The 71,857-nt window shown below is 37.2% G+C and overlaps 6 protein-coding genes across 11 annotated transcripts; 3 read left to right on the forward strand and 3 right to left on the reverse strand.

Moving 5' to 3' along the window:
* Positions 1 to 1,221: 1,221 nt before the first annotated feature.
* LOC110883323 lies at positions 1,222 to 1,851 on the forward strand. Its single transcript, XM_022131111.1, has one exon. The coding sequence runs from the start codon at positions 1,222 to 1,224 to the stop codon at positions 1,849 to 1,851; it is 630 nt and encodes a 209-aa protein (XP_021986803.1).
* Positions 1,852 to 2,520: 669 nt separating this feature from the next.
* LOC110886590 (ubiquitin carboxyl-terminal hydrolase 23) lies at positions 2,521 to 11,183 on the reverse strand. 2 transcript variants are annotated; one of them, XM_035978794.1, is made up of 8 exons: positions 10,678 to 11,183; positions 8,718 to 8,832; positions 7,833 to 8,116; positions 7,131 to 7,442; positions 5,940 to 6,065; positions 3,992 to 5,462; positions 3,423 to 3,513; positions 2,521 to 3,001 (listed from the first exon to the last, which is right to left on the reverse strand). In XM_035978794.1, exons 1-8 carry the CDS (start codon positions 11,005 to 11,007, stop codon positions 2,812 to 2,814), a joined length of 2,919 nt encoding a protein of 972 aa, XP_035834687.1. In that variant the 5' UTR covers positions 11,008 to 11,183; the 3' UTR covers positions 2,521 to 2,811. The 2 variants fall into 2 exon arrangements, with proteins under 2 accessions (XP_035834687.1, XP_021990099.1); XM_022134407.2 differs by having other exon boundaries at positions 7,131 to 7,457.
* A 9,933-nt stretch (positions 11,184 to 21,116) lies between these two features.
* On the reverse strand, positions 21,117 to 29,273 carry LOC110886589 (omega-6 fatty acid desaturase, chloroplastic). The gene is made up of 10 exons (XM_022134406.2): positions 29,086 to 29,273; positions 28,956 to 29,010; positions 27,338 to 27,579; positions 25,860 to 26,003; positions 25,638 to 25,789; positions 25,382 to 25,504; positions 23,362 to 23,539; positions 23,167 to 23,285; positions 22,090 to 22,204; positions 21,117 to 21,422 (listed from the first exon to the last, which is right to left on the reverse strand). The coding sequence occupies exons 1-10, from the start codon at positions 29,125 to 29,127 to the stop codon at positions 21,261 to 21,263; spliced, it is 1,332 nt and encodes a 443-aa protein (XP_021990098.1). The 5' UTR covers positions 29,128 to 29,273; the 3' UTR covers positions 21,117 to 21,260.
* A 6,179-nt stretch (positions 29,274 to 35,452) lies between these two features.
* LOC110883322 lies at positions 35,453 to 36,254 on the forward strand. Its single transcript, XM_035978416.1, has 2 exons — positions 35,453 to 36,182; positions 36,247 to 36,254. Exons 1-2 carry the CDS (start codon positions 35,453 to 35,455, stop codon positions 36,252 to 36,254), a joined length of 738 nt encoding a protein of 245 aa, XP_035834309.1.
* A 2,415-nt stretch (positions 36,255 to 38,669) lies between these two features.
* LOC118482761 lies at positions 38,670 to 39,471 on the reverse strand. Its single transcript, XM_035978417.1, has 2 exons — positions 38,742 to 39,471; positions 38,670 to 38,677 (listed from the first exon to the last, which is right to left on the reverse strand). The coding sequence occupies exons 1-2, from the start codon at positions 39,469 to 39,471 to the stop codon at positions 38,670 to 38,672; spliced, it is 738 nt and encodes a 245-aa protein (XP_035834310.1).
* A 9,869-nt stretch (positions 39,472 to 49,340) lies between these two features.
* On the forward strand, positions 49,341 to 59,512 carry LOC110886588 (formin-like protein 18). Of its 5 annotated transcripts, none has more exons than XR_004869945.1 (19): positions 49,345 to 49,690; positions 50,606 to 51,303; positions 52,893 to 53,114; positions 53,200 to 54,395; positions 54,465 to 54,591; positions 54,735 to 54,806; positions 54,895 to 54,993; positions 55,626 to 55,667; positions 55,767 to 55,847; positions 55,933 to 55,983; positions 56,080 to 56,161; positions 56,270 to 56,364; positions 56,544 to 56,615; positions 57,404 to 57,520; positions 57,610 to 57,678; positions 57,763 to 57,829; positions 57,926 to 58,092; positions 58,175 to 58,270; positions 59,312 to 59,512. XR_004869945.1 is itself a non-coding variant. In XM_035978795.1 (18 exons), exons 1-18 carry the CDS (start codon positions 49,618 to 49,620, stop codon positions 58,181 to 58,183), a joined length of 3,339 nt encoding a protein of 1,112 aa, XP_035834688.1. In that variant the 5' UTR covers positions 49,345 to 49,617; the 3' UTR covers positions 58,184 to 59,512. The 5 variants fall into 5 exon arrangements, 2 of the variants coding, with proteins under 2 accessions (XP_035834689.1, XP_035834688.1); XR_004869946.1 differs by having other exon boundaries at positions 58,175 to 58,255; XR_004869947.1 differs by lacking the exon at positions 57,610 to 57,678 and having other exon boundaries at positions 49,344 to 49,690.
* Positions 59,513 to 71,857: the final 12,345 nt, after the last annotated feature.

The raw sequence follows: 71,857 nt of genomic DNA on the forward strand, positions 1-71,857 counted from the left end.
CATATTCATATGTAAAATCTTTAGCTTCCTTTTACCCTTAGAAAACCTTTCCATCATGTATATTATTTTAAAAACACAAGTAATAGTTTGTGGGGAATTTATAATAATAGATTTATAAATACTTAAATGCACATGTATATATATGATAATTTATTTATTGGATGGATAAAATGTGATAATTATTTAAGTTGGAAAGGATATGTATTCTACGAAATTCGTACATTTTGTTACTTAGTCATAAATTATGTCATTTAATTCACTTAATTTTATTTTTTTATTAAAATCTCACAGCAATATTAGAATAACAAAATAGAAACAGAAATAAGGTTTGGAGAAGACACACAAGTTCTCTAAGCATTGAGATTCGCTATTCGTCTCTAAATATACTTTTGTGAATATATAAAACTCAGAAAAACAATAAAATGGGTAATAAGATTAAAATAGATATAAAGAATCTAATTTGAGGAGTTTTTAAAAAAAAATAAATGAAGTTTAGAGAAAAATGTGTATTTTAGTTAAATCATAATAATTTGTGAGTATTAAAATTTAAAGAAAAATGTGTATTTTAGTTAAATCATAATAACTTGTGAATATACAAAGTTAATATGTTTTTAAATTCTATGCTAAGTGTATAGTTCGGTAAAAAGGTGTATTATTAGCATCATATTTCCTATGACCTCCGGATTAAGAGCATGCGGATGCCCCCGGAACAGGCCGAGCATTTGCTCTTGCTAGAGCTTCTCGTTTTCTACCTGACCTATTTCTTACTGAACTGTTGCAAGTCTTCCGGTGATATCTATAAAAGTGTTTGTTGTTGGAACAAGTATTACTGAAAGTCTTTCTTTCTGACTTCTACATCTCTCGTTGAAAAGGGAACTAAGTTTAGCGTATTATATGATTTTAATAGCCAAAATATTACATTTTTTGTAGAGATAATTTACCAAGGACAAACATTACACTGCTATATTAATATATTTCTAGCTATAAATTTAACTTTAATCGATTCATAATTTTTTGGTTAAAATTTTTAATTAAAAAAATTACTATACACTGTTGACTATTTGAGTATTTCCTATATTCTACTAGTATAATAACTAAAAGAACTAAACAAAATTAGCTGTAGAAAAAGGGGCACTCGTAAAGGATTGTTGTAAGGTACATAATGGAGGTCGAATGTGGGAATGGGCATGGTTGAGAGCACCAGAAACCGATGGTAAAAAAATGGAGATGGATGGGCTGAACGATCAACTTATGCAATATCCGATACGGGAAACAAGCGACATGTGGTATTGGAAGAATGTGGATCAACTGTCTTTTACGGTTAAAGCGGTAAGAGAAACGTTAGCACAACAATTGGACTTAAACATACAAGGCGGCGACTTTGTTTGGAATAAGTGGGCGTCCAGCAAAAGCAATATGTTTGCATGGAGAGCAATCGACAACAATATACCGACAGCAGCAGCTTTAGGTGGAAGGGGGTTGATTTTACAGAATAATAGATGCAGAATGTGTGATACAGAGGAAGAAACAGCCGACCATGTGTTGCTGCAATGCAGTTTTGCAAAACAGATATGGGAAGCAGTCCTCGGGTGGGTGAAGTGCAGCGAAATAAACTTGGGAGAATCTCTAAAGCAAGTGTTACACGGAGTAAATGATTTACAAAGGGGCCGAAACAAAAGGAAAATAATTCACGCAGTCGTTTTACAAACAATATGGAGATTATGGAAAGTTAGAAACGATAAGATATTCAATGGCAAATCGGGCGTAACTCAAAATGTGATAGAAGGTATAAAGAAAGAATCATACCAATATGTGAAAGAAAGATCAAGATTTAAAGCTATTTCGCGATAGCAATGGTGGGATTTCAATTTTACTGCATTATACTTTTGATGTAATTTTGTCTTGTTTTCCTTTCCTTTTGTATTGACAATCGGTGGCTCTCAGTTCCTGGCTGGAAGCTTTCGGTTTTGTTTGGTTGGAACAAAATCCCATTTGCTATTCAAAAAAATAAAAATTAAACAAAATTAAACCTAATTTCATATAAACAACTAAACCATTCATACTCTTTAATAAAGCCCACCAATTACTGAAATCAAGAATAGAATAAAACATTATGAACATCTATAAAGAATCATTAAACATCATTTAATGGGGTGTGGGAAAGATTACAAGTCATTTTAGCAGCCTGATATTATTTCATGAACACTTATGGAAGCTTGTTGATGAAGAAAACCATAATGGAAATTGTGGTGCTTTTAATCATTGTGCCCCAAACACACATTGCTTTTCCACACCAAAAGAAAAAGAAAATACATAAAGCACAAAAAGTCTCAACAAACCAACATGAAAATAACCTTATAAATGTTCATGTGTTATGGGCATACGGAACCACTTTTAAGTAAAAGACTGTAAGAACCGCATATTACATGTTGTATACGTAAAGCAAAATATATAAATATTTATGCAATTCTAGCAGTTCTCTAGTTAAAAGTCGATATTATTTAAACTAGTAGGAAAATATTTGCACCAATAAAAAATGTTAGAAACATTTAGAGGTATTACATTACTTAAATATTCTCCAAAATCAAAATACAAAAACCATACATTTTATAACCACTTTCAAGACTAGTACAAGAACACATCTTGATTCAAAATCCTAAACTTCAAACATCAAAATAAAAATTACTCCCACGCCTCATGAACTCGATCTACAAATCGGGAAAGAATTATATCAAGAAAATACCCGGTAAATACGTCGGGCATTCTCGATCGTCAATTCCAGAAAACAAAATTCTTGGCATAATTTCAGCATCATATCCTGTAAGGTCCATTGCAAGATCTTGACTTTTTAAAATGTTTGTTTTTCCTTCTTGATACATTTTGTTTTTCTGTGTGTGATTTTAACCTCTCGTTTGCAATATCTTGAAACGGGTTTTTTCCATCAAATTCGGTTTTTGAGATTTTAACTTTCTTCGTCTTTCCTCTGTCGTATTCTTCATCCCTGTTAAATTACAAGTTCATATATATAAAAGAGCTAATTACTGTTTTCGTCCTTGTGGTTTGTCAAAAATCACTATTTCAGTCCATTAGTTTAAAAATTGCGATTTCAGTCCCTGTGGTTTCACTTTCGTAACCATTTCAGTCCTTGTGGTTTCACTTTCGTAACCATTTCAATCCATTTATTCTGTTAGTACAGGGACTGAAATGGTTACGAGGTGGACTGAAATGGTTACGAGGTGAACTGAAATGGTTACGAAAGTGAAACCACAGGGACTAAAATCGCAATTTTTAAACTAATGGACTGAAATCGTGATTTTTGACAAACCACAAGGACGAAAACAGTAATGAACTCAATATAAAAAGATTATAATCAACCAAAGTTTCAGACGATTAAAACGTTCAAGTGTGGCTTTACGACTCACCATATATCTCCGATATAACCAATAGCGAAATCGGGCCTTTCTTCTCTATATAGATGAAATGACGCTGACTCGTCCTCGTCCCATCGAGGAACTGAAATTTATAAAAAATATAAAATAAACATGTGTCGGTCAAAAGTATTCAAACCATTTTCCTCAAAATACACATAAACTATAGAGAAAAGTATATGGATGGTCCCTATGGTTTAGCAAAATTTTGGATTTGGTCGCTGGCTTTCCAAAAGTAGAAAAATGGTCCTTGTGGTTTGCACTTTCTAACACATTTAGTCCCCAACTTTTTTCCAAAAGTACATGGATAAGGATGACCCTTGTGGTTTGCACTTTGTAACGCATTTAGTCCCTAACTTAGACAATGCTAAAACCTTTAGATTCGCTGGCTGGGGACTAAATGTGTTACAAAATACAAACCACAGGGACCATCTGTGTACTTGTGGAAAGCTGGGGACCAAATCCAAAATGTTGGTAAACCACAGGGACCATCCATGTACTTTACTTTAAAATATATTATTACTAGAGTGCGGAAGAAAGGGCAAAGAAGTAATTTTACTCACCTGTTCTCTCATCAATACCTCTCGTAAGCATATGAACCAAATCTTTTTGTGACAAAGATCTCCTGCAGCTTTCCAACTGATTTGATTCTTTGGAGTTTGATTGACTTTTAAAATCACTTGTTGCAAGTACAGCACCGTCTTCAACAACTCTCGATTTGAATTCATGATCAACAAGAGGTTTGACCGTCACCTGTGCTTCAACTTTGACCGAGGAAGACGGGCCTTCTTTGACCAAATTCTCTTGAGCGAGATTCTTGACCCGTTTGTTTCGCTTATGTTTCTTTTTCTTTCTCTGATTTAACGATGTCCCCAAACGAATATTGGAGCTGAATTTCATACTTATTAACTTACACTTTAGAAAGTTCTTCGCTTTTTTACGCGGTTTACCCACAATAGCTTTGTTCTCCATAGAACTTTCCTTTTTACGGTCTTCTGTTTTACTGGGCTCTGAGATGCTTTTTGGAACCGATGTTCCGTTCGTTTGGGTCTGTTCGGGTTCTGATGCACCAGCGCTGAAACCGTTTATCACGGTTCCAGCAACCGCAGAAATCTTTCTATCGTGTAATGAATCATTACTTAAACCGGAGTTCGTTTGGGTCTCTATTGGTGCAACTGGGCCAAGCCCGTTTCCCTCGTTACCAACAGCAGCCAAAGACTTTTGAGAATTTAACGATCCATCACTCGGACCCGTTTTCATTTGGGCCTCTTTTGGTGAAACCGGGCCAAGCTCATTTCCCTCGTTACCAACAGCAGCCAAAGACTTTTGAACACTGCATGCTTCATCACTCGGGCCCGTTTTCATTTGGGCCTCTTTTGGTGCACCAGAACAATCAAGTGTATTGACAGAAACCAAAGATTTCTGCTCATTTAACGATCCGTTAGTAAGAATAGTGTTTGTTTGGGCCTCTCTTGGTGCACCTGGCCCATTGGGTGCACCGTTCATCACAATATTCTCTTTTGGTTGAGCAACATCTGCAGTTTTTTTCAACAACGTCTGAGCATTTAACGACGGGTTACCTAGGCCCGTTTTCATTTGGGCCTCTCTTGGCGCACCTGGCCCATTGGGTGTGCCATTCATCACAATATTCTCTTTTTGTTGAGCAACATCTGCAGTTCTTTTCGATGACATCTGAGCATTTAATGATGGATTACTTAGGCCCGTTTTCATTTGGACCTCTCTTGGTGCACCTGGCCCGTTGGGTGTACCATTCATCACGATATTCTCCTTTTGTTGAGCAACATCTGGAGTTTTTTTCAATGACCTCTGAGCGTTTAACGACGGAATACTTAGGCCCGTTTTCGTTTGGGCCTCTCTTGACGCACCAGGCCCGTTGGGTGCACCATTAATCACAATCTTCTCTTTGTGATGAACATCTCTCGTCTTTTTCGATGGATAATTCTTTCTATCTTTAAAATAAAATAACATGTAGGCTTTCTGCTCAAAAACCTTCTTTTCACTCACTTGATAAACCTGTTCAAATTAAGAAGTTAGAAAATTAACAAAAGAGTTAAATGCCATTTTAGTCCCTGTGGTTTGGGCCATTTTGCCAGTTTAGTCCAAAGGTTTCATTTTTATAACCTGTGGGTCCAAAAAGGTTTCACTGTTGCCATTTTAGTCCACTGGATTAACTCAACCAATTTTTTCTGTTAACGAGAAGACCAATTCGGTCATTTTATATGGCTGAATTACCCTTTTAGTTAACAGAATTACATACAAAATTACCGAATTGGCCTTCTCGTTAACAGAAAAAATGGATGAAGTTAACCCAGTGGACTAAAATGGCAACTGTGAAACCTTTTTGGACCCACGGGTTAAAAATGAAACCTTTGGACTAAACTGGCAAAATGGCCCAAACCACAGGGACTAAAATGGCATTTAACTCTTAACAAAATAAAAGCGATCGTTTTATCCGCTTTCTATATTTAGCAAGTCAAGTCATCTGCTTACGCGATTGTCATCAAGTGAATACCACATGCCGCTAGACGTCCGAACAAAACAATAATAATGGCCCGAATGTGTACTCCAGCCCGCATGAACCAAAACACCGTAAAGCGTGTACTTCAAATCACCATCCTGCGTTGTTTCATACACAAATTATTTTATCAAAAATAAAAACATGACCCGTAACTTAAGGATGTGCAAATGGCGGTTTGGTTCGGTTTTCACCTTTAACCATATCCGTAACCGCTAGCTTTGGTTGTGGAATTTCCTTAACCATAACCGAATTTTGGTTCAGTTAATCGGTTATGAGACGCGGTTTCAGTAAATATTGGTTAATTAACCAATCTAAGTTTGAACTAAAATATAAACTAAATGAACATATTAGACTTTTATTGTCTCAGCTATAATTGTTTTTATAAATAAAAAAAAAGACAAAAAAACATACACCTGCATAAAATGAGTCAAATTTTATATAATAATTAGAATAAATCGCCATTTTAGTCCCCGAGTTTTTGTCCAAGTTGTCAGTTTAGTCCAAAAACCAGGTTATAATCAGGGGTATTTTTGGCATTAAATTATTATGAGGTTTATAAACTATGTTGTAAACTACCCCTGGTTATCACTACACATCAGTTATGCCAAAAATACCCCTGGTTATAACCAGATTTTTAGACTCGAGTTAGGCAATGTGATCAAAATGGCACGAAAATGGAAAAGTCAGGGACCCAGAGGAGGAAAAAAAACTATTTGGACTAAAATGGCAATTTGGACCAAACCTTAGGGACTAAAATGGCAATTTACTCTAATAATTATTTTCTAAACATTTTAAAACTAATTATATAACATAAAAAGCTTCCGTATACGTTTTTTTATGTATATAGAGTTTGTTTCCTTGAACATCTATATTTTAAATATAGATATATTTTTAAAAGCATGTCTTAACTGATTTTGGTTCAGTTCGGTTAGCGTTCGATTATGGGACACCTTTAACCATATCCATAACCGACTTATCGGTTAATCAAATAGCATTATCCATAACCTTCGGTTAATTTGGTTCGGGGGCGGTTCGGTTATCGGTTCATTTCGGTTAAGGTTTGTTCACCCCTACGTAACTTGACCCGTATATTCCTAAACATGGTACAACTATTCCATTCAAGAGTCAAGTGTGTAGTGAAGAAATGAAAGAAACAGACTTACATATGGACCGGTGACAAACGGTTTCAAGTCCAAAGTAGGACCGAAATGGACTTTCTTGTCGATCTTTTGGCCTGACATGTGGCACCCAAAGCGTTTCAGGTGAACGGTTAGAACATTCGGGGCCTTGTACACTGTAAGCTGTTTAAGAGCTTTGACCTTTTGCTTGCACTGCTGGCACTGATATATCTTAGCCCCGCCATCTAACTGTTCTTTAGCGGTAAAATTTGCGAAGGCTTTATATAAAGTGTCGACTTTCAAGATTTCCAGACTTAAATCCAAGAACGGGTCGAATTTGTTCGAGCAGTAGTTGCACTGCATGCATTTTACCTAGAATAAAATAGAGTAAATTACGTCTTTGGCCCCTGTGGTTATATCACTTTTACTATATTAGCCCAAAATAAGAATTTTTAACATATCTGCCCCCATGGTCTCTATAACTAACCATTTTGGCCCCCATGGTCTCTATAACTAACCATTTTGGCCCCCATGATCTCTAGACTTAGGGGCCAAAATGGTTAGTTATAGAGACCATGGGGGCAGATATGTTAAAAATTCTTATTTTGGGCTAATATAGTAAAAGTGATATAACCACAAGGGCCAAAAACGTAATTTACTCAATAAAATATTATTTAATAATAAGTTCTATAATCATTTTTGATACACTAATCATTTAAAGAAATGAAAATTGTGGCAAAATTTTACCTGACTACGAAGTTGACCACCGAATATCTTGTGAACCAAGCTTTTATCATAGGCGCTTTGTGATTCGATAGGCACTCCATTAGGTAAGCAACATTTGTGCATTGATTCCAACAAATTTACCATGTATTCATGCGCATCCTCCTGCCTTGAATTCCTAAAAGTTCTAGATATACAACGTAAATTTGAGACGAGGTCCTTAGGTGCTAATGATCTCCCTGATAACTGTAGTGCACGGCTGACGTGTTTCTGAATCGCACACAATGCACAAAATCCAGATTTCCGACCTATATAAAGAGAATGAAGTTAGATGTAACTAGGGGTGCAAACGAGCCGAGTGGCTCGCAAGCTACTCGAGATCGGCTCGAGAAAAAGCTCGAAACGAGCCGAGCCTTATCGAGCCTGAGCCGAGCTTGAGCCTAAAATAAAGCTCGTTTGCTTATCGAGCCTTAGTGTAAACGAGCCGAGTCGAGCCGAGCTTATTCAAACGTGTTTACAAGCCGACCTCGAACCTAAAAATAAGCTTATTTAGTAAACGAGCCCGAGCCCGAGCTTCACTTATCGAGCTCGCGAGCCTAAAAAGTCTATTATTTATATTATTTTTATGTAATATATTAATTAATAGATAATAAACGAGCCGAGCCCGAGCCGAGCTCGAGCTTGAGAAAATACAAATGAGCCGAGCTCGAGCCTTGAAAACAAAGCTCGAATCGAGCCAAGCTCGAATCGAGCCAAGCTCGAGCCCGAGCTCACATAAGTTAATCGAGCTCGAACTCGAGCCTGGTCAAGCTCGGGCTCGGCTCGGCTCGTTTGCACCCATAGATGTAACTGTAAGTTGAATATTTGTAAGCGTCTATTTATGACGAAAAATAAAAGTTAGATACTTACATGTAACTTGATGTTTTCCGCTCTGTAAATATGCAGCTAGAGGTTCGGTGTATGTTAAACATTGTAGTACCGAATTAAGAAAGCAAGTATTCCCGAGATTCTCCAAACCAGCACCCTAAATATTGTCAAATCAAATTAACCAGTGACTTTTTACAAGAAACCTTTTTTTTAACAATTTAGGGTTGATTGGAGTGATACAAAATTTGTAATGTGTAAACGAGAAACAAAAGTTTTTTACAAAAAAAAAAATTATCAGGCACAAAGTTAACGAAAAGTCAACGCATAACACTATTAGTCAAACAATCAAATTCCGGAACAGAATGATACGGTCAGGTACCATCACAGGACGTCTTATTACCTTTAAATTGTTTCCATTTCTACTAATTTGACTAGACAGATGCCATAGAAGTTTAAAAAAAAATCAGAAATCACTAAAAAACGATTAAAAAAATCTTGTTTATATGTGAATTGTGATTACTATTTCACATAACGAAAAAGTGGCCAGCATCTTAAAAAGAAAAAAAAAAAGCGTACATCCATAAGGAAATAGGACACAAATATGTAAAAGTTGAACAAGAATAACAAAATGATAAGAAAACTGTATACCAAGTTTGGAGAACTCGCTAGTCGCTAGTCGGCCGCTGAGGTGGGGACTAGCGACTACTCAGGATTAATCGAATCGGGTTTTTTATATGTAATTTTCAGTTTTATGTATACATATACACATTTGTATAGGAAAATATTTTTAGTAGCTAGGTTTTAACTCTTACTCAACTCAATATTTTAAGTATACAAGATTAATTGTTGGAATTCACATGGTTTGGTTGAAAAGTGGCTGGAATTTAGAGGTTTTGGCCGGAATATACAGGTTTTTTGCCGGAATCTGGACGGAATCGCCGATTTTTGGCTGGCCGACTAGGTCCGACTAGGACCGACTGGCGATTAATGGACTGATTAACGAAAAAATACTCAGTTACAGCCGACTAGCAATTAATCGCCGACTAGTCGCCGCCTAGTCGCGATTTTTACAACACTGCTGTATACCGGAATTTAAAGAATAAACATTTCAAGAAAGCAAAAATGAACAATGAAACGAAGAAAAAATCCACAAAAATTAAAAAACAGAAATTATCGAGTTGCCAAATGATAATACAAAGTAAAACGTAAACCGAATAATACTTAAAGCCATTAGAGGGCAAATAACCAAATAATACTTAAAAGCCAATAGAGGGCAGATATCATGTCATTTGTGTTATCGAACTGCTCATACTAAATCGTGTTAAACGTGTCGTGCAATTCACGTTATCGAACTAATTACACTCAAACCATGTTAGTGTTTATCAAAAAATGACAGTGTAAACTGTACAGATCAATAGCCATACGCGTTTTGCCAGCTCAACTTCTCTTCAGTAGCTATTTGTGAAACTTAATTATCATAATTGAATGTCAATATATATATATATATATTTCCTATGATCATCTTCAGTTCTTCACTATACTCTAACCGAAAAGTCATTAACTCAAATAACATTTAACTGCCTACCATCCACTCACCATACTGCTATATTTACAATCAAGAGACAACTAAACAGTACAAAAATTAAATAAAAATTGAAACTTTTTATACTAAAACAATCAAGAAACAATTAAACAGTAAAAAAATGAAATAAAAATTGAAACTTTTTATACTAAAACAATCAAGAAACAATTAAACAGTACAAAAAATTAAATAAAAATTGAAACTTTTTATACTAAACAATCAAGAAACAATTAAACAGTAAAAAAATGAAATAAAAATTGAAACTTTTTATACTAAAACAATCAAGAAACAATTAAACAGTACAAAAATGGAATAAAAAATGAAACTTTTTATACTAAAACAATCAAGAAACAATTAAACAGTACAAAAAATGAAAAAATGAAAAAAAAAGTGTTAACTTTTTATACTAAAGAAACTTACAATTCTCCTGAAAGTAATCCCAAAACTGAGTTCCTGATCCAACCCATTTTCCAACTCGGATGCATCTCTTTTCTTACCCGAAGACCCGACACGATCCGACCCGACACTTTGATTATTTTGATGCGTATTTTTAGAGCTCGTAGTGGTGGGATTAAGGGTTTCAAGCCTAAAACTCCCATCGTCACCTCCGTTAGTTAACGGCGGCTTCCTTGCTACGTGAAACTCGATCCTTCTAGAACATTCCGTCAATTCACCACCTGGGTTTTCGTGATGAATGGGTGTTTGAGTGACGATGGTGATATTACTATTCAAGCTCATAGATTCGGTCATGATGGGTTGTATTCGATTGGAAAGTGTGAAGATTTGTTATATAAATGGATCGATTGATTTGGGATTTGGGATTTGTAATCAAATGAAAAGGGGCAGGAGGAGGAGGAGAAGAAAGAGGAAGAACAGCGAGTCTGTTAAACCCTAACTGTTGCCGAGTGTGTGAGACTACACGTGTGCCTCTTTAACGGTTTTCAGGGTTTGATTGGTAAATATGGACCGTTGATTTATCAAATTCAAAACTTTAACTAAAATGTGAAAGCTATCAAATTGTTGAAGGTAGTTTTATTGAAGTGAAAAACATCTACTTTTAGCCTAACTTCAAACCTAGTCTCCATAAAAACATCCAAGCAATACAATATTCCAAGGGGAAATCGCAAGAATGGCCTTGACCCGGTCAAAATTTCCAAACTAGCCATTCGAAACGTCTTGCTGAGACGCCACCACACCTCTGTAACGTCTCAACTATTGACCATCGAAAGGGCTGCACGTGGCAGGGTCATTTGACATCTCAGGCCAGTGCGGAGGTCCCCCCGTAACGTCTCAACTACCTAGCCTATGATTATTTGACTTTTTGTGAGACGTCAAACAAACGAAAGGGCTGCAAGTTGTATTGCTTGTTACCAATTCCCATAACCTTTCTCTCTCCTCTTTATCTCTCATCTTTCTTCCCAATCCACCCCACCTGCAACTTCTCTTCCACCATAACCATGGCTTCCTCTCTCTCTCCTCCACCTTCTCCCCACCCTCAAACAATGAGTAAGCTCCTGAATAATATTATCAATATTTCAATAATTGTCTGTACGATTTTATTTCTTGCTTTCAAGTTTACAGTAAGTGTGAATTCTAAGGCTCGAAATTCTAAGGAGAAGGAGCCGGAGTAGGAGTCGGAGAAGGAGCCGGAGCAGGAGCCGGAGAAAGAAGTTATTATATCAGTGGATGATGATGAATGCACAGGTGATGATGAAGTTGGATGGACAACTTACAACTCTTCTAGTCTGATTAACAAGTGATGAACGAAGTTGCAGGTTGGCCATGGTGAAGACTCACCTTTGCAGGTTGGCGCTCTTGTTTGTTTAAATACATGTTTCGGTAGGTGATGGTGGTGGACCGTGGTGGTTTACGGTGGTGGTTGTGGTGGGTGGAGGTTGGTGGTGCTCGGTGAGGGTGGTGGTGCTCGGTGAGGGTGGTGGGAGGTGAGGGTGGTGGTGGTGCTCGGGGTGAAGAAGATGAAACAGATGAGAGAGAAACATTTCACTGAAAAGTCTTGGTGGTAGTGTGCTTTTAAGCAGTGAGAACTTAATGTTTTATTTATTATCTCAAGAAACACGTCAGATCCATTTTAATATTCATTAATGGGGAATTGGTTTTATTTTATTTTATTATCCAAGACGTTTCCTTGGTCAGAGACGTCAAAGTTTACTTTGGGAAAATAGGCCAGTCATGATTGATCAGAGACGTCAAAGTTTGTCTGCCACGTGCAGCCCTTTCGTTGGTCAATAGTTGAGACGTTACAGGGGTGTGGTGGCGTCTCATCAAGACGTTTTGAATGGCTAGTTTGGAAATTTTGACCGGGTCAAGGCCATTCTTGCGATTTCCCCATATTCCAATAGCTGGTTCAGAAAACACCGGTTATGATTTAGGGTATTGAAGAAATATATTAGTTTGTGATTAGAGCATTCACATCCAACCCCCTAAAATTATACATACATTCCACTAAAAAACAACTCCTATATCAATATATTTCCACTAAAAACAAATACTTTTTCTCTCTCCTTTTCAATTAAATAATATTTTTATACCTTTATCATTACATTTTTCTCTCTCCTTCACCCACAACCACTTTCAATATATATTAAAAAATTATAGTGGGTGAACAGTGTCCCCCTAAATATACAGATGAACAGTAACATTTTCTCTCTCCTCCACTCACAACCACTTTTTATACTTTTTATATTTTAAAAACACCACACTGAGAATATGATGCCTTGGATGTGATGTCTTGAAAAATAAAAGTTAATTTTTTTTCGTCTTGTCAATAACAGCTGGATGATCCTGCAAAACTAACAGCACACCGTAAGCTTGTTACAACGAGGAGAATAAGAGGGTTCTCCTCGTAACCACCCTCCGACGTGAGAATAAGTATTGGTTTTGAGGATAATAGTGTGTGTATAAAATGAGAGAGCAAGGGAGCGATGCTTAAACCTGGAGGTGAAGTTCTCTATTTATAGCCGATGTGGTTTGTGAAGGAGATGAGCTGATGGGCTTTGGGCCCAAGGTCTACAACAAGGAATATCCATTATGTCCCTTCTGCCACGACCGTTAGTGATTCCAAACGAGGGGAAAGCTGGCGCGCGCTGAATGGATCCATGTGTCCTGATGACTGTCTTTGTTGTCTGGCCTGTCATCAGCAGCTAAATGGAGATCATGGAACAGTGGTCGGCACACACTGATTGGTGCCACGTGTACGTACTTGTGTACCTTTTGTCTCTTGTACGATTGTCCATCGTGCAGCATGATCGGATACAACCTGTTGAACGCTCATTGGCCCACTGCTCTGTCACTTGTACCTTTTGTACTTGCCTGAGGTTTACCTGCGCTTCTTACCTTCGCGCGACCTCGGGAATGTCCCGTTCAATCGGCGCAAGGTAAAGGAAGGCAGGGCTTTTATCCAAGGAGTTAAGTGTCATATCTGATCTTGTGTTGGTCTTGTCCTCGCGCGCGAATTGGATTACACCTGCTTAGCCGGCGCGAGGTTGGGAAAGTTATCAAATTGTTTTGATATGGGTATGGTTTCGCGCGCGACCTGAGACTGACTCAGATGGTCGGCGCATGATTTAGGACCATACCCCTTCAGGTATGTTTGGCAAAAGTAGCTGGTGGCTGGAAGCTGGTGACTGTAGCTTTTTAGATATATTTAGTTGTTTGGCCGAGTCGCTGGAGCTTTTAATAAAATGTATAAAATGACCAAAATGGACATAACTAAAAGGTTCAGTATCTTTAGAGGTTAAAATATTTTTTCCTAAAGGCTTGTAGCTCCTTCTAAACGCTACTAGTAGGAGCGTTCAACCAAAAGCTTCAAGCTCCTAACCTAAAAGCTTCAAGTTTCTTCAACCAAACAAGGCTTTTTATTGAGTATGAGCTTGTTCTTAAAAGCTTAAAGCTAGAAGCTGCTAAAAGCTCCATGCCAAACATACCCTTAGTCGACTCTCTGGATGTGTTAAGTTATTATTGGTTTGTTTTGTGGACTACATCGTACTTTTTAAAGATTTTTGTGTCGGCCAAATATTAGTCTTCTTAACCGTCTTCACCAAGTGGTGTATTTTATATTGGTTTTTTCTTAAAGACTCCTACTATTCTCACATTTCTATATCTTAGTCTCACACCTTTTTACACTCTATCTCTCTCTGTATATATCTATGGATATATAGATAGAGATAGAGATAGAGATAGAGATAGAGATAGAGATAGAGATGAGGGTGTGTATATTAACTCATTTCTTAAATTCTTATATAAAGCAAGTGTTTATTTTGGCATAAAAAAGGTTAGCTAACATGCCTATTTTTGTGATTTTTTTTTTTACTTTATTTTGAGCATTCATAGTGAATTCTTTATCCCCTATCCATATAATTACACTAAAATTCATTATTTTTCTTTATTTTTTCCAGTTAAATAATATTTTATATACATTTATCATTACATTTTCTCTCTCCTTCACTCACGACCATTTTCAAAAATATTAAAAAATTATAAGGGATAAACAGTGTTTACTTTCCGTATATTTACAGATGAAAAGTAACATTTTATCTCCCATTCACTCAAAATCACTCACAATATTCCTTATAACATAACTAACTCACTCACATAAATTTAAGAAATCCATTATGAATGCTCTTAAGGGTTGTGTTAGAGGTACCGGCTACTTAGCCCTTTTTTTTGTTAGACTCTCCTATTTAACTTCTCACATCAATAATGTTCACTACCATTCACTCAAAAAGATTAAAAAAAATAAACTTTATTTTAAGTTTTCATGGATGGCGTAAAATATTAACTAAGTTGTGAGATGCATTTAGCCGATCCTTTAGTTTCCCTAAATAAAATGGTATTATAATATCAAATCAGTTGGTGGGCTCTGATGACTGATATTGATGTCTTGTATTGAAAGTTTCTCTCGTATTGTCTCCATAACAAGAAAAGGATATGTAGTATTGACATTGTAGTGTAAGTCATATAGGTTACCTGTATACTAAGTAGAAGTTTTTTCGTCTTAAATCTTATTTTTCTTGTTATTTACTTTTTTATGAGTAAATTACAAGTTTTGTCCTTTATGTATGTCCCAAATTGCAGGCGCTGTCCTTTGTCTTTAAAATTGATGAGTTTTGTCTTTAATGTTTGCAAATCTTGCAAGTTATGTCCTTTAGACCAAACCCAGTTAGATTTTTTGGTTAAATCAGATTACATAAGGGTATTTTAGTCTTTTTATAAATTTATTTAAAAATATTTATTAAATAAAACAAAACAAAATAAAAAACTTAATATATATTTATAGTTTGATGGTGAATTGGACGGCTATCTGACCTCAAAATGCCCTATTTAGCTCAAATCTTTATCCAAACACCACCCGCAAATAGATTTCATCAAAATTTCAAGAAACCCACAAAATACCCAACTGACCACAAATCTTTATCCACACAACACTTGCACATTGATTTCAGAAAGGTTAAAAACACCAAAATTCAAGATTTCAAGAAACCCACAAAATACCCAATACAAAATTCAAGATTTCAAGAAACCCACAAAATACCCAGTTGAGCACACAAATCTTTATCCACAACACTTGCACATTGACTTCAGAAAAGATTAAAAACACACCAAAATTCAAGATTTCAATACAAAATTCAAGATTTCAAGTAACCCACACAATACCCAATACAAAATTCAAGATTTCAAGTAACCCACAAAATACCCAATTGAGCACACAAATATTTATTCACAAAACACCTGCACATTGATTTCTGTAAGATCAAAGACATTAAAATTCAAGATTTCAAGAAACCCATATTTAAAAACCCTTTAAACAAAATAACCCCTTTAGACTGCGGGGTATGGGGCGGGAGTTTGGGCGTGGGTAGGGGGAAAACGCCCAAGCCACCACCCCGGGTGGGCATGGGTTTCGGCGTGGCCCTTGGGGCATGGGTTTCAAGCCGGGCGTGGGGCGGTCTGGCCAAGCTGACATGGCGGGTTGTGAATGGCCAAACCAGGCTAGCCGTTGGGCTAGCCGTTGGGCTAGCCGTTGGGCTAGCCGTTGGTCTATTTTAAAAAAAAAATTCTTCCTTTATAAATACTTTACAATATTTATCATTTTTCTCACACAAAATCAAACACATAAAACACAATCTCGCCATGAGTTCTTCAAGTTATACTGAATCGTCATCATCATCTGACGATGGGGCGGAAATATTTCTACAAACGATCGCGACGGTGGTGAAAGTTATCGTTGAAAACGAAGAGGAGGAGGAAGAGAGTCAACAACCTAAACGCAGAAGAAGGTACATCGCTCGTGAACGGGTTACCGCTAACGATTTGTTGGTAAGCGATTACTTCTCAGCTGAACCTAAGTATGATGAAAAAATGTTTAGGCGTCGTTTTCGTATGAGTAGAAACTTATTTTTAAGGATATCTAGAGATCTTGAGGAGAAGTATATTTATTTTCAACAAAAACCCGATGTAACCGGGCAATTAGGATTTACTACGTGGCAAAAGGTCACGGCCGCACTTAGGCAGTTAGCGTACGGCAATAGTTCGGACATTATGGATGACTATTTAAAAATGTCTGCACGTGTAGCTAGAGAAAGTCTTCACAACTTTTGTTCGTGTATTCTAGAACTCTATAGGAAAAGATATTTGAGAAAGCCCTCGTTCAGTGACATGCAACAATTATTGGAACATCACGCAGATTATCATGGGCTACCCGGGATGCTAGGTAGTTTAGAATGTATGAAATGGGCTTGGGAACTTTGTCCTACCAAATGGCAAGGCGCTCACACGAGTGGATTTCACGGGAGTCCAGCCATCATGCTTGAAGCGGTTGCGTCCCAAGATCTTTGGTTATGGCATGCGTTCTTCGGTATGCCAGGTTCACATAATGATATTACCATCATAAACCACTCGCCCTTTTCAATGATCGAATAAATGGTATAGGACCCAAAGGAACTTTCTTTGTAAACGGGGTTGAGTACGTGTATGGGTACTACCTAGTTGATGGGATTTACCCAGAGTGGGGGGTTTTTGTAAAATCATTCACAAAACACGGTACGACAGATCCAAAGAGATTAAAGTTTAACAGGGTACAGATGGCTGCACGTAAAGACGTCGAGCGAGCATTCGGTGTTTTGAAGAAAAGGTGGCGAATATTACAAATGCCTTGTCGACTATTGGACAAGGATCAGATTGGAAACGTGATGTACACATGTATCATTCTTCACAACATGATTTTGGAGGACGAAGGTAGAGCGGTCGTTACCCACTATGATGACGATGATTCCCAACCAGGTAACGTAACAGACCAAGATAAAGCGGTTAATGAATTTTGGATCAAGTCAAGGGATATACATCACAACCTTCAATCTGATTTGGTGGAACATGTTTCAACGATTCCTGGGTTCGAAACCGACGAAGACGACGAAGAATGATTGTTTTTTATTTTAATAATTATTATGTTTGTTTATGTATTTAAAAAAATATGTTTTTTTTTATGTTTTTAATTAATTTAAATATATATTAAAAAAATGGTGATGTGGCTAGGCCACGCCGGCCCAACCCACACCCAACCCAAGCCCCACCATACCCCATTAAAACTTGGGTTTGGGTTAACATCCACGTGTCAGCAATTGCCCCAACCCACGCCCAACCCAAGCCCCACCATACCCCGCAGTCTTAAACCAACACCACCACCACCGCCGTACCTAACCCGCTGCCGCCCCTAACCACCGCCTCACACCAGCTTGAATCTGTTACCACCACCGCCGTACCTAACCCGCCGCCGCCCCTAACTCATCACCGCCACACACCACTTCAATCTTTTGTTAGAGAGAGAAGAGAGAGAGAGAGAGAGGAGAGAGAGAGTTTATCAGATGTTAGAGAGAGAGAGGAGAGAAAGAGAGAGTGTTTATCAGAGAGAGAGAGTTTGTATATATAGTGTTTTACTTTTAAGTTTATACAAAATGGCCCCTGAATAGAAGTTTTTTACAAAATAACCCTTGTATAGTTGAAATGACAAGAATACCCTCATGTGCATTGCACATGACCAGATTTAACCAAAAACTCTAACTGGGTTTGGTCTAAATGACATAACTTGCAAGATTTGCAAACATTAAGGACAAAACTCATCAATTTTAAAGACAAAGGACAGCGCCTGCAATTTGGAACATACATAAAAGACAAAACTTGTAATTTACTCCTTTTTTTAACTGTGAACAAACAACTCCAAAAACTACTCATAAAATTCACTTATGGCCCACTTTTGGGGCTCGAACATGCAACAATATGGTGGGAATTAACCCTACCGCCACTAGGTCAAGATGCCATCGGCTTTTTTTTATCTACTTGTGTAACTCGTTACCGGTACACGACATAACCACGTTTCCAATTTAAGGAAAAATTAGAGGCCGTAGAAATAACACCATGATTGTCTTCGTTCTTAGATTGGGATCTGAGGCAATATGCTAACTTTGCTATCATGTTGACGACTCTAACAATCACTTGGATAGATGATACGTGCAATGTTGAACATGTATTGTTGTGTATATTGTTACTTTCTATGATGATACATGGTGCACATGTTTTTATTTTGTTCATGATTTAATGCATACAAGAAGAATGTCGCATCAAGAAAGTCGAACGTGACATAACATTATGACATAACATTATGAAGATAATACGACATACATTGTTGAAATTAAAGATTATTATATTAAAGAAAACAAATTAAATGCCAATGAGCTGGAGTGGTACGGGAGAGATTCTTGCCCTCACCATTTAGTTATGTGACACTTGATGATGATGATGGGAGACTAGACAAGCAGACAGCGATAGCTAGTTATATCCTTGAACTGAGCGGGTTTTACCTCACCGCATTGCCAAGCCTTCGGGCGAGTGTTCATGGGCTTCGGCCCTAGGTGAGGGTTTTCCTTGGCTCGGATGCGAGCGTATCCCGAAGTGGTGAATTTCACCAGTAGCCCATTTGGAGGATTCATTGGCCGTTCAAAAAAAAACTAACTATATAAACTTCTATCATATTTTTTTCTAGATACATGATATGCATAGTGTGATTGATGTTTGTAAAAATCAAATCAAGTGATAATTTGATGGGCTTATTCCCAAATCATTACCTAACAATACAAAAGTTTTTAAACTTGTTCTTAAGTTCTACTTTCAAATGAAAAATGAAAAGTTAATGCCACAAACTCACAATACAAAATAGTACCTTTTTTTGAAAATTTACATTAGAAGTGATGCAAATTTAGGTTTGATTTTAGGTTTCTAAAATGAAAAATACGATCTCATAAAGAGATGAATGCGGTACAATGCTTGTACTTTATGTCTTTATGTAAATAGAAGACATATAGCCAATGAGGTAGCGGTGAAGTGGTTGGGGAAAGACTTAATGTTTCTTGTGACTCAGATTCGATTCCCACTCTCTCCATTATTTTCTGCGGCATCCAGGTGAGGTCGAATATGGGTGGCGCCGGTTCGTCTTGGCGGCGGTCGAGTAGTCGACCTTGGCCACAGCGCCGGGTGTCACGGTGGTTGGCACGTTGTTCCTTGCCGTTCAGAAAAAATTGAAGACATATGCTTCGGCTTTAGCCTTTAGGTGAGACATACTCATCATTTTCAACTGTTTGTTTGTCTGGGGTGCCCATGACTTTGGACCACCAATAATGAGTGTCTCAACACCTGTATGGTTAGCAATTGACCCCTAGACCTAACCACTTTTGTGTGGCTGGCTGGCTGGCTGGCTTACAAATGGGTTCAGCATTTCAACCCAACAAAGAAATCATGCCGCCACCTCTTGCAAATTTAACAATGTTTTCAGAATTAGACAAGTTTTTAATCAAAACAACCAAAGGGCTTGTAGGCTAACGTAGAGATGCATAATCTGTTTTTTTAGAACCCAAAACTGGGTAGGAACCGGGTCCAGGTTTGGTCAACAAAGTCACGAACCGGGTCCAGGGTAGGAACCATTGGGTGTCAACCCAATGGCCACCAGCCCGCATTCTAACCCGGAGGTGGCGGGTTCGAGTCTTGCTCGTTCCCAATGCCCCGATGGTAGCGGATTTACCCCAGACTCAGGCTTGCTGGGTGGAGGTCTGCGAGGTGGGATCACCTCGGCGGTTGAGAGGACCGTGGAATATCCCCCCCCCCCCACACACACACGAACCGGGTAGGGTAGGAACTGGGTTTTAACCAGTTTGGCCAGGTTTCTTTTCTTTTCTTTTTTTTTTTTTTTTTTGGCCTGTTTGGATCCAGGTAGAGGTGGAACCGGGTCCGGTGGTTCCGGGTCGGGTTCCTTTTTCTACACCTGGGTCTGGAACTGATAGTACCCGTGACCGTGAGTCGGGTAGGGTAGGAACTGGTTCCGGGTCGGGTCGGGTCTGGAACCGGGTTTTTTGTGCATCTAGGCTAACGGTATTAAGATGTATACATAATGATGGTGTTCATTCTCCAGCGGTTGAGTGTTTAGTCCTACGGGCTACGGTGAACAAAAATATAAATTTAAGACTACGAATAGAAGGTGTGCGAGTAAGCATATTTTAAAAAATAAAACTTTAATAGTTCAATGACCGAGTAGTAAGAACCGAATAGCATAACAAAATATAAAGCAATGATACTATAGTCAAGTTAAACATAGATAGAAAAAGGATAGTAAAATTATATAGGTTTATATTAAAGTTATAAAGCAAATTAATTTACAAAAGTTAATCATAAATATATAAATATCTATACCATTGTGATGATAGATGAGTTGATAATTATCATTATAATTATAATTTGTATTTCTATAATTATTATGGATCAACCTAACCCCAACTCATCTTTTGTCTCACATTGAATTTAATAAGCAAAACAATAATCAAAATATAAAATATCGGATATTGAATCACAAAGAGAAAATAGTCTACTTGTGACGTATAAAAAGCGAAATAAATAAGTGACAACTAATGATTAGTAATTTAAATAAAGAAAGGGTAAATGTATTATGCATAATCGGGCATTACCCTTTTAAGAAATGTAATAGGGCTGGATATCTCGGGAGCAACCTCTTCGAATGAGATGTAATTTCTGTCCTCATTGTACACATGGCATATTGTCAATATCGTCTTCATTAAACGCCAGTTCCATGATGCCTCGTTTAAATACTGTATCACAGATCATACGAGCAATAATTATGTTGTATAATCATTAAGGAATAAATATACATGTTGACTGCATATGACTTTCAACCCGTTTGACCCGTTCCACTTTTAGCTGATTTTTTTTAAGAGTGAATTTCAAGAATTGTCTTTTATCTTTATACCCATTTCCAGGCGCTGTCCTTTATGTTCAAAATTGACGAGTTTTGTCCTTTATGTTTTCATATTATGCACGTTTTGTCCTTTAGGCCTAACCCAGTTAGTTTTTTCAGTTAAATTTGGTCATATGCTTTGCACATGAGGGCATTTTTGTCAATTCAAAGGTAAGTTCAACGGCAGATTTACAGCTCAAAGCTTCTGCAACCTTTGAATTGACAAAAATGCCCTCATGTGCAAAGCATATGACCAAATTTAACTGAAAAAACTAACTGGGTTAGGCCTAAAGGACAAAACGTGCATGATATGAAAACATAAAGGACAAAACTCGTCAATTTTGAACATAAAGGACAGCGCCTGAAAATGGATATAAAGATAAAGGACAATCCTTGAAATTCACTCTTTTTTTAGTTTCATTAGTTAGAAATGAACACACACCCCCCAAATCGACCCGTTCAACACGGTCAGTTGAGTATAAATGATTAAGTACATAGATAAAAACGGCAAAGGATCTTACTTTTCCCCAATTCTCTTGAAGGGATTTATGAGCAGCCCGAAGATTGTAGCTTGGAATCTTTGAGGAAACATGGTGAGGTATATGAACATTGATATCATGGCATAGAATCTCTATCCTGTATCATACAAACCATAAGTTTTAGCATAAAATCCGATTATATTTACGATAATTTAACACGTTAATTATAAACAAAGTCGAATATAGAAAGACGTTTGCCAATTTGACAAACAATTGTTCCAAAATTTAATTAAGAAAGGTTTTTACGCCTAGATTTAGTTCGGATTTTCATGACCTATAAATGGGTCAATTTGGATTTTGTTTTATGTTTAACGGGTCAAATGGGTTAAGCTTCAAGGTTTAACTCAGAAAAGGAGTCGCATGTGCCAAGCTCAACGGGTTAAAGGTTATCTACAAAATGTATTTGGATACACAAAACCTTCTAAATTGTTTAATTTACATTGTTTAGTTTTGTAATCCTATTTAACACTTTGATTATATATGAAGCTCAAAAAACAATCTAAAAAGTGTTGATTATGGGTAGGGATGCAAACCAGCTAAGCGGCTCGCGAGCTACTCGAGATCGGCTCGAGAAAAAGCTCGAAACGAGCCGAGCTGAGCTTGAGCCTAAAATAAAGCTCATTTATTTATCTAGCAGCCCGAGCTCGAGCCTGGCATATGAAGCTCATCAAGCTTATCAAGCCTTAGCGTAGTATTAGTTTTTATTAATATTTAATAACATTTACCCCTTATTTAAAGTTGTCTAGTAAACGAGCCAAACCGAGCTTATTTAAACTTGTTTACGAGCCAAACCCAAACCTAAAAATAAGCTTGTTTAGTAAACAACCCGAGCTTCACTTCTCGAGCTCACGAGTCTTTTATTTATATTATTTTTTATTTAATATATCAATTAATAGATAATAAATGAGCCGAGCTCGAGCTCTCATAGTCATAAGTTAATCGAGCTAAGGCTCGGCTTGTTTGCACCCCTACATTTATGGGACCATCCGAACCGGTTTTCGCTCGATCCAGTTTGATCCATTACCAAACCCTACCCTAAAAAAAGTATAAGAAAAATACCAGCGAGGATAATCACAGTGTACGGTCCCATTAAGTTGGGCTTGGGCCGCATTCCAATCCTCCGAAGATTTGAAAGGTATGTGAGGTGCAGTGTGGTGAACCATAGTGAAAGTGCTCATCTGCGAATATAACATGTTAGTTTCCTTAATTAACGCAAATTCATTTGCGAAACTAAGACAAGAAAGTAGTATATACCCAAAAATGATAGCCCAGCCACGGCATTAACCAGAATTTTATCCATCCAACTATCCCTGTCTTGTATATAATTAACGGCCACCCGATTGCCATGAACGCAAAAACACAAGCAAGGCTGATCTTTACTCTTCCGATTTCACTAGGTCTAAACTTGTTCAGATTAAAATGCCAGATTAACCTGAAAAGATGATTATTAACTATAAGATCCATTGATATGACACAGGTAGAGGTGGTAAGTTGGGTGGGTGGGGTAACAGGTCAAAACAAGTTCGGGTTGGAAGAAAAAAAAAAAAGAGTATTATATTATATATATAGGGAGAAGATCATGCGAGAACCACCTCTTATTGCGAGAACCGCGAGAACCAATGTGAACACAACCAAAAATGCCTAAAAATAGCTAAAAATCACACAATTTTTTTTTAATATTTTTTATATAAAAATCGCTACTTTTCGAGCCAAAAAAAATTAATTTTTTTTTTGGCCACTAAAAGTAGCGATTTGAGCATAAAAAATATTAAAAAAAAATTAGATTTTTTTTTTTTATTTTTTAGGTTTTTTGGGGGTTTAGTTTTTAGCATTTTAGCTTGGGGGGGGGGGGGGGGGGGGTTAGTTTTTTTTAGTATTTTAGGTTGTGTTCACATTGGTTCTCGCGGTTCTCACAAAAAATGGAGTTCTCGCATGAGCCCCTCCCTATATATATATATAGAGAGAGAGAGAGAGAGAAAGTATAATGTACAAAATGGCTTAACCTACATTAACATACGCGACAGAATTTATAACGTGCGTAATTATTTTTTTCACCATTATAACGTGCGTGATTATCACCTCCATGCGTGATTATCACCCAAAAACTGCTCCCATGCGTTATTAGGGCTCCCATGCGTGATTATTGCCCAGATCTGATGGTTGAGCGCGTCGCGTACGTGAAGTATGATAAGGCTTTTTGTATGTTAACCTTCCTCTATATATATATATATATATATATATAGGGTGGGGTTCGGCTAGAAAGTCCAAATTTCCTAAAAAGTGTAAAAAATCATAAAACACTCTAATTTCAGCCATAAAACACACCTAAAACCCACAAATAACAGAGTGAAAATTACTAAAACACCATATTCAAACCATAATAGTTCATAAAAACTTAAAACATACAATCGTAGAACTATGAATATAAAACACAACATGCTAATCAACATAAAACACAATAACATTTGTTATTCGATAATCAGAGCCTTATCATCCAAAACACAAAACACAACCCACATATATGGTGTTTTATTAATCTTTATTTTGTTATTTGTGGGTTTTTGGTGTGTTTTATGGTTGATAATTTGGTGTTTTATGACTTTCTACACTTTTTAGGAAATTTGGACTTTCTAGCCAACTCCTAGCCTATATATATATATATATATATATATATATATATATATATATATATATATATATATATATATTAACTACCAACTTGTTTATGCTTTAAGGGTTGTACTTTGTGTATAGTTGAGTTTTTTCATTTTTTTCAATCTTTTTACTTTTAACCCCTACACTTTTCATCTTTTACAAATTTGTCACAAAGATTTTTACATCGTTAACCCCAACAATTTTCCAATTTCAACTTTGGTCCCCTATACTTTTCATCTTTTACAAATTTTTCGTTTTAATGTTTCGGTCTAGTTTTGCGAGTTAACATGCTGCAATGCGTGTGTAGTTTAACATTTTTACGTCTTTTCTCCTCGTCGCAACACGCGGGTCTTAAGCCGACTTAGTCTAATTTTTTTTGCGTTAACATGCCACAATGAGCGTGCATGATTCAATGCTTTTACGTCTACTTTTAGTTCGGTTTAACAATCCCGCCACAAAGCGCAGGTTCTAAATACTAGTTTAAGATAAAAACACGACCCAAATCGATCAAATCACAAGTAAATGAGATTGATATGCCACCTTTAGATACAATAGGTGGATTACTTTAATTACCAATAATGATATGCCATGTGTATCTGTGTGTATATGTGGAAATTACCAGTGTGATATAGACATGATGGGGCGAATAGGACCATATCCGAATACGATTGCCTTCTGGAAAATCGGGGATTCATCAAAATGTGTTTTCATAACGGGGTGCCAAGCTGTATCTTCATTCAACCTAAAGTTTCAAATAAATTACGGAAGTTAAGCTTGAGAAGTCGTAGAATTGTAGCAAATTAAAAAAAAAGATTAGCATAGATTAAACAATAAATTTAGACAAATTACGGAATGTACTAAAACGTAATACATACATGTTGGTTTTTGCATGATGCCGGTCATGTTTGAAGCGCCATGGTTCATAGGGGTATATTAATGGCAAGAAGGATAAAGTTCCAACAATATCTTCCAACAGTTTGTTCTTCGAGAAAGATTTGTGTGCACAATCATGACCTATTACAAAAAACTTTTGAAGGAACAAATTTTAGATTAACTTGAATAATACATGAAAATGCAAAACCACAAAATATTATTACCCCTGTAACTGCCGTTCCCGTCCATGCCCAGGCCAATGGAAGAAGATACCACGGAGATTTGGAGATCATGAAAAGCCCCAATGCATATGATGTTGCGGATATCAAAACCGACTTCCATGCTTTAGTGTCGTCTATCTCGAAAACCTTTGAAAATATTAGACGAAGCTTTAGATATGAATATATTAGAAGAAATACGAATACGACACGTTACATTACAATGTGCTAATGCATACTAAAATTTGACTCTTAGTAACGAGATTACATGGAGTCCCCGTTTGCGGTATGCTCATATAATGTATATATGTGTGGGCGCTCAGGGGGCAAAAGTGAAAGTGCACAACGTTAAAAGAGGGGGATGGTTAATCATGCATCATGTGGTGGCGTTGATAGCCGAAAGACAAGGGGGTACATGCACTAATCGGCGTTTGTCTCAATTGCTGAGTGTTATGTGCCTTATGTCCAAGGCTTGATGCAAAACTACAATCGAGCCGGGGGTCTCATTGGAAGCAGCCTCTCTATTCCTACGGGGTAGAGGTAAGGCTGTCCACATCTCACCCTCCTCAGACCCTACCTTAGCTTTGCTATTGGTGGGATATACTGAGTATGATGATGATGATGATGAGTAACGAGATTACATGGATTAATAGCATTTAATTTTTTATTCTTATCTTGTTATTACATGTAGTTAGAACCCTCATATTAAGTTTGAACTACGGGTCAAAACATGTATTTGGTAGTTTGGGTTGTCACGAAACCCTTTTTGTCCTAAACTTTTTTTATAAATAACAAGTATTTAGGACCCGCGCTTTGCGGCGATACAATTAAACTAAACAAAAAGTAAACGTAAAAACGTTGAATCACGCATGTGCGTTGCAGCATGTTAACTTGCAATAATTAGACCCGAACGTAAAACATAGAAGATGATAACTAATAGAACCCGCGCTTGTGACGGGGCCCATAAAACGCAAAGAAAAACCGTAAAAATGTTGAACCACGCATGCGCGTTGCAGCGTGTTAACTCAAAAAAATTAGACCGAAATGTAAAACGACAAATTTGTAAAAGGTGAAAAGTATAGCGACCAAAGTTAAAAGTAAGTGTTGGGATAAAAATGGTTTGCGACAAAGTTGTAAAAGAAGAAAGGTATAAGGGTGAAAAGTGTAGAAAATTAAATAGTAAATTTTACTCACAAACAAAAGTTGAAAATTAACATATAAGTAAATTGATGTATCAAATATGATTACAAACATTATAATATTTCAATAAAAATCTGAACTTTTTTCATAAACTGATGATACACTTTTGACTCAACCCGTTTGGATTATTTCCTTGTAAGCTTATTATTTGCAATATACATGCGTGAGTGTATGCATTGACCCACGAAGTAAATGGGTCAAAACCTCAACTCATTACTCAAAAATGAAGTATTCAACTACAAGTTAATACAGAAAAAAAAAAATAATAAATACAAGTGTAGTACCGTTTTGGGAAGAGTATCGATAATGTTTTTTAAGGTTACGTCATCAGGGAGTGGTTCTCCGATTTGCCTAAACCCGTAACTTTCACACAATTCTTTCCTCTGCTGTTCACCGTCTGCTGGTAATGGTGCTGTAACAGGACTTGCCACTGATTTTACAGTTTTACCCCTTCTCAAGGGTATCACGTATCGTTGGTGTGTGGCTTTGCATTGAGGAAGAGCTTCCCATGTCAAATGATATGTGCCTGTCTAATCAAGCAAGTATAGTAAGATGTCACATGTTCATTAAAAAATGTAACACGCATAGTTAAAAATGTTTATATATAAAGCAAAACTATTATGTCAATGCTGAAGTTATATAATGGTAGTAAATAACTAATTATACACACACGTACATATATATAGCAAAGTAAATGAGATACACAGAGATTAATGATATAAAAATGTATGAGTATTGAGTAGAAATACATAATTAAATTCTATATAAACTTATAATGCAAGAAACATGTATACTTAAGAAAGATTGTGATATCACAGTTCTTGGTCACACTTTACTAGTGCATCTCTGATGTATGCACTAAAAATTTACACCATTTTGGTGTAAAATACCGTTTTTATGGAACATGCTTACACCAAAAAGCTTTCATCTCCAACGTGTGAATGAATTAGTTGCATAGTTATTAAAGCGAGCGCACATAAAGCCCCGGGCCCAACAAATCGCCTTGAGTGCGCCTCGCGCCTTTAATAACTATGGTTCATGTCATAGTTATTAAAGCAAGCGCTAAATAAAGCCCCGGGCCCAACAAATCGCCTTGATGCGCCTCGCGCCTTTAATAACTATGGTTCATGTCATAGTTATTAAAGCGAGCGCTAAATAAAGCCCCGAGCCCAACAAATCGCCCTGAGTGCGCCTCGCGCCTTTAATAACTATGATTAGTTGTACACTAGATATTTTAAATTCACATATTAATTCAGTTAAATTGTTTTGACCAAAAACATGTAAATGTAATCAATTTAAAAAAAAAAAAAAAAAAGAAAAAAAACTGGTAGCAGTAATATTCAGTTGTATTTATCTTTTAACTTTGTTTTATTTTAGATTATGGAATAAAACTTAATTTAATTAATGTTGTAGTTTATTTTAAATTTACATTCATGAACTTTTGAGTTTTGATTGTGTATTTACATGATTAGTTGAAAACCCAATAACTTAATTAACTCATGAGTAAAAAAATTGTGATTTAATAAAAAAATTTAAAAAAATTTCAAAATTCAATATTGAACTCATCTTAAATATATCAATGAGATTTTTTTACATATTTTTTTAAATGTTAATTTTATCTTTATGTTGAGTATTTGGTAATTACCAGGTTTAATCATAATATAAAAATTGTAGAATACAAAAATATACTAAACTAAAATTAAAATAAGTATAATAATAAAAAAATCCAAATTTAAGTTGAACACCTTTATATGGTGGAACATATCCATGAAAAATCGATATGAACAAACTTCACATGCAATTTAAGGAACATATAATGTGCAGTGCAATAAAACATAAAAAATTAAAAACCCTAATACTCCAAACGAAAGAAATTAATAATCTGTAAGGAGGGATTCGTACCTGTTGGATACAAGGAGACGTATCTCTGGCGATGAATTGGGTTGTGCAGGTTACCCTAAACCAAAATGAACACGCGAATATAGCTAAATTGAAGCAATTGGATGATAGATATTGGGATAATTGGTATTACCTTGAGAAGAATTGCAGAATGAGGAGGGAGTGTGGAAGCCATTGGAAGCAGATAAAGGAGGGTGTGGCGCTCAAAAGAGGACCGTATAATGCCGATTCCAGTGGGGTTTTATATTACGCCTAAACCCCCCTCTTTTGAGCCTGTGGAGGATACTGTATAGGATTCGTTTCGGTCCCTCGTTCGTTAGATACGTACCAAGTAAACTTTACATGTCTAGTCACTATATTATTATTATATATATCAAAACATATCGTTGGTTTGCGCCAGTATAGTTTTCTGTTTTTGGTTTTGAACCCAAGAGTTTTCATTAGTTAAGAATGTACTCAACTTTCTTAGGGTAGAAGATAGTCAACAAAAAGTTGCAAGAAAGTTAAAAAGATGGACAGGTGTTAAATTATCGGGTTTTCCTATTTTTTTTACGTGACCACCGCTTCATTTTTCCACTGTTTTATTTACTTCTATATAATGTTTGTTACATTCTCTTATATATTAATACTACAATGTTTTTAACAGGAAAAGTTATGATAATATATATGATTTTTTTAATAGTTTTATTATCTTCTTTACTTTTAAGTCAGATAAGTTTTTGTTAACTGGTACTGGTATTGAAAATACCAGTACGGTTGTTGGTACATAAAGGTAAAAACCGACACTAGCCTGGTACAGAAAACACCAATAGTCGATATCGAATTGTTTTTGAAAATATTTTAGTTCGGGAAATTCGGTACTGTTACCCGATACCATTCGCTTATCCCTGATCGCGGGTGTCGTATGAACATCGGTATGGTGCAACTTTTTTTTAATTTCTTCAACGTTTAATCATTTATTTTTTTAGTTTCAGGGGTAGGGATGAGCTTGGTGCCAACCAATACCGAATCGTTACTGGTACCGAAAATACCAATTACGGTACCTGTATATGAAGGTAAAAAACGGTAGCGAATCGGTACAAGGAACGCCAAAAGTCGTACCGAATTGGTACTTAAGATTTTTCGGTTCGGGAAATTCGGTACCTGTACCCAGTATTATTTGCTCATCTCTGACCACAAGTTTCATACGAACAACATTATTACCGTACGACTTTTTTGGTTGATTTTCTTTTGGTTATCTTTTAGTAATTTTTTTCTATATTTTCTTTTTATTCTTGTCAGCGGTTCCCGTGCGCAACACGCTTGTAGTGATTTCAAAATACATGTAAACACACTTCGCCGCAACGCGGCTATAGTAAAAACTAGTTATAATGAAAAATTACACTTTTCGTCTTTTATGTTTGTATCAAATTGCAGTGGATAACCTTTAACTTCAATAATTAGACTCACAGTCCTTTATTTGGAAAACTCATTACATCTTTCGTCCTTTAGTGCTAACGAGGTTAAAATTTTGAGTTAAATCTAGTCACATGAGGGCATTATGGTCATTTCACTTTTTTTATGTTATTAATAAAGAAAACAAAAACATTAACATATATATACACACTACAGCTTCAGTCCACTCAAGATAAAACCACCACCCAACCACCGCCAAAGTCCACCACAGCCATCGCCCCGCCTTCGCCACCGCCTGTAACATTACCACCACCATCATCGGAGCTACACGACCACCACTCACTTTCTCTCTCTCTCTCTAAATCATCACACCACCGTCGGATCGGAGCCCTAGATTTTCTGGATCTACAAACACCGCCAACACCGCCTGTGACATCACCACCACCATCATCGGAACTACACCCCCTCTCTCTCTCTCTCTCTCTCTAAAACATGCTCATCGGCCAGCACCGTCGGACTTGCGGCCGAGCTCACGAGTGAGCTTGAAAACCCTAGCGGCGCAGATGATCGGAGGTGTTTTGACGGATAACACGCCGTTGCCTAGAGGCTGTTGCTGTTGATTGTTGATTGTTGATGATGGAGGCGTTTGGGACGCCGTTGTTGATGATGGAGGGGTTTGGGACGCCGATAGTGGGACGCCGTTAGATGATCGGAGGTGTTTTTCCTCTGTTTTTCTCCCTGTATTTTAGGAATTTTTTAAGTTCTTTAATTTAGGGATTTTTTTGGTCTTTAATTTGATTATTTATATCCTAGACGAGATGTTTTACGTTCTTGGTTTTAACATTTAGGGCTTTTGTTACCATGATTTAATATTTGTTGGGGTTGGTTGCATACGGCGGCTGGTGGTGGTGGTGGTGGGGGGGGGGGGTTGGTTGCATATGGCGGCTGGTGGTGGTGGGGCTTGATTCGGTGGTGGTGGCTGGGATACGGTGGTGGTGGGGCTCAATTCAGTGGTGGTGGCTGGGATACGGTGGTGGTGGGGCTTAATTCGGTGGTGGTGGCTGGGATACGGTGGTGGTGGGGCTCAATTCGGTGGTGGTGGCTGGGGATATGGTAGTGGTGGGGGCTGAATTTGGTGGTGGTGAGGTTGGTTGAAGAGATGAACTAGCTGATAGAAGGAGACATTTGTATATTATATATATATATATATATATATATTAAATAAATGAGTAAAATTACCGATCTACCCTCATGCGCAAGTCACATGATCAGACATAACTTAAATTTTTAACCTGGTTAGCACTAAAGGACGAAAGGTGTAATGAGTTTTCCAAATAAAGGACTGTGACTGTAATTATTGAAGTTAAAGGTTATCCACTGCAATTCGATACAAACATAAAGGACGAAAAATGTAATTTTTCCATATTGTTTTGTCTTTCATGTTTTGAGATTATACATGTACATTTATTATTTTTATTATTATTATTTTCTTTTTTTAATTTATCGGCTGTTTGTTTATAAAATAGGCTTAGTGTGTTTTATGTCTTTTGAAACACACGTTTTTTTTTCATCTATTTAGAGGTACAAGTGATTTAGACACTTAGGCCGGAGGGTGTGGGAGGCGCCATCCTCGCCAGGTCACCATTTATGGCGCCCTGGGCGCTATACACCCACACCCACCTAATTAACTTGGGGCGCTATAGTTGTTTCACGAACATGGTAACGAGAAGACAACACACAGATCGAGGCACATTTAATCTTTTTGACCGTTGAACAGTCAGGTTTCTTTTTTTTTTTAAATTGTTTTTCAAATTCAAAGTTTATAAACACCCATTCCATTTCTCCATTTTTCCATCTCATTTCACCCACTTTCTCTCAAATTTTTCCATCTCCATTCACCCACTTTCTCTCAAATTTTTATACAATACTCTAATTTTTATACAATACCCTTCTCTCAAAGTTTATACATACTAATCTCGTCAACAACACTCGAAGGAAAAGCGGTTCGAGCGATGTGGACGTGATGACCCAAGCCCACTCCGATTATAGGGTGTACCATGGTCATCACTTTACGCATGTAAATGCGTGGGAGCTTCTTCGCAAATCTCCCAAGTGGCATCTTGTGCCACCGTTCGACCCAACCCGCCCTCGGTCAAAACGGTCCAAATCAACATTGTCACGGCCCCCGACCCGGTTTTACCCGTTTCAGGAGCCGCGAGACAGAAATCATGCGGTATTTAAATTTTAGGCGACAGCGGAAGTCTTGTAAAACAGGATCGTTCAATAATTTAAACTGCCCGTTTTATAACTTTAGGGATAAATTCCCGTAATTTACAATAATGTGATTTCCCAGGGAAATCTTTATTTTTCAAAACATGTTTCTTTTATTTATTTACACTGAGCCACTTTTCTAAGCTGGGAGTGCGTCACGGCACTTCTCTTTCTTTGCTCACAACATATCACCTTAAACATGTTTGAAAAAGGTTTTGTCAGCGGGGAAATACTGAGTGAATCATTCATTTTACTAAAACGACACATTAGTTATAATTCACAAAATTAAGAGCGATTACAATGTTTCTGATTATCAACCAACTACCCACGGTACTTTACCACTCGACCCATTGGCCCATCTGTCCAATGGTGTCTGTGATTATGGTCATATCACCCAATGGTTGCCCCAATGGTGAAGATTATCAAGTAATGTATACAAAACCCCACATACCGGCTGTAATATGGTGATTACAAAGACTTAATCCCTGTAATTATAACTTTGAAAATAATTTGGAGTTTTGTAAAACAGTTGATAAAAAGAGAATGACTCACATTGCAGATTTTACGAGCAGAGTTTAAGCCTTACTGATTTGCCTGTGATTAACCTAATTTAATTAACAATGTACACACAAACGGGTTAGTAACTAATTCAGCAGTTACGTCAATTCACGAGATTAAACCCTCACAACAATTAATAAGTGCAATACTTAATAATTCAATGGATTCACAACGAATGACAGAGCATAGTCCGAATTCGAATAGCACTCAAACATTCAAGTCGAAATCACAATGAATAACAAAGTATCAGCTCAATTTGAGCAGCACTCAGACAATCGTTGGATAGTTATAATCGATCGGACGTTGAATCGTAATAGCGATCGAGTTATTACCCTGATTGCGGCAGCACCTCGTGATTGTGTGTGTGTTTATTGTAGTATTACAGCCTTAACTCGACGTACAGACAGCAACTTTACGTCGTTTTCATTTCTCAGTTCAAGTCCCAAGGTCGGCTATTTATAGTGATTTTTGGGACATGCTTACGGACCGTAAGCCCTTTCCCTTGCGGTCCGTAAGCTAAGCAGTCTAATTCATAGGCTGCCTAGGCTCGGGTATAGCTTGGGTGATTCAAAATTTCAGCCAATCAGAACTTTGCAACGTTTAATTTAGATAATTATTAAACTAGGGTTTGCCCCCCTCGAGTTTTAGGGGCCCTGATCCTGATTCCGATTGTTCTGAAAATTTTAGGGCTAATGCAGAATTACTTGGGTGTCTCAATTAGGGTTTTCTTATTGACTAATTATCATCCTAATTATTGATTTTAGTGACAGTTGTTACATCCTCCCCATCTTGAGAAAAATCTCGTCCTCGAGATTTACTGAAATAGATGAGGGTATTTTCTCTTCATTTCTGATTCCAGTTCCCAAGTATATTCTGGTCCTCTCCTGGATTCCCATTTGACTTTCACTAGTACGAGTCGCTTGTGTTTGAGAAACTTGATCTTCCGGTCTTCTATTTGTAGGGGTTTCTCTACGAATTTCAGTTTTTCATTTACCTCTATATCTTGAAGAGGTACTACCAGGGATTCGTCTGATAGACATTTCTTGAGATTGGATACATGAAACACATCATGTACTCCTGCTAATTCTTCTGGTAGTTGTAAACGATAAGCTACTGGTCCTATTCGTTCTATTCGTTGGATCACTGGGAATGGTCCAACATATCTTGGACTCAGTTTTCCTTTCTTACCAAATCGTACTACTCTTTTCCAAGGAGAAACTTTCAAAAGTACTTTGTCTCCTACCTGAAATTCTAGTGGCTTGCGGCGATTGTCTGCATAGCTCTTCTGACGATCTCTAGCTGTCTTCAATCTTTCCTTAATTTGTGTTATTTTGTCAGTGGTTTCTTGTACGATTTCGGGACCTGATAATTGACTTTCTCCTATTTCTGCCCAACAAACGGGAGTTCTGCACTTGCGTCCATATAGTGCTTCGAATGGAGCAGCTTCGATGCTCGAATGCTAACTATTGTTATAGGAGAATTCAATTAATGGCAAATGGCTATCCCAATTACCACCATGGTTGTAAAACAAGGTTTCCAAGGCCGAGTACTCCCCGAGTAGTCGCTACAAGGTAGGTTGCCGAGGCGACTTTCTTCGACTCCGCCTAATTACTCGGAGTCGGTCAACCTCGGTCAGAATTGGATCTAGTAGGTCAACTCGGGCCTAGTTTGACTTAAGTAATAATAAAGAGTTAACTGCCATTTTCGTCCCTGTGGTTTGGTCACTTTGGCCATTTCAGTCCATTTTTCAAAAATGCGCCATTTTCCTCCCCGACGTTCTGGAAAGGTGCCATTTCAGTCCAAAAATCATAACCCAGTTAAGTCAGTTAGTAAATAAGGACTGATTGTGTAAATTTGTAACATAAAGGACTGATTGTGTAAATTTGTAACACCACCACCACTAGCCCTGCCACCACCACCACTCCGCTGCCACCACCACCACCACCGCCACCACAGCCACCACCGCCACCACAGCCACTGCCACCACCGCCGCCACCACAGCCACACTGCCACCACAGCCACTGCCACCACCGCTACCACCGCAACTACAGCCACTGTTATCATCATCATCGATCATCATCGACCTTCATCATCATCATCGCGATCTTCATCATCATCAGACCTTTATCACCAATTCTCCTCTTAATCGTTTTATACATTTTCTGAAACGTTTACGTGCAAAACGAAATGGGAATTTGGATTAGTTTTAGTGATGCAGTGGGTGTTGAATACGTTTTGATGATGCTAAGGTATTGAATATTGATAACAGCAATATTATGCCGTCGGTTCGGCGTTTTTCCAGAGTCGATACTTTCGAGCTGAAGGTTCAGATCGAAAAGAGGCTCGGTTCACAAAAGGCTGAGAAGTACTTCAATCTAGTCATCAGGTATTTAAATCTTAAGCTCGGGAAATCAGAGTTTGATAAGCTTTGTATCGGTTTAATGGGTCGGGAAAATGTTCGTCTTCACAATGAACTGATCATAGCTATTGTGAAAAATGCTGCTCTTTCGAAAATACCTCCTCAAAAACGTGCGAAGAGTGATGGTCCTTTGCCTTTAAAGGTCCCTAACGGGACCCATCCGGTGACTGATCTACAGTCTCTATGTGTGTTTCCTCGGTCCCCTAGAAAAGTACGAACACCAAATCTTCGTGAAAGCAAGTTTAAAGACCAAACGGTTCCTTTTCCCCAACATTTGGTAACGACAAAAGTTCAACAACAACAACAAAGTGCTACTGAGTTGTTTTCTTTAGGTAGCAAACCGCCACTTGAAGTTAATTCAGTTGAAGACGGGGAAGAAGTTGAGCAGGATGCAATAAGTCCAGGTGTTTATAGTAGAAACCCTGTTAGTGCGCCATTTGGCATCACCATCCACTCACAAGAACAACGAAAATTATGCATTAATGGTCTAGATTCTGCATACTGTACTGAGACTTGCCATTACAGTGGTCATTTGCCTGCTGCAAATTCTTTAAAGAACAGGTTGAACCACAATTTGCGAGTTGAAGGTTTAGATATCTCTAGGGATTGTGTTAACTTATTGAATAACGGGTTGGACTGTTTTTTAAAAAGTGTTCTAAAACCGAGTCTGGAGTTAGCCCGCTCAAGATCTTCACAAAGGTGGTGGCGGTGGTGGCAGTGGCTGTGGTGGCAGTGTAGCTGTGGTGGCGGTGTGGCTGTGGTGGCGGTGGTGGTGGTGGTGGCAGTGGCTGTGGTGGCGGTGGTAGTGGTGGTGGTGGTGGCAGCGGAGTGGTGGTGGTGGCAGGGCTAGTGGTGGTGGTGTTACAAATTTACACAATCAGTCCTTTATGTTACAAATTTACACAATCAGTCCTTATTTACTAACTGACTTAACTGGGTTATGATTTTTGGACTGAAATGGCACCTTTCCAGAACGTCGGGGAGGAAAATGGCGCATTTTTGAAAAATGGACTGAAATGGCCAAAGTGACCAAACCACAGGGACGAAAATGGCAGTTAACTCAATAATAAAACATAATTTCTATGCCTATCATATTAAAGAATTAATATCATTTTCACATATTTTGTTATAAATATTAGTAAATTTATGCTATTTGACATATATTGAATCTCCAAAAAGTAATTTCTTTACAATTTAGCATGTCCGAGTACTCCCCGAGTACTCTCCGCCTAGACCGACTACTCTCAACTCCCCGGTCGACCGACTAGGGAGCGCCTAACGACTTTTGCAACCATGCTTTGAAGTATACTGTGATGCTTCAAAATTAGGATACGGGTGTGTATTGATGCAACGCAAGAAGGTAATTGCGTATGCCTCTAGGCAATTGAAAAAGCACGAAGAAAATTATACAACTCATGACCTAGAGTTAGGAGCCATAATTTTTGCCCTTAAAATTTGGAGACATTATCTGTACGGAAGTAAGTTTACTATCTATACAGATCATAAAAGTTTAAGGTATATAGTTGGGCAAAAAGAGTTAAATATGAGGCAAAGAAGATGGATGGAAATCCTAAGCGATTACGAATGTGATATTCAATATCACAAAGGAAAGGCAAACGTAGTCGCAGATGCCTTAAGTCGTAAGTATCATGAAAAGCAAAAGCGAGTCCGTGCTCTTAGGTTAAATCTACAATTAGATTTAATGGAACAATTGAAGAACATTCAGGAAACGGCAATCAAGGAGGATGCCGAAGGAATGAAAGGTTACCTAAAGGAACTAGAACCAGGAAAGGATGGAATATGGAGATTCCACAAGAAACGAATTTGGGTACCTAAGCAGGGAGAATTAAGAAATAAAATTTTAGAAGAAGCTCACAAATCTAGATATATTGTACATCCAGGAAACAATAAAATGTACCAAGATTTAAGAAATAATTTCTGGTGGATAGAAATGAAAAAGGACATAGCTGAATATGTAACCAAGTGTCTTACTTGTTCACAAGTTAAGGCAGAACACCAGAAACCTTCAGGACTACTACAACAATTAGAAATGCCTATATGGAAATGGGAACTCATAACAATGGACTTTGTTACTAAGTTACCCAAAACCAGAAAAGGTAATAATGCTATTTGGGTAATTGTGGATCGATTAACCAAATCACCTCATTTTCTACCAATAAAGGAAACCTTTAGCATGGAAAGGTTAGCCAAGTTGTATGTAGATGAAGTAGTATCCTTACATGGAGTCCCACTCTCCATCGTAACGGATAGAGATAGTCGTTTCACTTCCCGTTTCTGGACAAGTTTCCAGGAGGCAATGGGAACTCGACTCAATTTAAGTACCGCATATCATCTTCAAACGGACGGACAAAGTGAAAGGACGATACAAACAATGGAAGACATGCTCCGAGCATGTGTAATTGACTTTGGTGGTAATCATGGTTGCAAAAGTCGTTAGGCGCTCCCTAGTCGGTCGACCGGGGAGTTGAGAGTAGTCGGTCTAGGCGGAGAGTACTCGGGGAGTACTCGGACATGCTAAATTGTAAAGAAATTACTTTTTGGAGATTCAATATATGTCAAATAGCATAAATTTACTAATATTTATAACAAAATATGTGAAAATGATATTAATTCTTTAATATGATAGGCATAGAAATTATGTTTTATTATTGAGTTAACTGCCATTTTCGTCCCTGTGGTTTGGTCACTTTGGCCATTTCAGTCCATTTTTCAAAAATGCGCCATTTTCCTCCCCGACGTTCTGGAAAGGTGCCATTTCAGTCCAAAAATCATAACCCAGTTAAGTCAGTTAGTAAATAAGGACTGATTGTGTAAATTTGTAACATAAAGGACTGATTGTGTAAATTTGTAACACCACCACCACTAGCCCTGCCACCACCACCACTCCGCTGCCACCACCACCACCACTACCACCGCCACCACAGCCACTGCCACCACCACCACCACCGCCACCACAGCCACACCGCCACCACAGCTACACTGCCACCACAGCCACTGCCACCACCGCCACCACCTTTGTGAAGATCTTGAGCGGGCTAACTCCAGACTCGGTTTTAGAACACTTTTTAAAAAACAGTCCAACCCGTTATTCAATAAGTTAACACAATCCCTAGAGATATCTAAACCTTCAACTCGCAAATTGTGGTTCAACCTGTTCTTTAAAGAATTTGCAGCAGGCAAATGACCACTGTAATGGCAAGTCTCAGTACAGTATGCAGAATCTAGACCATTAATGCATAATTTTCGTTGTTCTTGTGAGTGGATGGTGATGCCAAATGGCGCACTAACAGGGTTTCTACTATAAACACCTGGACTTATTGCATCCTGCTCAACTTCTTCCCCGTCTTCAACTGAATTAACTTCAAGTGGCGGTTTGCTACCTAAAGAAAACAACTCAGTAGCACTTTGTTGTTGTTGTTGAACTTTTGTCGTTACCAAATGTTGGGGAAAAGGAACCGTTTGGTCTTTAAACTTGCTTTCACGAAGATTTGGTGTTCGTACTTTTCTAGGGGACCGAGGAAACACACATAGAGACTGTAGATCAGTCACCGGATGGGTCCCGTTAGGGACCTTTAAAGGCAAAGGACCATCACTCTTCGCACGTTTTTGAGGAGGTATTTTCGAAAGAGCAGCATTTTTCACAATAGCTATGATCAGTTCATTGTGAAGACGAACATTTTCCCGACCTATTAAACCGATACAAAGCTTATCAAACTCTGATTTCCCGAGCTTAAGATTTAAATACCTGATGACTAGATTGAAGTACTTCTCAGCCTTTTGTGAACCGAGCCTCTTTTCGATCTGAACCTTCAGCTCGAAAGTATCGACTCTGGAAAAACGCCGAACCGACGGCATAATATTGCTGTTATCAATATTCAATACCTTAGCATCATCAAAACGTATTCAACACCCACTGCATCACTAAAACTAATCCAAATTCCCATTTCGTTTTGCACGTAAACGTTTCAGAAAATGTATAAAACGATTAAGAGGAGAATTGGTGATAAAGGTCTGATGATGATGAAGATCGCGATGATGATGATGAAGGTCGATGATGATCGATGATGATGATAACAGTGGCTGTAGTTGCGGTGGTAGCGGTGGTGGCAGTGGCTGTGGTGGCAGTGTGGCTGTGGTGGCGGCGGTGGTGGCAGTGGCTGTGGTGGCGGTGGTGGCTGTGGTGGCGGTGGTGGTGGTGGTGGCAGCGGAGTGGTGGTGGTGGCAGGGCTAGTGGTGGTGGTGTTACAAATTTACACAATCAGTCCTTTATGTTACAAATTTACACAATCAGTCCTTATTTACTAACTGACTTAACTGGGTTATGATTTTTGGACTGAAATGGCACCTTTCCAGAACGTCGGGGAGGAAAATGGCGCATTTTTGAAAAATGGACTGAAATGGCCAAAGTGACCAAACCACAGGGACGAAAATGGCAGTTAACTCTTTATTATTACTTAAGTCAAACTAGGCCCGAGTTGACCTACTAGATCCAATTCTGACCGAGGTTGACCGACTCCGAGTAATTAGGCGGAGTCGAAGAAAGTCGTCTCGGCAACCTACCTTGTAGCGACTACTCGGGGAGTACTCGGCCTTGGAAACCTTGTTTTACAACCATGCTTCAAAGTCTTCTGTTCCTTCGGGTAAAGCTAAGATTGGAGCATTCGTCAATTTGTGCTTTAGAATCTTAAAAGCTTCCTCTTGTCTAGGTCCCCATTCGAACTTAACTGCCTTACAGGTTAGCTTGGTCAAAGGTACAACTATTTTAGAGAAATATTTAATAAATCGTCTATAGTATCCAGCTAATCCTAGAAAACTTCTAACTTCGATAGCCGTTTGTGGAACCTTCCAATTGGTGATTGCTTCTATTTTAGCAGGATCTACGTGAATTCCTTCGTGATTCACCATATGACCTAAAAATTGTACTTCCTGCAGCCAGAATTCACACTTCGAGAGTTTGGCATAAAGCTTTTCCTTTCTTAACAAGGTTAAGAGTGCATGCAGGTGCCCACAATGTTCTTCCTGATTTTTGGAATAAATGAGTATATCGTCAATGAACACGATTACGAATTTATCCAAGTATGGTTTACAGATTCTATTCATCATGTCCATAAATGCTGCTGGAGCATTTGTTAATCCAAAGGGCATGACTGTAAACTCATAATGACCATACCTAGTTCTGAAAGCAGTTTTAGGTATCCCCTCCTCTTGTACTTTCAACTGGTGGTATCCGGATCTTAAGTCTATTTTAGAGAAATACCTAGCTCCTTGTAATTGATCAAAAAGATCATCAATCCTAGTAGTGGGTATCTATTCTTAATTGTAACCTTATTCAATTCCCTATAATCGATACACATTCTCATCGACTCATCTTTCTTTTTCACAAACAACACTGGTGCACCCCAAGGGGATGAACTAGGTTGTACAAATCCTTTGCTTAGTAATTCATCTAACTGCTTTTTCAATTCTAGCATTTCAGTAGGTGCTAATCGATAAGGTGCCTTAGCTATTGGTGTAGTACCTGGAATTAGATGAATTCTAAATTCTACTTCCCTATCCGGTGCCCAAGTAATTCTTCTGGAAAGACATCTGGGTATTCTGAAACTATAGGGATGTCATGAATTTCCTTACTTTTAGTGTTAATGATTACAGAAATCATATACACCATTTCTTGTTTCCTTGAATAACTAGCCAATTTCATTACTGAAATGAACTTCAGTGGCTTTCGAGGTCTATCTCCTGTAATTAAGATTACTTCTCATGTGGGGGTACGGATTTCTACGGAATTCTTATCACACAGGATTCGAGCATGGTTGGCGACTAACAAATCCATTCCTAATACTACATCAAATTCGGCTAGATTCATAGGTAATAGGTTTGCAGAAAACTTATGGCCTAACAGTTCTATCTTTCCTTCTTGCAATACTTTGTCTATGTTGACAGAATTTCCATCTGCCGTTTCGACTGTAAAAATTTGCCTAAGGGTAAGTTAAGAGCTTGGCAGAATGAAGTATTGATGAAACTTTGGTTTGCACCAGAGTCAAATAATACTTTTGCATAGACGTTATGTACTAAGAACGTACCCGCTATCACGTCTGGAATAAGTTCGGCTTCTTGAGTGGTCAGTTGGAATGCACGAGCATTCTTCTTAGTTGCCCCTCCAGCTTGCTTGCCTTTATTATCTGCGGCTTTAATCCATTTAGGGCGTTCTGTTTTATAATGTCCGGTTTCTCCACAGTTATAGCAGACTATGGCTTTCTTTTTGCAGTTATCTTCACTATGTCCTACTGATTTGCAAAAATTGCAGGTTATATTGCATCTTCCAAAATACTTTCTCTTGCAATTTCTGCAGAATGGCGGGGTTGAGGATTGCCCTATTCCTCTTCTTTTAAAGCGGTTATTATTACCCGTACGAAATCCCTGGGTAATCTTCTGAGCCAATTCCTTCTTTCGATCTTCTTCTCTTGTGCGCACCAGTTCATCGGTTAAGGTATTAGCTAATTCTACAACATCGTCAATAGTGCGTGGTCTTGCAGCTTTAACGATGTTACGGATTTCTCCGATTAATCCCCAAATCATCCTCGACAGTCGACGCCTATCATACAATGACTCAGGAACTTGTTTGCCATTTGTTCCTTTTCGTATTTGGGACAGAATTTTCTTTCGACAAGACTCTTAAATTCGTCCCAATTCATCGCATAGGCCACTCTTCTTCCTTTTGCTTGTAGCACTGTGTTCCACCATTCTAGCGCCTCTTCTTTGAACAAGTTTGACGCATACATCACTTGATCTTCTTCAGCACATTTACTTATTGCAATTACGGCTTCGGTTTTCTCTAACCAACGCAGTGTTGCAGTTGCCCCTTCATTACCTGCAAATTCTGCTGGTTTACAGGCAAGAAATTCTTTGTAAGTGCAACCAGGCGTTGCAGCTTTCCTTTTCTTAGGGAGTGGGGCCTGTTGCGGATCATGAGTGTCATGATTGCCGCCTCCATTTATGCTATTACTGCCGTTATCTTCCGGAATGCGTTTACTAGGAATGATTTGTTGTGATTCAACAGGTTTCCTAGCAGCAGCCATAATTTCTGGAATAACATTGGCTATCCCTTGAGTAATGATATTTTCAGTATCTTGTCTAGTCATGTATTGGTTTTCCTGATTTTGCTCAGATTGATTCTCTTCATTAACTGGTTCATTACTAGCGTTTTCCATCTGCTAATTTATATTGATAGGAATTATTAGTATCTAATTATTGGTAACAAAATCAGCACAGATAAACACATAGATTATTATAACATACAAATATAACCAAAATTGTCGATGCCTCGACTTCTGTTTTGTTTTATATATTATACCTGCTTCAATACACACTGTTTATCTTACATTGTTTTATTGCCCATTTTACAGCGTTAGTTTTACTGTATTAGTTATAATACAAACAAACTTTTCCAAACCCTTCCCACTATTCTTGGATCAACTGGCAGTTCAATAGTGACGTTCCCTTTCGTCATATTTCCAGGAAATCTGCTCCCCAATTTCCCTGATCCTATTCCCAGTGCCTATCAGTTCTTCACCAAACTGATGCAGTTCAACTAAATTTTCATAGCTCATTGGCGGATTAGGGATAGGTTCTGGATCAAACTGTGGGAGAAAACTATAGGGACTATTGACTATATTTTGGAATTGCCAGTCATTGGTCCACCATTCTTCCATTTGGCCTAATGGTCGTGTGTGGACTAGTGGGTCTGGAATCACTGGTTCTAGGTTTATTGGGAGTTGGGCTGTAGCAGGATAAGAGAAGAGATTATTGTTGACAGGCTCTATGACATCACAATTGGCCAGTAGACGGTCTATTTCATCATGGAATGTGATCTCCTCCGGCTGTTTAGAGCTTTCTCCGATCTCTATTCCCTTTTGCTTTAGGTCTATCCCTATTTCTGTTCCTGCTGGTTTGGAACTTTCTCCGGTTTCTATTTCCTTTCCCTTGCTCACACTTACAGGATTTTCTATTTTAGGGAGTCTCCTAGTTGCGGGTTTCCTTCTACGCACTTTTCTCCACCCTACATATCTTCTCATCTTTTTAGGTTTTGCTTTTTCCAGCGGTGGAGCTTGGAATTCCAGAGGTTCCTCTATGTCAGCAATGTAACCAGTGAAGTTGTGGGAGACTTCAATTGGCACAGGATAGAGGTTGAGGTTCTGAAACGCCTCGGATAGCTCACTCATGCTGTGTAGCATATATATGCAAAAATGCACAAAATGTTAAGTTAAAACTTTGGAACAAAGTTTAACAAATAAACATTTTTATTGCACACCAATTTGTACAACATAACAGTAAACAGAACACACTCAGATTTATTTATTTATTTACTGGGAAGTACTTATTTCTAGATTTAGAGTTTAAAGATTTGCATTTTTTGCTACGGTAGCGAGCAGATACAGATTTGCCCATTTTTCATCTAGGTTATTTTCCCCTGGTGGATTATTGCTAATTTCTGAATCTCCGGGTTAAACCTCACTCTCTTGGTTTGGGGTTTCTTTTTTCTCTTGACTCTTCCTAATAATCAAATTCCTTTTCTCCGGGGTAAGTGGGTTTTCATAATTTGCCTTACGGACAAAGATTCCTTCTTCTATATCTGAGGAATATTTGGAAGAAGAAGTTCCCTTTTCTTTAGGTGTACTATCTAATTTGCGGTAGATAGCAGAAATCTTTTGTTTACCCATACTGTAATTTCAACAATTAATAAGTTAATGCACATATATTCACAGAATGACAAATAAAATTTTCCTAATTGTTTTTCAATAGGCTTAAATCAATTAGAACAGTGAGCTTAATCAGTAAGCTTAAAATAGTGGCTCTGATACCACCTTATTTCTGTCACGGCCCCCGACCCGGTTTTACCCGTTTCAGGAGCCGCGGGATAGAAATCCTGCGGTATTTAAATTTTAGGCGACAGCGGAAGTCTTGTAAAACAGGATCGTTCAATAATTTAAACTGCCCGTTTTATAACTTTAGGGATAAATTCCCGTAATTTACAATAATGTGATTTCCCAGGGAAATCTTTATTTTTCAAAACATGTTTCTTTTATTTATTTACACTGAGCCACTTTTCTAAGCTGGGAGTGCGTCACGACACTTCTCTTTCTTTGCTCACAACATATCACCTGAAACATGTTTGAAAAAGGTTTTGTCAGCAGGGAAATACTGAGTGAATCATTCATTTTACTAAAACGACACATTAGTTATAATTCACAGAATTAAGAGAGATTACAATGTTTCTGATTATCAACCAACTACCCACGGTACTTTACCACTCGACCCATTGGCCCGCCTGTCCAATGGTGTCTGTGATTATGGTCATATCACCCAATGGCTGCCCCAATGGTAAGATTATCAAGTAATGTATACAAAACCCCACATATCGGCTGTAATATGGTGATTACAAAGACTTAATCCCTGTAATTATAACTTTGAAAATAATTTGGAGTTTTGTAAAACAGTTGATAAAAAGAGAATGACTCACATTGCAGATTTTACGAGCAGAGTTTAAGCCTTACTGATTTGCCTGTGATTAACCTAATTTAATTAACAATGTACACACAAACGGGTTAGTAACTAATTCAGCAGTTACGTCAATTCACGAGATTAAACCCTCACAACAATTAATAAGTGCAATACTTAATAATTCAATGGATTCACAACGAATGACAGAGCATAGTCCGAATTCGAACAGCACTCAAACATTCAAGTCGAAATCACAATGAATAACAAAGTATCAGCTCAATTTGAGCAGCACTCAGACAATCGTTGGATAGTTATAATCGATCGGACGTTGAATCATAATAGCGATCGAGTTATTACCCTGATTGCGGCAGCACCTCGTGATCGTGTGTGTGTTTATTGTAGTATTACAGCCTTAACTCGACGTACAGACAGCAACTTTACGTCGTTTTCATTTTTCAGTTCAAGTCCCAAGGTCGGCTATTTATAGTGATTTTTGGGACATGCTTACGGACCGTAAGCCCTTTCCCTTGCGGTCCGTAAGCTAAGCAGTCTAATTCATAGGCTGCCTAGGCTCGGGTATAACTTGGGTGATTCAAAATTTCAGCCAATCAGAACTTTGCAACGTTTAATTTAGATAATTATTAAACTAGGGTTTGCCCCCCTCGAGTTTTAGGGGCCCTGATCCTGATTCCGATTGTTCTGAAAATTTTAGGGCTAATGCAGAATTACTTGGGTGTCTCAATTAGGGTTTTCTTATTGACTAATTATCGTCCTAATTATTGATTTTAGTGACAGTTGTTACAAACAACCACAACGGAACCATCCGGGTCCGATGCTCGTACGACAATTAATCTTAACGACGATGATGAGGAGTTCGAACAACCAGAGGAGCTGACTCGACCAAGGGGTCGGGATAAAAGTAAGGCAGCGACACGAGGAAATGGTACTTCAACGTCATCGGATGAGCCATCAAAGTTGGGCGAGTTCCATACAAGTCTCAACAAAATGATCTCGATCAGGGAAAAGGACCAAGAAATGAAGATGGAGAAACTAATTCAGAAAGACTTGGATTTTCTAGCGAAAGATTTCTCACATCTAACGGAGACGGATCAACGCATTATGGAGGCTCGCAAGAATCAAATTAGGGCGAAATATATGTAGTTTTTTTTCTAGTACCTTCTTATTTTTTTTTAGTGACTTTGTGATGTTTTTTTTATTTTTTTTAGGATGAAATTATGTTTTTTTTTTATTTTCTAGTTATACAAAATGGCCATTTAATTTAAAAAAGTAAAATGTAAAAATAAAAAATAATTAGGTAATGATGACGGGGCTTCATCCCACACTCTGTAAATTAAAGGGGGGGGGGGGTTATAAAGCTCCCTGGTTGATGTGGCGTCTAGGTGGCGTTGAGGCGTCCTTTATAACCCCCAAGGGGCTCCATCCCACACCCTCTAGTCCTAGAGAGTTAGAGTATCTACGGGAATAGTCTTACGACTTATATTATTAAACGGTAATTGTCATATTAAATTAAATATAAATCATCCCCGGTCAGATAATGATATCATCAGTTTTCGATAGTATTTACATACATGTTTTTCTTTAGTTGTTTCCACGCGTTTTTAAACCCACGTATTTTATGGGTATCAAAAGGGTTTTTAAAATGCTTTGTCGTTATCTCTCTCTCTCCCTCTCTCTCTCTCATTCTGTTCTCTGTGTTGTTTCCTTTTTGTCGCATGAACAACGTGGATGTTAAAGGGGCTTTTAAAACCCTTTGTCATTCTCGCTTTCACTTCGTTTTTTTGCTGGTTATGGTCAGTTTGTGGTTTTCTTTATTTCTCCGAACGAACCAGTTAATTCGTACATCGTTGTTGTGTTTATCTATGTCTACGACTTGAATGCTGGTTTGTATCGTTATGAGCCGATGATGGTGATGTTTGTCCACATAAGGTTTCCCCGATATGAACTAAGACGGGGATGTTTGTTCACTTAAGGTTTCCGGATCTGGGTTTTCAAGGTGGAATTTGTTCATTTCTTACCACATTTTTGTTTTGGGTTTTTTAATCTCTTGCTTATGAATTACATCTTATTTGATTTTTCAAAAATACCATGAGGCAATGATGGTCGTTTGAGCCTTTAATTTCAAACATGAGTTAGCTCAGAAAGTGTGCACATGAGATGATCGATCAAATGCTTTGATTGGACTTTTCGAACTATGATGGTTATGTTTGTAAACCTAAGGTTATTGGGGTTTTGGTGTTTCCTTTGACGGGTTTTCATATAGGTTTTAGATCAGTAACTTTGAAATTTTGTAACCTATAATGCATTGTTGACTTTGAGTATATGATGGTTGTCTGAGGCTCAACTCTTAACAACTTTGTTAATTTACTATACGAGGTAATGATGTGTATATGAGCATGTGAGTTCCCTTCGTTGCATCTAATCTAAGTGATAATCGGCAATGATGATGAGTGTCTCGAATTGGCAATTGAGATAGCTTTACACAAGCAACCATATATATTGCCTCCTTGATTTTGAGTCCGAACGTATGCTTACTCTGTGTCAAAATTGGTTTGGTTAATCGTTGTTGATGCGATTAACGCTTGCAATCTATATTTGGAAACTTGGGATGTGAAACATGGCTCAGCTTTTCGCATAACTTGCTAATGTACAACTCCTTTGTGTGTTTTTATTGTGTGGAACCGAGTATCCTTGATGACACGTTTTGGTGTTGGACTATTTGCATTTTCAAAAGTTGTTTGTTGTATGTTATATGTTAGTAATTATACTATACATTAAAGATTCAATGATTTGAACAACAATCAAACGTCGTTAACGCTAACGGCTTTGTGACGTGTTTTATGGGATTTTGTTCAGGGCCATAGAGAAACACATGTTATAACGCTTTATTTTCTTATTTTTTAAGCTTAACGTGGAGTGACATAAACAACGTTTATGGCTTCATACAAAATAATCACCTTTTTCTACGCCTTATGCTTTTACACAATTGCCTACCTTTTATGAGTCTCATGTTAGGTTGAACTCAAAACATCAATTCTTTTGTAAACTGTATTTTAATTTTTTTTTTCTGTATATATTTGGTGCAGAGAATGTCAAATGTAAGCGAAATGCAACTCCTTCGGTGCCTACAAAAAATGGTAGACGAAGTCATCGACTACGATCAACGAAAAAATAACGAAATTGACTGAGAAGGTTGCAAGTATTCGTCAAACCTAGTCGGAACTACTGGTTGCAATTGTTGAGCTGTATACATGTTATAAAGCAAAACAAGAACTCGAATAAAACTATTACACAACTAGTTGTTTGCGTTACTATTTACCTTGCCCCCATATTTGTTTACAACTGCATTTCAGTCGTCATCTCCGCTGTAACGCGCAGGTGAAAAACCACTAATATGATTAATAATAATTTGTATGTACTTTATTTATGAATATCGGTAGGTCACCGTAGGTGTAAAAGTTGTGAGTTTACTTTTTACCTTATTTAATCCACACAATAAAACTATTGAAGCACCCATCTTTTTTTTTTTTTGGTAAATCTAAACTTTAAATCCTATACTATTTCTTTTGTCCATTCACATTTTTTTTATCTTATAACTTTTAAAATTTAATGTTTTATAAAATCTTGACACCGTTATCACGGGCTTATTTTTATCTACGTTTTAGTATAAACGACATTAAAACGGAGTTGTGCGTCATGATGTACAAGGCATCGAAGCAAAGACGTACAAGTCATCAAAGTTAATTAAAGCTTTTAATTTTATTATAGTTTCTTTTTCTTTTCTTCTACAACGTTTAAAATATAATACCTTAATATTTCTAACTGTTTGATTATGTTTCCGTTGCGACATGTTTATATTTATTAACACTATTTTTTTAATGGTTTTGTTTTTAGATATAAAATTTCGAACATTATCAACATCCTAACTGCAAGGAACGGGTTTGCGACAGTTTCGACGTCCAAGTTTTGTTTTTCTTATATAAAGCTACGTATGCCTTGAAGTTTCAACGTTAGTGTCTTTCACGCTTCTACGCCTATCAGAACGTGAGAGTACTAATACTAATTTCGTTTTTAAAAGAACTCAGCCAATTGGGCCTGGTTTTGACGGCCCAAGCCACATGAACTTTGATGCTAGGCCCATTTAGGACCGACGTTTTACATGTGGGCTTTTTGGATCAGGACGTGCGTAGGACCAGCGTCCGGAACAGTCTCAGTCTTCTTCCTGTCAAACAACACGTTGTCAGCTGACGTGTAACTGTAACTCTCCTTCCTTAACCTGCTGCTTCCAACAGAGATAACTTCCACCTTTCCTTCACTTTCAAGGCTCAAATCACAACAATTGTTCAATCAATAAATCATCACTTTGAAACTAATTCAACCGCCATAGATTTACCTTCTTAATCCTCAACCTCATAACAAACGGTTACCAGATTTAACCGACAGTTTCACCGTTTTCTAGGGTTTCGGAACCGTTGATTAGCTCTTATGGCATTGTTACGGAAGCTGTTCTACAAGCAACCGCCTGATGGACTTGTTGAGATCTCAGAACGAGTTTACGGTAGTTTATTTCGTAATTGATACGTATTCGTTGATGCAAATCATGTAATTAGTTGTTGTTGTAGAGTGATTCAGTACGTTTGTAGTTCCGTATAGAGTTTTATGACTGTTTTATGACTGCTGATTGCACGGTTTGACTTTGATTCATTCGGATAGTATAATTAGGTCACAAGTAGATGTTTGAATGTTTCAGCTGGAATTGTTAAGTGTTGATAGGTGTGCGTAAGCTTTGTGTGATTTTAAGATCAAACACTGGAAATATGAAATGTTTGATACATTTTGACCAATTGATTGTGTCTATTTGTTTAAGTGTTTAACAACTTAAAAGAGTCTTAGATATACACTGGTTGCTAGCTAGCAATGTGTGTTTGGTTAAGTTAGAGATGAGGTGTTAGATGTATACATACTACAGCCGTCAGCCCCGTAGATTTGATATGTACATTATGGTAGAATGTTATTAGGGTTCTAAAAATAAGGATATGAATACGTGATATAGCATTGCGGTGTAGAGAGGGAACTTGTTCGTAATTTACTTTTATTGTAATACCGATGGCATTTAATACGTTATTTGTTGAAATGTTTACTGGATGCAATTATATTTTGTTAACAACCCGATGTTTCATATTCGTGTGGGCTAGCAATGCGTGTTCAGTTAAGTTAGGGATGAGGTGTTAGATGTATACATAATTACATACTACAACCATTACCCTCTAGACTTGAGATTTACATTATGACAAGAGTGTTATCAGGGTTCCTATAAACAATACAAGAATATGAATATATGATACAGCGTCTTGGTGTAGGGAGGGTACTTGTTCTTAATTTACCCTTCTTGTAATACAGACGCCACTTAATACGTTATTTCTTGAAATGTTTATTAATAACCTATTGTTTCATGTGTTTGATGTGTATTTAGTTTTCGACTGCTGTCTCACTACCGATGCTTGGGAACAAGAAGATTATAAAAATTACGTGGTAAATACGATTACTCGGCTTAAGGACCATTACCCCGACGCTTCCATCTTGATTTTTAATTTTGGTGAGAAAGAATCAAGCCAAATTGCATCGGCGTTGTCAGATTACGACTTAACCATTATGGACTACCCTAGACAATACGAAGGTTGTCCGTTACTCCCTATGGAGGTTATCCACCATTTTCTACGATCTAGCGAAAGCTGGCTTTCACTCGGGCAACAAAATATTCTCCTGATGCACTGCGAGCGGGGCGGTTGGCCCGTTTTAGCTTACATGTTGGCTGCACTCTTGATTTACAGAAAACATTACACTGGGGAATACAAGACGTTGGATATGGTTTATAAGCAAGCTCCTCATGAATTGTTGCAGTTTTTGTCACCTTTAAATCCTTTACCTTCTCAGTTAAGGTATTTACAATATGTATCACGACGAAATGTGGCTTCAGAATGGCCTCCATCGGACCGGGCACTAATTTTGGACTGTGTGATAATCCGCGCGATTCCTGATTTTGATGGAAACGGTGGTTGCTGCCCTATTTTCAGGATTTATGGTCGTGATCCCGTCTCTTCTGGCGATAAAACTTCCAAACTTCTGTTTTCAACCCCCAAAAAGAGCAAGAACGTCCGATACCACAAACAGGCAAGATATTTGTTGTATCTATTCTATACCATAATTAGGTATTTTTATGTTTGCTATCCTATTGTTCGTCTTGATATTCATCTTTATTTGTTTGTATCTCATCATCTGAATCCATTATACTTCCATTACCTCTTATGGATTTAGCATATTTTAATGATGTTCTAAATGGAGTTTATTATAATAAATGGTCCTATAAATTTAACTGCCTTAGATTTGTGCATGACATAAGTGCGTACACAATGTTGACTTTGGGTAGAGAAGCGTTTATCAATCTTCCAAGCAAAAGTGTGGTTTGTCTTTGAGTGGTCAAAGTTGCAAGAACAAACAATTCATATGGTAATAACACAACCTATGCAGTTGAATCGGTTATATATCACCGATATATCGGTTATTGGTCCCCATGTAAAATTTCGGTGTCAAATATCGATACCGATATTATCGGCGATATTGACCGTTATATCACCGATTTTCCCGAATCAGTACCCTTCTTCTTAGTTCTACCATTCCTCTTTCTTCTTATTGCTGCTATTAGTGTTTTAAGTCTTAATTGTTGGGGGGGGGGGTTATTGCACGGACCTCCCGGCCGCTGGAGTGATCCCACTCCACAAGCTAGCAACGTCCCAATGCTGCCTGGCGGTTAATACCCCATCCCGAGCTGAGTCCGTTTCCCTCTGGGAAGAAGGTGGCAGAATACCCCCTGCCTGGACTCGAACCCGGGTCTCTGTGAAGAGTAGAGGTGGGACTGGCCAACTGGGACACCCCAATTGGTTAACCTACTTGCTACAATTGTTAGGCCATCCGTAGTCATAAAGCCCTTTGTGGGGCGTTATGCGACACGTGTCGTGCCACGTCACACAGGGGCTTTATGGGGCGTTATATCACTAGAGCCCGTAGTCATAAAGCCCCTACCCATCATTACCTAATTATTAATTTTCAAGTTTATTAATTAATTAAAAAAACCTTGCTTGTTTGTGATTGGTCCATTTTTCAAAATCCTTCACCATCACGCCGCTAAAAATCTCGCGCCACTCCCCCATTTCTCCTTGATAGCGCCCCACGTTTTCGTGTTGCCGGCGTTTTGGCGGCGCGATGAACGGGGAAAGCGCCCCACTACGGAAGCACTTATTGCAAGTTGCAAAAGGTTAATTTGTTAATTGTAGGAAACTATACTGAATTGTTAGTGTTAAATTGCTACATATATAAATTCTACATGATATTAAAATTACCGATATCCCACCGCGATAACCGATATCTGAAATATCGGTCCTTGACTGAAATCGGATTTTTACCGCATTAACTACTTAGAACACAATGTGAGGATTTGTGTTCTTTTAACAAATATATTCTCACATGCACGGGCCACTAGTTCAATGTGACAGCTATTCATAAATCCTTGAACTCAGAAGAACTTATGCACAAAGAAGATAATGTGAAGAAATTGCATGTTTAGTCTACAAAATCATTTTTTCTAATACGCATAGCCATAAATGTCATCTTTTGTGATGTGTTAATCTGAATACCTCATACATGTATTTCCGTGTCTCTAGTCTTTATATTATAAAGCTAATGCATCATATAACTTGTTGCAGGCAGAATGTGAACTGATTAAAATTGATATCAATTGCCGAGTTCAAGGTGACATTGTTCTAGAGTGTATCAGCTTACACAATGATCTGGCTCGGGAAAAAATGATGTACCGTGCCATGTTCAACACAGCATTTATTCGGTCCAATATTTTAATGCTTAGTCGTGATGAAATCGACATACTTTGGGATGCTAAAGATCTATTTCCCAAAGACTTCAGGGCTGAGGTATGTTCACCATAATTTATTCCACTATACATGTGTATTTACGTTGACATATGAATATATATAATAAATCGATACTTGGGTGAAGCTTCTTTTCTCAGATATGGATGCTGCAGCTTCTACAGTTCCGTTAGAGTTGGCTGGTATTGAGGCAGGTGGTCTCCCAATAGACGCATTTGATAAAATTCAAGAGATTTTTAACAGCGTGGATTTGCTAGACCCTAAAAGTGATGCTGCCCTAAATGTTCTCCATCAGTTAGCCTCATCAAAGGTTGATGACTTTGCAAGATCACCGCCATTGTCACCTTCAAATTCTTCTGTGAAGACACCCGTCATTTCCCAAAAATCAAAGGAAGTTGCAGATAATAAGGTTAAAGTTACACTTACTCCACATCATCATAGCCCATCGGTAAAGGAGGTTAAGGAAGTTACCGTTGAACCTTCTACTCCAACACACCCTAAAACTCCACCTTTGATGGACAATATAGGTATTTCACTTGAACCTGTAGGATCTCTGTCAACAGGTCATTTAACTGAGTCACCATCCTCGCCCTCTATCCTCCATCGTAGCTCATTAAAGAAGGACAAATCAGATCATAAGGACCAAGCTGTTAGAACAGCAACATCAACCGCACCACCGCCGCCGCCACCACCGCCAATTATGAGAGCTGCCCCCCCTCCACCATCGCCGCCGCCACCGATTATGAGAGCTGCCCCCTCTCCACCACCACCGCCACCGCCGCCGACTATGAGAGCTGGCCCCCCTCCACCACCACCACCGCCACCGCCGCCGACTATGAGAGCTGGTCCCCGTCAACCACCGCCGCCACCACCGATTATGAGGGCTGGTCCCTCTCCTCCTCCTCCACCACCACCACCACCAGCAGTTACGAAAGCTGACCCCTCTCCACCACCACCACCACCACCACCTCGTCCTACAAAGTACGGTACAGATGCAGGAGTCGTATCACCGGTGCCACCACCACCACCACCTCTTGTTTCACGGAATTCCTCAGGTCCACCGCCGCCGCCACCTCCACTGTTTTCCGGTAAAGGAAATGTGAACAAGGGTGTTGCTCCACCCCCACCCCCACCAAGATCCGCCCACGTTGCAGGAGCTCCTTCTCTGCCACCACCTATGATGAAGGGACGTAGTTTATCAAAAACAGGTTCTTTAAAAGCCCAACAATCTAAGAAGCTGAAGCCTTTGCATTGGTTGAAGCTAACAAGAGCAGTATCAGGAAGCTTGTGGGCCGAGACACAAAAATCTGGTGAAGCTGCAAAGTAAGTTTCTTGTCCTAACCGGTTCTTGATCTTCTTTTTTTCTTTGTTTCTTACGGTTCATGCATATAGGGCACCGGAGATTGACATATCAGAACTTGAGTCTCTCTTCTCAGCAGCAAACCCAAAGTCAGAACAAGGGTATGCAAAATCAAAATCTCGGGCAGCAGTAACGAATAAGCCTGAAACAGTACAACTGGTAAATATTATCATCTTCATCATATTCATGAATATGCAATGTTTCATTAATGGGATGACGTTGCAATTCTGTCTTGCAAACGGAATAATGACCTTGCAATTCTTTGCACGTAAAAGTTGTTTTATTGATTGCCCATGTTGCAGATTGATCACAGGAGGGCATATAACTGTGAGATCATGCTTTCAAAGGTCAAAATACCATTGAATGAATTGATGGTACGGTCAACTATAATACTATATATATTATAATTTGTAATTAAGATTTGACAGTCTTCCAGTAGTGATTAGTTTGTGACATTTGTAGGATCATGTTCTAGCTTTGGAAGACTCAGCAATGGATGCTGATCAAGTGGACAACCTCATAAAGTTTTATCCAACAAAAGAGGAGATGGAGCTGCTTCAGGTAAACTGTTAGTTGAGATGTTTAAAAGATTAAAAGACAGAATAAACCCTGATCTGCTAGAAATATGTCAATAAGTCCTTGGAATCTGATTGCTGCATACTAGGAATCGATGTTTCTTGCTGTCGCAATGTTTACCCAGCTGCTAAAGAACCTCTAGAAATATTTAATAAAAACGCAAGTGCATTGCACAATATATGTTACCATGGAAGCTTAAAGTTAAACACTCCAGGTTCTCAACTGGTTTCAAGAGTTACAAATATTCAGCTTTAAAGTTCTTATATACGTTAAATGACCTTTTCTTTATGTCGATTTTTTTTTTCTTTTTTTTTTTATAAATAGCATGTGACTCTTCACTGGAATCTGTGGATACATATTTCTTGTATATGGTACGCTACACTAATGTAGGTTAGATTGTATCGACATTTTATGGTGCAGCAGTAAAACAAATTAAGCTTTAACAGTTAATTCCAAAAGTAAGGATATTTCTGCACACTTATCGATATTGCAGCAAGTTTAAGCATGGTCCCGATCATGATTAGTATGCATCTTCGATATTGTTCTTCCATTAGGTGTTTTTGATATGCACTCCTTTTATTCATTTGTTCATGATTAGTAATGGTTTTTGTGCTCAGGGATACAAAGGAGAGAAGGATAGATTAGGCAAATGTGAGCAGGTTTGTAATACACATTTTGTCAACTTAAACAAGTTAATTTGAAATTTATCTACAAATCAAACCAAACTTGATGGACACATCTTTATATTTTTTGAGCAGTTCTTCTTGGAGCTAATGAAAGTTCCACGTACAGAATCTAAGCTTAGAGTTTTTTCTTTTAAGTTACAGTTCAATGCACAGGTCAGATGATAGATTCACGACTTGTATCCTTTGCTTGTTATAGGTTTGGATTTCGATCTAACTGTCAAGCTTTGTTTCCATTTAGGTTTCTGATCTTAGGAAGAGCTTAAACATAGTAAATTTGGCTGTAGAACAGGCGAGTTTCAAGTTTTCTTCATGGTACATTGATCTTGCAGGTGATCAATGATCATATTATCTGTTAAAACTTATATAATTCATGCGTTTCTTTCAGACCAGGAGTTCGGGTAAACTAAAGAGAGTCATGCAAACGATTCTTCAGTTGGGAAATGCTTTGAACCAGGGGACTGCAAGGGGTATATTATTTATATTATCATGCTATTAGAAGATGCGTTTGTTATCTTTATGATGCAAATTGGTTTTGTTTTCACACTTTCATTAATAATAATTTGAATTTGTTTTAGGGTCTGCAATCGGGTTCAGGTTAGATAGCCTCCTGAAACTTGCAGATACACGAGCAAGGAACAATAGAATGACTCTCATGCATTACCTCTGTAAGGTACTCATTTCTTTCCGTTTATAAGCTGAAAAGATCTTCTGATTTAGCTTCAAGTTTATTCTTCTCTAAGTCATCAATGTTTACCAGTAATACCTAATCAGAAATCGGCAAGCGGTAGTGCACTGCCTTTAGTGCTTACATTTACTTTGGTTCATGGTAGCTCTGTTTGATGCTTGTAGGTGCTTGCTGACAAGCTACCTGAAGTTCTTGATTTTTCAAAGGATCTTAGCAGTTTGGAACCTGCAGCAAAGGTAATAAATCTAGTTGGAAATTTTCACAAGTTTTATAATATAATTGAGAGTAAAATACCATTTTCGTCCCTGAGGTTTGGCCAGTTTTGCGACTTTCGTCCGAAGGTTTGTTTTTCGCATCTGTATCCAAAAGGTTTAAAATCTTGCCATTTTCATCCGGCTTGTTAAGCCCATCCATTTTTCTCCGTTAAGTCAGGGGTATTTCCATCTTTTCTGTTACTTAAAGGGCAATTCGATCTCTTTCTCTTTATGTAAAAAGACCGAATACCTCTCAAAAAGACTGAATTGCCCTTTAGGGTAGTTGCACGGTACCCCTGACCGCGGAAGGGATCTCCCTTCCCAGTTCACCACCCGACAAGGATCCCTGGCGGCAAATACCCATAGCCATCAAAGAGGGGTAAGAAACATGTTTCGAACCCGAGACCTCGAGTGTCCTCGGTCCGGCTTTAAAGTGGGTGTCGGTGGCCACCAAAGTGGCACTAATGGGAATTGGACTTGGGTCTCCATTGGAGAACCCAAGTCACTCCACCACTAGGCCACTTGTGGTGGTTTGAATTGCCCTTTATGTTAACAAAAAAGACGGAAATACCCCTGACTTAATGGAAAAAAATGGATGGAGTTAACGAGCCGGATGAAAATGGCAAGATTTCAAACCTTTTGGATCCAGATGCAAAAAACAAATCTTTGGACGAAAGTCGCAAAACTGGCCAAACATCAGGGACGAAAATGGCATTTTACTCTATAATTGAAGTTTTTATGTTTTGATGATATTGATTATCCGTGTCCAGATACAACTAAAATTTTTGGCAGAGGAAATGCAAGCTATTATCAAAGGATTAGAGAAAGTTGGACAGGAATTATCAATGTCTGAAAATGACGGACCTGTGTCTGAAAGTTTCCGCAAGGTAAGAATACCTGTATGACCTGTTTTATTTGACCCGATAAAGATGAAACACAGCCCGATATATAAATGGGTCGAAATCGCTTCTTCTAGGCTTTGAAGGAGTTCCTTTGTTCAGCAGAAGGTGAAGCAAGATCATTGGCTTCTCTGTATTCTAGTGTTGTACGTCTTGTATTTTCCTTTTTACATACAATACTTTTTTTAAATGTCTTAACTTTGTAAGCGAAGGATCCTACGTTTTTATAGGGTAAAAACGTGGATGCTTTAATCATATACTTTGGTGAGGATCCAGCACGTTGCCCATACGAGCAAGGTATTAAAAAATCACATTTAAATCGTTGATTATTTTGGAATGCAACATATTATATGACTTGTTCTACCATATTCTATATTACCGTTATATTTTCAGTTGTTACAACTTTGCTGAAGTTTGTGAGAATGTTCAACCAAGCTAATGAAGAAAACGCCAAACAATTAGAGGCGGAAAAAAAGAAGGCAGAGAAAGAAGCGTCTAATGAAAAGCTGAAACAAACTCGGCCTGATATCAAGTCGGAACATATAATGCCACAATCACCGGTAAAAAATGGCGAATAACAATCTTACATTTATGTTTTATATTTATTTGGCCGAGCTTAACAAGAACCGTGGAATTGTACAGGTGTTCTGAGGTTCCGGGATGTATATTGAAAATGTAAAGTTGTATAGTAGCAGAGTTTTGTCAGCAACCTACAGGACTCAGGTATTTCAGTTGAAGGTTAGTCTCTTAAAACAGTTCCGTTCCGTTTAACTTGTGGTTGACTTTTCAGGTCAAGTGTATGACAATTTGAAAAATTCTATTCTAATAATAACATTTGCATGTTTGGTGAATACTAACTTCATTTTTATTTTATAAATAATATACGTCTTTAACCCAGTAGTTATATTTTAACCTCATTTTTATTTTATATTTTTAAGTTTCAGTTATCCCTTATACTATAAATAGCATACGTCTTTAACCCAGTAGTTTTATTTTTTACTTATAACTTTCGTTTGTTAGTATTTTTTAATAAACATATACGCGGTTGCACTTATTTATTTTTCTCGACAGTCCAATTTTTTTCTTGACATTCCGATATAAATTTACTTGAAAACGAAGTTGTATTCGAAATAGCGGTATGGTGATGAACCGATCAGGAACCGACCGAACAACATCGGTATCCGTATTAGTGTTATCGGAATCTGTATCGGTATTTGTTTTTATGATTTTCGATCAATGTAAAACACGACTTTATTTTATGGGTTATATCATACAAACTTTTGTGTGATATGTAAATAAACTTTTTTTTAGTCGTTGAAATCGAGCCTTTCAAATTTTAACATCTCCACCGCAACGCGTGGGTTTCATCCTCTAGTTCAAATTCAAATACATATATTAATAAAATCTATATATTTTTTTATTACTTTTTATGAACTAGAGGTGGCAAAATGAGTGAGCTTGGTAATGGGCCAAAACGGGCAATTCCAAAATTTTTCCCAAATTCGTTAATTTGCGTAAATAGTTAAGTGTGTTGAATTTAGTTACATTTTTATTTATTTATTTTTTGAATTTTAGGAGGTTTATGCGTTAAAACTATACTTCGGAGTTTGGACCACTTCCAACCCATTTGACCCGTTTCTTTTAAGCTATATTAATTTACGTGTTCGACCTATTAAAAGATAAAACGATACCCTGGCATAAATGTGTTCAAGATGACACCTCTAGTTATATGTGGTCATCGAACCCCTTTTTTGCATTTTTGACGAATATTTTGTGCAGAGTTGGAGCAATTTTGCGCAGTCACAGCTTGTAAATATACAGGTTAAACAAGTTTAATAATAGACATGTGAAGTCAAAGAGGCACTTAATACAAAGAGATGATGTAGCATACCCAGAAACATTGTTTTGTATCATTGTAACAGACAATTGTAAGTTACCATTATGTTTGTTGAAGTTAAAGCTGTTGGAATTTTCGTGTAACTTTTAGAAAAATAATTATTTGTCAATTTGTCAAACAAACTGAACGCAGCGGAAAACATGTACACGAGGTTCGGTTCTAAACCGTTTCCACCAGTGATCTCTTTACAATCAAAATAGGTTATAATAAAAATTAAAGAATCGTGACTACCAAGCAAGACACCTTGGTTCAACGAACGATCTCGCTAGATGATCGTTGACCACGAAATCATATTTGTTCGTTTGAAACAATTTCAAACGAAACCTTAAATCTAAAGAAAATAAAGTTCAAAAACTTTACTTACCTTTTGCGTAATTGAAGAAACAACAAGCTTTGTGTATCCCTTTTGAAATATTGCAATTGTGTAAGAACGTCGAGTAGGTTATCCTTTTGAATGAATTGTAGAGTTTTTACAAAAACCTCCAATCAAGTATGAAAGATCTTGATTTTTAAAAGCCTTGGCAGACCTTCAAAACTTGGAATCCCACTTCCGTATATCACCAAAGAGACATATATGAGGTATTCCCTTTTAATAGGTACCAAACTTTTAATAGATAATAAAAGGATTAAGATTTGTAATCTAATTACAACTCTTCATAATTATCTCATAATTATAACAATTATCTATTTTCTTCTAATTATCTAATAATTAATTATAATTAACAATTAATTATAATATTAATTCGACTCTCCATAATTATTCTAAATAATTCCCGTTTCTTTTATTACGCTTATTATTTCGTGATCCGGTGATTAACGATTAAAACATCGTTAAATGTTCGTTGCCCAAAGTGTAACTCTTTGGGTCGTACCTTGACGGCAACGTTGAATTACAATCGACAATTGAACATCATATCCAACAATCTCCCACTTGGTCGATTGGCCGATTAAGTTTCAATGTAGACAATAGTGGGTGCCTAGCTGCATCATATTGCCCCCGGCAAGGTATGACAAATTTATGTCAACTAATTCTTTGCATTAATCAAACCTTTGGTTATGCAAATACTATAGCCCCGGTTATCAACTCATTTATCCCCCTGTATTGAACACTTGTTGAACATGAGACATGGATCGAATTCATTCTCATATATTATTCAACCATTTCTAATTTCGTTCCTGATTTGTAAGTGGTTTATCAAACTATTACTAGTCCGAGCGTGGCCACGCGTTTAACACCAGTTCAAATCAACGAAGGGCGCCAGAGTGTTCTTCTTCTAAGTATAGAAGTACAGATCCCTTTGGCTACAAACAACTCCCACTAAACTTCAGATCATTCCCAAAACTATCCTTATTACTGCCAGTTACGTACAGCGTTAGATAGAATCAAAGAGCAACCATTCATTTAAGTTAGTTCTAGTATGTACCGCAGGTCTAAGGATACAATGATCGTACCTATTCAAAACGTCTTATGACTAAGATCCATGAAGATCATTTTGAAGCGAGTTACGCCCAATATGATTCAACTAATCATATCAGTGAATATGGTTCTCAACACTTTGAGTATCCATTATATGGATCAACCATCTAATTCACAGTAGTCTTTTACCAGATTGGTTCTCACGAATCTGATAGACTACGAACATTTTAGAATACAATATTCATAGATACTTAACGTACTAATATTTGAACACAGATATAATAGTTTAAAAGACATTCAACCATTAAATTCAAATAAACATAAAATACTGTTTACAGTTCAAAATGCACCAAATTACTAAATTACAAAATCAGACCCACTGTCTAGCATATCTAAGACCTATACTATCTGCATGCTTCTCGTGTTTCACTCGAGGTATAGGCTTAGTAAACGGGTCTGCTAGATTCTGATCAGTATCAATTTTCTCTACTACAATGTCTCCTCTTTCCAAAACTTCCCGTATGTAGTGGAATTTTCTGAGAATATGCTTCGTGCTGTGATGCGACCTTGGTTCCTTTGCCTGAGCAATTGCACCTGTATTGTCGCAAAATATCTCGATAGGCTTCTGTATGCTTGGTATAACTTCGAGATCAGCAATGAACTTTTTCATCCAAACAGCCTCCTTAGCAGCTTCTGAAGCCGCTATATATTCTGATTCAGTGGTCGACTGGGCCACCACGCTTTGCTTAGAACTCTTCCAAGTTATAGCACCACCATTTAAAGTAAAAACATAGCCTGTCTGAGATCGTGAATCGTCACGATCCGTTTGGAAGCTTGCGTCAGTGTAACATTTTACTTTCAGCTCTTCTTCCAAACCGCCAAATATCAGAAACATATCCTTAGTTCTTTTTAAGTACTTCAGGATATTTTTCACAGCAATCCAGTGACTTTTACCAGGATTCTGTTGATATCTGCTAGTCAAGCTCAGAGCAAACGATACGTCCGGTCTAGTACATAACATGGCATACATGATGGAACCGATAGCAGAGGCATATGGAACCTTTTTCATATCCTCTTTATCTTTGTTCAATTTGGGACACTGATGACTATTCAGTACGGTTCCACTTGCCATTGGCAAGAGACCCTTCTTGGAATCTTGCATCGAAAAGCGCCGAATGACCTTATCGATATACGTACTTTGACTAAGTCCAAGTAGCCGCTTAGATCTATCTCTATAAATCTTTATTCCTAGAATATAAGCAGCTTCTCCAAGATCCTTCATTGAGAAACATTTACCAAGCCAGGATTTAACATCCTGCAGCATTGGGATATCGTTTCCAATGAGAAGTATGTCATCTACATACAGGATCAGAAAGGTAATAGAACTCCCACTTGCCTTCTTGTAAACACATGGCTCATCTTCGTTTTTGATAAAACCAAATTGTTTGATTTTCTGATCAAAACGAAGATTCCAGCTTCGAGATGCTTGTTTCAATCCATAAATGGATTTATTCAACTTGCAAACTTTCTTAGGATTCTTAGGATCTACAAAACCTTCAGGCTGCTCCATATAGACATCTTCTATAAGATGTCCATTTAGGAACGCGGTTTTGACATCCATTTGCCATATCTCATAGTCATAATACGCGGCTATGGCAAGTAGAATCCTAATAGACTTAAGCATGGCTACTGGCGAGAAGGTTTCCTCATAATCAACTCCTTGAGTCTGAGTAAATCCTTTAGCAACCAACCGAGCCTTATAGGTTTGCACATTTCCATCCATGTCTGTTTTCAACTTGAAAACCCATTTACTTCCTACAGTCCGACATTCGGGAGGAAGTTCAACCAAATCCCAGACTTGGTTGTCATACATGGATTGCATCTCGACGCCCATGGCTTGGAGCCATTTTTCAGATTCGTTACCTGAAATCGCAGCTTTGTAGGTTGAGGGCTCTTCTTGATCAATTATCAAGACGTACCTATCAGGTGAATACCGATTAGGTTCATGACGATCCCTCGTACTTCTGCGGACGCCTAGTGTTACATCAGATTCCTGAATCCTCTCAGGTTCAGGTTCAACAATATTTTGTTGAGAGGCAGATTCGACTATTGGTTGATTAATTTGTGGTTCTCGAATTTCCTCAAGATCCACAAGATTATCTCCAATTCCTCGCGCCATAAGCTCATCCTCTAGGAATGTTCCTCGACGCTTAGTGAAAACTCTATTTTCAGCAGGATTATAGAAATAATAACCAACCGGATATGCATATCCAATGAAAACAACCTTTTCACCGCGAGGATCAAGTTTGTCTGAAGACTCACTGGTAACATAAGCGTTACATCCCCATATGCGAAGGTAAGAGACTTTAGGTGGTTTACCATGCCACATCTCATATGGTGTCTTTTCTACCTTTTTAGTAGGAGCAATATTTACAAGACGTGTAGCAGTTTCAAGAGCATAACTCCAAAAGGAGTGTGGTAAGTTTGTACGACACATCATTGATCGAACCATATCTAATAAGGTTCGATTTCTCCTCTCAGACACACCATTGAGTTGTGGTGTTCCGGGTGGAGTTAGTTGGGATATAATCCCACACTTCTTGAGATGTTCATCAAACTCTTGATTAATGTATTCACCACCTCGATCGGATCGAAGTGCCTTAATCGTTTTCCCTAGTTGATTCTGTACTTCATTTTGGAATTCTTTGAACTTTTCAAAGGTTTCATGTTTAAACTTCATAAGATAAACATATCCATATCTACTATAATCATCAGTAAATGTAACGAAGTATCTTTCCCCGTTCCTTGACATAGTCCTGAATGGACCACATACATCAGTATGTATAGTATGTATGAGTTCTAACAGGTCTTTGGCCCTTTCACTAGTTCCGGTAAAAGGGGCCTTAGTCATCTTGCCACTTAGACAACATTCGCATAAATCATAAGTCTCCTGGCCCGTGGATTCTAGAATCCCTGCAGTCTGGAGCTTCCTCATGCGATTGATGTTAATATGGCCAAGACGACAATGCCAACGATATGTTTGATTAAAGCTAGTTTTAACACGTTTAGAGGAAAGAGAGCATACCATATTATTTGATCTATTGTTAGAAGTATCTATTTCATAGACACCATTGTGAGGCTTAGCCTCAAAATAGAACACACCATTTAAAAATGCAGAAATGTTACCATTAACAATATCAAAAGCATAATTAAAACCTTGTTCTCTTAAAGCAGAAACAGAAATAATATTCTTAGTCAAACTAGGAACATAAAAAACATTGTCTAAAGTAATAAACAATCCAGAAGGTAATTCAAGAATAAATTCTCCAACTGCCTTCACAGCAACATTCTGCCCGTTCCCAACGTGCAGCTCTAAGTCACCCTGCTTCAGCTTCCTAATCCTTTTTAGTCCCTGCAAATCATTACAAATGTGAAAACCACATCCAGTGTCAAACACCCAAGATTTGCTCGAAAAGGAAAATAGATCAATAACATGTATACCTGAGGAATCTCCAATCTGCAGCTTCTTAAGCTTCAACTCAGCCAGGTACTTGGGACAATTCCTCTTCCAATGCCCGATCTCATCACAATGAAAACACTTGGCATCTTTATGAGGCTTTGCCTTCGGAGTGGCAACCTTTTTGCCTTTGCCCTTGTCTTGCTTACTCGCCTTGCCTTTTCCCTTGGATTGCTTCTTCTTGGTAATTCTTCCTTCCCTGATCGCCAGCACTGGATTGCCCTTAGTTGGGATGTTTGTCTCAGCAGTTTTTAGCATCTGATGCAACTCTGGGATCGTTCTTTCCCACCCATTCATGTTATAGTTCATTACGAACTGATGATATGAATTGGGTAGCGAGTTAAGGATCACATCCGTAGCTAACTCATTACTAAGGGGTGCGTTCAGACGCTCCAGTTGATCAACGAAAGACTTCATTTTCAGTACATGAGCACTGACCGAAGTACCTTCCTGCATGCGACATGTAATGAGAGATCTCATCACCTCAAAACGCTCATGACGAGCTTGCTGCTGAAACATGTTTTTCATCTGCTCACTCATCTCATATGCTCCCAAGTTTTCCAGATTCTTCTGAAGTTCTGGAATCATCATAGCAAGCATAAGACATGTCACATCTTGGGAATCATCAACATGTTTTTCCCATGTCCTACGGGCTGCACCCGTATTAGCAGCAGGTGCTTCTGGAATTGGTCCTTCAAGGACATAAGCCTTTTTCTCCGCCCTGAGAACAATTTTCAGGTTGCGGTACCAATCCATGAAGTTAGAATTATCAAGTTTAGCATTTTCAAGGATGGACTTAAGCGAGAATTTGGTGTTATCAGAATTGTTTGTAGACATCTGTAGAATTTAGAAGAAAATTTTATTAGTAATTTTCATGCATTAACCTAATTCAATTTTGACCCAAGATATACAAAATTTTAGGAATTAGGATGAGATCCCATCTCCCCATAACTCAGTGAATGGACTTAGCACTCTTCACTGGCATAGATTGAAGGGTAGGTGACGATCACCAATTGTGCCAACTACACAATTCTCGGTTTGGGGTCGCATGACGAGTAGTGTCAAGCATTGGTACGTTAACCCCAACTACGCCCACTTTCACAACCGTAGAAGACGAATGCAGGGTAAACACTAACATTCGCTCTCGTGTCGCAAAAGTGATATTTGTCCTCAAATCAGAACTGTAGCCCGGCCCATGTAAGCATGGAAATCGCGGAACTACCCTAACCAAAACCGTAGGCCTGGATGCAGGGTAAACACTAGCACCAGGGGTTCGGATAGATCAGTTCGGGTGTTCTTAATTTAGGGTGGCGTAGGATATCGATTTTAATTTGGGTTATATTTTAAAATTACCAGTTCGGGTCGTTTTAAAATACTTGTACGGCCTATGGCATGAACATAGGCTATACAATTCCTTTGTAAAAATCAATTTTACGTTTTAATTTGTGACGACTTGAAACACCTTTCAATCACTCGACCGATTAATTTTAAATACCCTATTTAATCTAAGTTGGTCGTGTCGCAAATTTATTTTAATCAATAACTTTTATTAGTTATGGTTTTCAAATTAACTTTTATTTTTTTTTGAAAAACCAATTTTGATTTTTTGTATTTTAAAATAAACTGTTTATTTTAATTACCTATCCAATACTTAATAAACCTTTTATTAGAATTGCCGTTTTAATGATCGTGTATTAATTATTAATTTTATGTACGTAACAAACATCTCATGGCAAAACGCATAATAAAATAAATAAATATGCAATTCCGGGTTAAGATTATATTCGGTTCCTTCGAGCCCAAGAATATGAACCGAGCCCATTAAGTATAGCACAAACCCTTTTGTGCTCCCACTTAATCTTGGATCCCATCCAAAAAAAAAAAAATTTTTTATAAATTAAATTTCCGATAAGAAGAAAAAAAAATTAATGACATCTGATTTCTTTTAAATATATCGGTTTTATATTGAAATCACTATTTCAATATTTCCGATTTTTTTTTATTTACTTAACCGTATAGCTTCAAAACTAATTAGGTGCACATTTCATAAAAAAAAAATTCTAAACCCGAATTTGCATAGTACGATCATTAAGCTAAACGAAATAGGTTAAGGCCAAATATTTTGTCAAAGAGAACTTTGACAAGTGTTCATGTTTGGCCTTAATAAAACTTGCCTATAACTATTATACGTGACAGGATCCTATGCCAAATCTACTCGATTTTAAGCATGCAATTCTATAACTATTTTATAGATCTATAAACACTATAATAAAATTATCCTACTTTGATTTGTAAGGTGGCTCTGATACCACTGTTGGAATTTTCGTGTAACTTTTAGAAAAATAATTATTTGTCAATTTGTCAAACAAACTGAACGCAGCGGAAAACATGTACACGAGATTCGGTTCTAAACCGTTTCCACCAGTGATCTCTTTACAATCAAAATAGGTTATAATAAAAATTAAAGAATCGTGACTACCAAGCAAGACACCTTGGTTCAACGAACGATCTCGCTAGATGATCGTTGACCACGAAATCATATTTGTTCGTTTGAAACAATTTCAAACGAAACCTTAAATCTAAAGAAAATAAAGTTCAAAAACTTTACTTACCTTTTGCGTAATTGAAGAAACAACAAGCTTTGTGTATCCCTTTTGAAATATTGCAATTGTGTAAGAACGTCGAGTAGGTTATCCTTTTGAATGAATTGTAGAGTTTTTACAAAAACCTCCAATCAAGTATGAAAGATCTTGATTTTTAAAAGCCTTGGCAGACCTTCAAAACTTGGAATCCCACTTCCGTATATCACCAAAGAGACATATATGAGGTATTCCCTTTTAATAGGTACCAAACTTTTAATAGATAATAAAAGGATTAAGATTTGTAATCTAATTACAACTCTTCATAATTATCTCATAATTATAACAATTATCTATTTTCTTCTAATTATCTAATAATTAATTATAATTAACAATTAATTATAATATTAATTCGACTCTCCATAATTATTCTAAATAATTCCCGTTTCTTTTATTACGCTTATTATTTCGTGATCCGGTGATTAACGATTAAAACATCGTTAAATGTTCGTTGCCCAAAGTGTAACTCTTTGGGTCGTACCTTGACGGCAACGTTGAATTACAATCGACAATTGAACATCATATCCAACAAAAGCAATGTTCTGAAACTCGAAATACATCTTTAGAGGTTTTTATCATTTATTAGATGACAGTAAAACTGGCACAAAATTGAAAACCAAATACTTTCAATTGGGTTTGTATATAGTATATACAATAATTAAGAGTTATAATATACTACTTAAATAATCTTGTTTGAATATACAATAAAAATGTAAAAATAATTACGCTGCAACTATTTTGTAATTAATGCCTTAATGGATCATTTTGATCATCATAAGACTAATTTGTCACTTGGAAATTAATCCAGAAAACTTAGGGGTTTTGGTAACTAGTTGTCTAGTTTCATGGAATCTCTAAGGTGTTAGGGAATGGTCATGACCCTCCACTACATAGGCGTCATGTCACCCACCTCTAATCTATCATCTAAACGAACTACTCTAAGAGTGTGGTTATGACCCAAACTATTATCCCTTTTATTTTTTTAATTTATTTTTGTCTCAAAATCATCAAATGGGAGGGCTGTGGTAGACGTGGTTCAATCCATGCGAACCACCATCAATCAAGGAGGGGATGGTGTGCCACTTGATTAGTGGTCCTATGTGGCAAATAATGTCCCAACCCATGCCCCCTACACCCCATAGCCTAAGAGCTCTATCTTAATATAACTTATTTCATTTATTTCTAGTTACTAAAAATCCTCTCTATAAATACCATGTATACCTTATTCATTCCAATTTCTTACCAACTTTACAAGTGTTCATAAAAAAAATAGCATCACAAGCATGGGTGGCGGCAGTGCAGACAGAAAAGGTGGTGGCGTAGGGCTGCAGGCAAAGGCGGTGGCGGTGCATGCAAAAAAGGTGGTGATGCAGGCAAAGGCGGTGGTGGTCAGTGGCGGACCCAAAAATTATTTGCTGGGGGTGCGGATGAGTGGTTCAAACATATTTTCAGGGGGTGTAATCGGATTTTTTTGCCTAAAAATACACTAATTATTTTTTCAAGGGTGCACCCACCCACCCTGGGCTTCACCTAGGTCCGCCCATGGTGGTGGTGGAGGAACCGGGTTAGGTAAAGGAGGTAGTAGCGGTGGTAAAAGTGGTGGAAGGTCAGTCTGGTCAGATTACATGAAGGCTTCTGGTGGTGATGGAGCATATCTTTGTTAAGGGCTGGTTTTGAAAACAACCTGAAAGGGTATTTTGATGGGCTATACAAGGTTAAATGAGTCATTCTAATGTAACAAGGGTTAAACTAGTCATTTCCTGTTATCCTAAATAAATATTTACTTTCTCTAATGTTCTTTTTATCTATGTTTTAATTGCTAATATGATATCCAAGCTGTTTTTCAATAAATATATTCGATAATTAGTTATCAAACCAATGCCATCGCAATAACTAAAAATATCGAGAATGGGTGACGACGACAAAGGAGGCAGTGGTGGAAAATTGACGTATCAACGGGCAAACTTGAGTTGTAAACAAGTCGAGTTATAAAACTATAGTTTTTAGTCTGGTATCAGCTTACGGATGATCAAGAACAGACAGTGTTTGTCTAAGGGTATTTTTGGCATGAAGCTTTTAGGAGCTTTTAACTTTAAGCTTTTAAGAAAAAACTCATACTCAATAAAAAGCCTTGTTTGGTTGAAGGAGCTTGAAGCTTTTAGGGTAGGAGCTTGAATCTTTTGGTTGAACGCTCCCACTAGTAGCGTTTAGAAGGAGTTACAAGCTTTTAGGGAAAATGACTATTTTAACCTCTAAAGATAATGAATTTTTTAATGCACAAACTTTTTAAATTTTTAATTATGTCCATTTTGGTCATTTTATTAAAAGCTCCAGCTACTCTGCCAAACACCAAATATATTTAAAAAGCTACAGCTACTAGCTACCAGCTAGTTTTGCCAAACATACCCTAAGATAATTTGAAAATGCAAAATAGCCAATGCTCAAAATGTAGCCAATATTTGCAGTGTTTAATTCTAAAAACTAATACAACTCTTATGTATTACTAAACACAAAACAAAGTTTAGATACACCTATGAATACCAAACAGTTTGCTGCTGCCTTGTTCAATCAACAACAAAAATTGTTAAAAACATACTGAATCAATCTACAACAATAGATATTTAAGACATTTTATTTTATATTGATGATGATGATATGTATGTGATTTATTATATTATTATTTCTTTAGATTGTTAAAAGCATAAATCCTTAATACTTATAAAAAGCATGGTAAGACTTAGAAATCCCGACAAGTGTATGTTTATGTTTTTACCAAATTTTATTGTGATGTTACCTTAATACTTTATAACCTTTTTATCCAAAATTCATTACTTTATTTGAATTTTTTTGTCACATTTACACAAGAAATGTGTTATTAGAAACAATTTTTTTTATATAAAAAGTCCTTTTTCCGCAATCAAGTTTATCAATACTGATTTACGCAGCATTCAATAATATATTTTCACATATCTTTAATGTGTCATGTCCAGAGAGAAATTTAATTGGTATATGCTAACAAATAATTAAGACGTGTTTTATTACGCATGTTAAAACAAGAATGTATATCTATATATATTCTAAAGTTTAGTTATATGTTCTATTTTAAAACCAAAATTTATGGTTGTTTTAAATGAGGTCATTTACATATATCCCCCTCCTAAGATCATTTATTACATATATACCCAACCCATAAAATCAATTACATATTTCCCCCTTTTAAACCATACATATTACATATTTACCCATTTTATTAAAATCACTCCTATTGAATTACTATTTTACCCTTAATGAACTTATTAAATGATTATTACATTTTCCCCTTTCTAATACCATTACTTACTTATTTTATGATTTAATGTGTAATATAATTGTTTACAAATACGATATTAACCTAATGATATGAATTCATTTTTTTATAAGCCCTGCCTATTTTTTTATAAGCTTCTGCCTCTGTTATGTGAAAATTGAAAGTTTTGCTTATATATAATACGTCATAGCTCTTAAGCATTATTTTTTTAAAGAAAACAGTCATGCGACCATGGTTTAAAAATTTACTTTTGCTGTAAAACAGTTTTTCAATATTATTTTGAATGTTTAAAACATGACAATTAGATTTCTGAAATAGCATTACACAAAAAATGGAAATTTAGCTCCTGCTTCAAAACAATTAAAATGTTGATGATCGAACTAAGATTTAGGCTAAAGAAAAATTGATTACGACTTGAAAAAAACAAACGTATATTGTATAACAATATGTTTTTTTATATAAGATATTTTAGATAATCTATATATATTCTAAAGTTTAGTTATATGTTCTATTTTAAAACCAAAATTTATGGTTGTTTTAAATGAGGTCATTTACATATATCCCCCTCCTAAGATCATTTATTAAATATATACCCAACCCATAAAATCAATTACATATTTCCCCCTTTTAAACCATACATATTACATATTTACCCATTTTATGAAAATCACTCCTATTGAATTACTATTTTACCCTTAATGAACTTATTAAATGATTATTACATTTTTCCCCTTTCTAATACCATTACTTACATATTTTATGATTTAATGTGTAATATAATTGTTTACAAATAAGATATTAACCTAATGATATGAATTCATTTTTTTTATAAGCTCTGCCTATTTTTTTTTATAAGCTTCTGCCTCTGTTATATGAAAATTGAAAGTTTTGCTTATATATAATACGTCATAGCTCTTAAGCATTATTTTTTTTTAAAGAAAACAGTCATGCGACCATGGTTTAAAAATTTACTTTTGCTGTAAAACAGTTTTTTCAATATTATTTTGAATGTTTAAAACATGACAATTAGATTTCTGAAATAGCATTACACAAAAAAAAATGGAAATTTAGCTCCTGCTTCAAAACAATTAAAATGTTGATAATCGAACTAAGATTTAGGCTAAAGAAAAATTGATTACGACTTGAAAAAAAACAAACGTATATTGTATAAGAATATGTTTTTTATATAAGATATTTTAGATAATCAATATTTTAACGTAAATTGTTAGTGTAGTCTACTAAAATTTAAATGTATAATGGGTCGGTTGTAAAAAATACGTAAACTTAAACTTAACCAGTAACTAGATATGTAAAAAGGTCACTTGTTTTATAAAATGGGTATGACCGTTTTTTTTTTCAAAGAAATATTTTAAAGATTTTATCACAACATATAGAGTATTGACTAGATTGATTTTGAAGTTAAGAGATAAGAAATTAAGAAAAAGGGTAAAAGGGTAATTTCATAAAGAAATGGGGAAATATGTAATTGATTTTAAAGATTGGACAAATATGTAATAAGGGCTTTTAATAAGGGGATATATGTAAAAA

The sequence above is a fragment of the Helianthus annuus genome, chromosome 10 (genome assembly GCF_002127325.2).
Source record: "Helianthus annuus cultivar XRQ/B chromosome 10, HanXRQr2.0-SUNRISE, whole genome shotgun sequence".
Taxonomy (NCBI): domain Eukaryota; kingdom Viridiplantae; phylum Streptophyta; class Magnoliopsida; order Asterales; family Asteraceae; genus Helianthus; species Helianthus annuus.

Coding starts and splice junctions, on each gene's coding strand:
- LOC110883322 (XM_035978416.1), top strand. CDS start 35,453: ATGCCGTCGGTTCGGCGTTTTTCCAGAGTCGATACTTTCGAGCTGAAG.
- LOC110886590 (XM_022134407.2), bottom strand. CDS start 11,007: ATGACCGAATCTATGAGCTTGAATAGTAATATCACCATCGTCACTCAA. Junction 3,514..3,991: donor AGGTATTGATGAGAGAACAG/GTGAGTAAAATT, acceptor TATAAATTTCAG/TTCCTCGATGGGACGAGGAC. Junction 3,002..3,422: donor GGTTATATCGGAGATATATG/GTGAGTCGTAAA, acceptor GTAATTTAACAG/GGATGAAGAATACGACAGAG.
- LOC110886589 (XM_022134406.2), bottom strand. CDS start 29,127: ATGGCTTCCACACTCCCTCCTCATTCTGCAATTCTTCTCAAG. Junction 25,505..25,637: donor CATCATGCAAAAACCAACAT/GTATGTATTACG, acceptor TTGAAACTTTAG/GTTGAATGAAGATACAGCTT. Junction 21,423..22,089: donor TTCAAGAGAATTGGGGAAAA/GTAAGATCCTTT, acceptor TCTGTGATACAG/TATTTAAACGAGGCATCATG.
- LOC118482761 (XM_035978417.1), bottom strand. CDS start 39,471: ATGCCGTCGGTTCGGCGTTTTTCCAGAGTCGATACTTTCGAGCTGAAG.
- LOC110886588 (XM_035978795.1), top strand. CDS start 49,618: ATGGCATTGTTACGGAAGCTGTTCTACAAGCAACCGCCTGATGGACTT. Junction 54,592..54,734: donor AGCCTGAAACAGTACAACTG/GTAAATATTATC, acceptor CCCATGTTGCAG/ATTGATCACAGGAGGGCATA. Junction 56,162..56,269: donor GAACCAGGGGACTGCAAGGG/GTATATTATTTA, acceptor AATTTGTTTTAG/GGTCTGCAATCGGGTTCAGG.
- LOC110883323 (XM_022131111.1), top strand. CDS start 1,222: ATGGAGATGGATGGGCTGAACGATCAACTTATGCAATATCCGATACGG.